Raw genomic sequence first — 53,455 nt, 5'->3', positions numbered from 1 at the left:
TATGCGCTCCTGCAGGTATATCTCACTTGTCATCCCCAAAGCCAACACCTCCTTTGGCCGCCATTCCTTCCAGTTCTCTGCTGCCAATGACTGGAACGAACTGCAAAAATCTCTGAAGCTGGAGACACTTATCTCCCTCACTAACTTTAAGCATCAGTTGTCAGAGCAGCTTACCGATCACTGCACCTGTACACAGCCCATCTGTAATTAGCCCACCCAACTACCTCATCCCCATATTGTTATTTATTTTGCTCATTTGCACCCCAGTATCTCTATTTGCACATCATCTTCTGCACATCTATCATTCCAGTATTAATACTAACTTGTGATTATTTTGCACTATGGCCTATTTATTGCCTTACCTCCATAACTTACTACATTTGCACACACTGTATATAGATGTTCTATTGTGTTATTGACTGTATGTTTTGTTTTATCCCATGTGTAACTCTGTGTTGTTGTTTTTATCGCACTGCTTTGCTTTATCTTGGCCAGGTCGCAGTTGTAAATGAGAACTTGTTCTGAACTGGCTTATCTGGTTAAATAAAGGTGAAATAAAAAAAGTATTGAAAGCACCAGAAATCCAGAGAATGCCAGACTTTGATGACAAAATTTTATGACAAAATTTGCCCACGAAGGACCGCCGCGCCACCTTCCTGTTCAAGACAGCACAGCACAAATGTCTTGTATGCTGCTGCAGAAATGATGTAATATGCCAGGGAGATAGGTATACTGTAGCTGAGAAAGTAATACTAAGTGTATGTTGTGTAGTAAGCTGTTAGTAGCCCATGTGCATCACCCTAATAATTTGGTCCTGCTTCCCCTCTTAATTTCACCTACTGTTCTGACATGGTGGTGTACATGTAACCTATTGCCTGTTTCAGAGAAATGTAATCATCAAATATTGTAAGAGCTTTCATTACCTGCTTATATGCCCCCTTTATTTATCATACGGTTCTGATTTGGTGTACAGGGAGAATACTGTAAGAATGGCCCATGTTCTGAATTCTGTCGCTGTACATTTAAAAAGTACTGAACAAATTGTTATATTGACTACGTCCATCCTAGCTCGCTCATTAATGTCTTAATCGAAATTACGGATTGCCTCTTATCCGCTCGTCATCCCCTTATGCCATAGTTTGTACATCTCAATTGTCAGTAGAAACCACATTTGTTTAAGCAAGTCAGCCATATCAGCTATGTTTTTTTTAAAGGCAGTAAATGAGGCTGAATGTATTGTTTCGCTGCCAGACAAGCCTCCGTTGATAGCCAGGTGTAGCAGTGGTAAGGTGTTGGGACTGCTGTTGGGACTCTGCTGTTGGGACAGCTTTATGTAGGCCCTAACAGTTTGTGGGCACCGTTAGTCACCGTTATAGTGCAATTAATGTATTGTTTAGTCTTGTGTTGTGTTGTGTTGTGTAGTGGCTTTGCTGGCATGCATCCCAAAAATGTTTTTGGGGTTTGCCCCACCAAGATTTACATGCTAAAATCACCACTGCAATGGTGCGACTGCTGTCGGCATCAAAGATTTTCCAACTTGAATAAACGCTTGGAGGTAAGGATGACAGCAGTGGTGTAGTCTACGGCGATATGGATATCACTTATCATTGATCAAAGCATGCCATTCAATGAGAGCAGGCAGAATTTATTTTTCAACTCGAATCAATGAGCCCAATCAGTCCTCCATGACAACAAAATCATAAACAACGGAGTAGGGCTGGCTAATAAGTCCTTGGTTTTGGGGTTATGCTCAGGTAAAACAATTTGGCTAATCTATACTTCCATATTTCCATGTCCTATTCTTGAAGATCAAGGGGTATAACATTTATTGGAATGACTGGAATTCTGAAAGACTTTGGTTTTTAATGTAAAGATATCATTTAATCGTATTATGACATGTAGTAGAAAGCGATGGGTTAGAAGAAGCCTACATAACCAACCCATAAAGTAAATATATGGCCAGCTATGTAAACACTAACATTGATTTATCCTGCAATAGATGTCATTCAATTGGTAACATACATTTTTGTCTTCTTCTAATGCCTCTTAAGGGGAAATAATCTAAAAGTAATCAGATTACATTACTGAGTTTGGGTTATCCAAAAGTTACATTACTGATTACAATTTTGGACAGGGAACTAGTAACTGTAACACATTTAGAAAGTAACCTACCCAACCCTGACTATGTATGCAAAAGTATGTGGACACCCCTTCCAATTACTGGATTTGGCTATTTTAGCCAAACTCGTTGCTGACAGGTGTAAAATCAAGCACACAGCCATTCAATCTCCATAGACAAACATTGGCAGTAGAATGGCCTTACTGATGAGGACAGTGACTTTCAACGTGGCACCATCATAGGATGCCACCATTCCAACAAATCAGTTTGTCAAATGTCTGCCCTGCTAGACCTTCCCCGGTCAACTGTAAGTTCTGTTATTGTGAAGTGGAAACGTCTAGGAGCAACAACGGCTCAGCCGGGATGTGGTAGGCCACACAAGCTCACAAAACGGGACTGCCATGTGCTGAAGCATGTAGCGTGTAAAAACCATCTGTCCTCGGTTGCAACACTCACTACCGAGTTCCATACTGCCTCTGGAAGCAATGTCAGCACAAGAACTGTTCGCCGGGAGCTTCATGAAATGGGTTTCCATGGCCAAGCAGCCGCACACAAGCCTAAGATCACCATGTGCAATGCCAAGCATCGGCTGGAGTGGGGTAAAGCTTGCCGCCATTGGACTCTGGAGCAGTGGAAACGCATTCTCTGGAGTGACGAATCACGCTTCACCATCTGGCAGTCCGACGGACAAATCTGGGTTTGGCAGATCCCAGTAGAACGCTACCTGCCCTAATGCATAGTGCCAACTGTAAAGTTTGGTGTAGGAGGAATAATGGTCTGGGGCTGTTTTTCATGGTTCGGGCTAGGCCTTTTAGTTCCAGTGAAGGGAAACCTTAACGCTACAGCATACAATGACATTCTAGACGATTCTGTGCTTCCAACTTTGTGGCAACAGTTTTGGGAAGACCCTTTCCTCTTTCAGCATGACAATGCCCCAGTGTACAAAGCGAGGTCCATACAGAAATGGTTTGTCGAGATCGGTGTGAAAGAACTTGACTGGCCTGCACAGAGCCCTGACCTCAACCCCATCGAACACCCTTGGGATGAATTGGAACGTCGACTGCGAGCCAGGCCTAATCGGCCAACATCAGTGCCCGACCTCTCTAATGCTCTTGTGGCTGAATGGAAGCAATTCCCCGCAGCAATATTCCAACATCTAGTGGAAAGCCTTCCCAGAAGAGGGGAGGCTGTTATAGCAGCAAAGGGGGGACCAACTCCATATTAATGCACATACTTTTGGTCATGTAGTGTATCTTAAACTAAATACGGAGCACACACTTGAAAAGACAGATCGAAATGTAAATTCCAAAATTGCATCCTACCCGAATAGGGAGTTGCACAGCAGTCTGCATTTGGCCGTGCCAACATTCTTTTCATCTCCACTCCGGCTCCACTCCGCTCACATCCTCTGCACTGGAGTATCTGGAATTTGATTGTTTTCAATAAAAATTGTCAAAAATAAACAAAAATAGCTTCTTAGCAAAGAGCAATTTCTCAAGCAAGAATTTTGCTAGGACTGTCTGGGAGTGGTCTAACTGGGAAGGGGAAAACTGAAAACTAGCTGTTATTTGGCAGAGAGGTTTCAAACTCTCTTTCTTATTGGTCTATTAACTAATTTACCACCTGCTGATGTCACCAGGCAGGCCAAAACTCCATCCCACCAAAACAGGCTGAAATTTCACTCAGTATTTTCCAACAGCTCTTACACTAAAAGGGCATTATCATAATTTTCACAATTTCACAGTATTATTCCAACCTCATAGTGGGGCAAAAATTATAAAACAGTCACGTTTTTGACTGCACTGGGCCTTTAACATAAAATATCAGCAGTCAAATGTAGAGTGCATTTTATCAGTGAATGTAACAGATTTAAAGGTAGGCTCAGCGATATGACGTAGATGCAGAAAGTAAACAGCATAGTGTGTCAATTTCCGCAACAACTAAGAGCGTTGAAGCGTGAGGCACAACTTCTCCGCTGTTTTGGTGCCGTGGCTCCCACACTGTAAGAGCGTGAAGCGAACCCGTGCACATGTGCAGATAGTGTGTGACCGTGTGAGAGTGAAGTCTTGCATCTCACTCATCTCAATATCTGCGGTGCTGCTCATGGCAACGTCCTCTCGCTGAGTCTACCTTTAAGACATATTACAGATGTGTTGTTAAACAATTTGCATGTGAAATTAATGTAAAATTGCTTATAATACCATTTTACTCCCAACTGGTATTGTTTAAAAATAAATGTAAAAAGAAAAACGTGGCCCACCTGCAGTACCCCCCATGGACCACCAGTGGTCCGCAGACCACAGTTTGGTAACTACTGACACCGTGAGTACCAGTTGAGGGAAGTGCCGCTGGCTGCTGGTAATCTTTCTTGACTGTGACATAAATTTTTGCCAACACATGGCTAACCTTTGTTTAACAGCTGTTATTAGCGAAAATGTGTTTGGAGTTACCTTTTTAGCTAATAGGCTATGTTAGAGTTTTAACTTCCTCTTCCAATTATAATGTGGGGATGAGGTCATAATAATGAAAAACTATCTACAAAATCTATTCATTTTAAAATGTTGATTACTTCTTCTTGTCTTTATCATTCACCTGATGGCAAGATGTATTGTATAAGACCATTTTTTTTTGCAAACATATGATGGAGGTCCCTGGGTTTGCCCGGGCCGGGGTCCCTGAGTAAGAAAAGGTTGAAGACCCCTGGTCTAAGACACCAGTTTGTTTGTTGATGATCTCATGGCATTTCAGCTCACTCACTGCAATGGAATGTCAGTAAACACTGTCTGATTCCTTAAAAGCCTTGTTTATACCAGGTTCTAACATGCGTCTTTTGTCCTGATCTTGTCCACATTCTGATTGTGCCCACATTTGTTGACAGGTGTAGATGATTAAAGACGCATTGGGATCTGATTGTGATCAGATCTTCCTGACCAACTCCGAAGGTTGTCAGGGACCCATTGTATCTGGATATCAAGTAAACGTAAACAGATCTGGATGGTCAAACCATTTAAATCATCATTATACCAGCCTCTAAAATCATTGACAGGTAGCAACATTGACTTATGGCATCAATAATTGTCTTAAAATAAATAAATACATATTTCTTTGAAAGAATATCTGGTAAATAATCAGCATACAGGGAGGCACCAATAAATCTGGTTTCAATGCGGACACAGTGGAGGGATAAGAGAAAGATTTTACTACCATGTGTAGATGCAACGGCTACAATGTGATAGACATTTGATATGCAGACTCAGGCTATCACAACATGCCCTTCTAGGTTGATGGACCAACTCTAGGAAGAGTCTTGGTGGTTCCAAACTTCTTCCATTTAAGAATGATGGAGGCCACTGTGTACTTGGGGACCTTCGATGCTGCAGACATTTTTTGGTATCCTTCCCCAGATCTGTGCCTCGACACAATCCTATCTCGGCGCTCCACGGACAATTCCTTCCACCTCATGGCTTGGTTTTTGCTCTGACATGCACTGTCAACTGTGGGACCTTATATAGACAGGTGTGTGCCTTTCCAAATCATGTCCAATCAATTGAATTTACCACAGGTGGACTCCAATCAAGTTGTAGAAATATCTCAGGGATGATCAATGGAAACAGGATGCACCTGAGCTCTAAAAACCTGTTTTCACTTTGTTATCATGGGGTATTGTGTGTAGATTGGTGAGGGAAAAAAACATATTTAATCAATTTTAGAATAAGGCTGTAATGTAACAAAATGTGGAGAAAGTCAAGGGGTCTGAATACTTTCCGAATGCACTGTACTACGTCATTCATATTATAGCAGTGCTATAGCCTAAGTTTTCTTTCTCCTCTTCCCTTTCAGAACCATAGTTAATGTCAGTTATCGCTGTACGTGATTCTCAGATATCTGAACCATGAGTGGTCAGATGTGTGTGTGATGTGTGTGTGAATGTGGACATCTTCTTCCATTAAACTCCCCTGAACCTGAACATCCGCCTCATCCTTGTTCTGACCGGACATTCTGTAGTGGTTGCTACCGGCCTTAAGCCAGCACCTAAGGTTTCTTATTACATTCATGGTCCTTCGATTCTCTACAACCCTACCCCTATTTTTCAACAACACTACTGAATAAAAAAACTGTACATTGTGGCAACATACATCACCCTACCAGGGCATGATATAATTGTATTGCCGATCATGCATTTGATTATGGCTATACAGGCTTAAAACCTTTGTAGTTTATTGCTGTCACAAAAACAAGAGGTACAAGATTATCAGCCGAAGCAAATGACCTCATCTCCTCCCAGTAGGTCTTAGTACTACAATGTTGAAAGGCCCTTGTTACATTCACAATTCATTCCTTTAGCAGATGCTATTATCCAGACCGATTTACAGGAGCAATTAGGGTTACGTGTCTTGCTCAAGGGCACATCGACAGATTTTTCACCTTGTTGGCTCGGGGATTCGAACCAGCGACTTTTCGGTTGATATAGTCCAGATACTGTGCAGCATTGTTCTAACCTAAAGATGTCTGAGTATAGCAGTGATTCACATCCTGTCTTGGTACTTTTCCTTGAGACTTTAGATTTGATGGGTTTTAACTTGTTGTTTTTTACTCATATTTCCCGTACACAATTTCTATCTTCATCCATAATTTAATGTAATTAAATAATAATAATTTAAAGCCACTCAATTTGTTATCACTAAAACTATTCATAAATCACTTTACATCAAATGCAGTTTGAGGTCTACTGTGTTGATTAGGAGTAAACATGAGAGGCACTCACTGGACCTTCAATGCAAAATGCATTATTAAACTGTTTCGATTATGCTAGTTTAAAAAGGCTTTCAACATACACGATGAATCACTTTGTGAACAACGCATTTCTGAGTACACAAAGCATTAAGGCAAATGGGTTACCTTTCTTCTTTTAGTACATTAGGTGACAGTGAATTAAATGAATTTGGAAGTGCATTCTTACCCGCTGAGCGGAAGCAAAAAGTAAAGACCTGAAGAACGAAGATCTGGACTGAAATGTCCACTTTCAATACAATTACAACACCATTTATCCAAGAAATGTGTGGAAAACTATTCTGAATATCTCTGTCTTCCATTTTGTTAACTTGTCTTATAGTTGCTGGGAAAAGACTACAGTAAGGGACACATAATCCCACATTGTTAAATAACACAAACTGTCCAACCAAGGTCACCTGGATCATAATGCTAACAGGTTCACCTTGTGTCCTAACCAGTGGGAGCATCCAGTGGGATGACTACTGTATGAGCAACATTAATGAATTGCTCTGTCGGAATGTTTTCATGCAATTGTTTTGTTAAAAGTACAACCTGCAGTGTATGATAAGGTGAGAGAAGTTCAGTGGGAAAAGACCCCAGGTCAACTCTGACTGAGGATGTGATGTGCGACCTGCTTCAACATAATACACCATACAACACATCTTAGAAGTTGTTCTTCTTGTGGACAATGCAAAACAACATTTGTCCTTAAATATAATGAAAACCTTATGAGTGCACCTGCAGTGTGGTGTACCCTTATCTGTGGTTTACACTTGTATGCTGTGTCAACACAGTTGTAACTGTCATTTTTTGACAAACTGGTAAAAGCAGTGACCAAACATGACTCAATGCTCAACACATTACAACAAATAATTACAGTCCATCTTTCTGAGTTAAATCATGGTATTCACCTGGAAATATCCTTTCAGTCAGAGCAAACACTACAATGCTGGAAGACATGAGTCTGTCTTCAGAGCCTCTTTCCTCTGGTTCTGAGGCACATCAGATGTATCCACACCCATTGGGCTGAGTACATACTCTTTATTTTAATGAGATTCACATGTATGTATCCACACCTATAGGGCTGAGTATATACTCTTTATTTTAATGAGATTCACACGTATGTCTCCACACCTATAGGGCTGAGTACATACTCTTTATTTTTTACAATAATAAGGAGATTCACATGCAGGGATTCTGACGCTCTGGCACTGGCAATGTGCACCAAGGTTATTTTAGATTTGTGTTTTTATTTATTTCTATTACTTTTTACATTTTTGTTGTTTTTTGAATTCAGTTTACTTTCAGTTAGTTTTCAGACCTGATTTGGTAGTTTTTATTTAGTTCACACCCCTAGAGTCTATTTACGCCCCGGTGCGTTAATCTAAGTAATATAATAAAAAATAATTAAAACAATCCTTCAGTTTAAGATAGAGATCTCTGTTTTTTTTGCATAGGCTGTGTCTCAATCCACCACATCCACCTACAGTGGCTTGCAAAAGTATTCACCCCCCTTGGTATTTTTCCTATTTTGTTGCCTTACAACCTGGAATTAAAATTGATTTTTGGGGGGTTTGTTTCATTTGATTTACACAACATGCCTACCACTTTGAAGACCCAAAATATTTTTTATTGTGAAACAAAGAAGAAATAAGAAAAAAAAACTGAAAACTTGAGCGTGCATAACTATTCACCCCCCCAAAGTCAATACTTTGTAGAGCCACCTTTTGCAGCAATTACAGCTGCAAGTCTCTTGGGGTATGTCTCTATAAGCTTGGCACATCTAGCCACTGGGATTTTTGCCCATTCTTCAAGGCAAAACTGCTCCAGCTCCTTCAAGTTGGATGGGTTCCGCTGGTGTACAGCAATCTTTAAGTCATACCACAGATTCTCAATTGGATTGAGGTCTGGGCATTGACTAGGCCATTCCAAGAGATATAAATGTTTCCCCTTAAACCACTCGAGTGTTGCTTTAGCAGTATGCTTAGGGTCATTGTCCTGCTGGAAAGTGAACCTTCGTCCCAGTCTCAAATCTCTGGAAGACTGAAACAGGTTTTCTTTAAATAATGGCTTTTTATCCGGCCACTCTTCCACAAAGCCCAACTCTGTGGAGTGTACGGCTTAATGTGATCCTATGGACAGATACTCCAATCTCCGCTGTGGAGCTTTGCAGATCCTTCAGGGTTCTTTGATCTCTTTGTTGCCTCTCTGATTAATGTCCTCCTTGCCTGGTCCATGAGTTTTGGTGGGCGGCCCACTCTTGGCAGGTTTGTTGTGGTGCCATATTCTTTCCATTTTTTAATAATGGATTTAATGGTGCTCCGTGGGATGTTCAAAGTTTCTGATATTTTTTATAACCCAACCCTCTCTGTACTTCTCCATAACTTTGTCCCTGATCTGTTTGGAGAGCTCCTTGGTCTTCATGGTGCCGCTTGCTTGGTGGTGCCCCTTGCTTAGTGGTGTTGCAGACTCTGGGGCCTTTCAGAACAGGTGTATATATGACATATCATGTGACACTTAGATTACACACATGTTCACTTTATTTAACTAATTATGTAACTTCTGAAGGTAATTGGTTGCACCAGATCTTATTTAGGGGCTTCGTAGCAAAGGGGGTGAATACATATGCACGCACCACTTTTCTGTTATTTATTTTTTTGAAGTTTTTGAAACAAGTTATTCTTTTAATTTCACTTCACCAATTTGGACTATTTTGTGTATGTCCATTACAAGAAATCCAAATAAAAATCAATTTTAAATTACAGGTTGTAATGCAACAAAATAGGAAAAACGCCAAGGGGGATGAATACTTTTGCAAGGCACTGTATGTCGCCCTTCTGCGTCTGCGGTGGAAAGTGGCAGAGCTACAGCGTTATTTGTCAGACCAGGAGACATCCCGAAAATCGGTCTTCTCACGAAAACCTCTGTAGCATCCGAACGGTTTGGCATACACGAACACGATGGACTCATCTACAGCTAACCCATACAAATTAATGGAGATAATTTTGTGCTAGCAAAAAAAAAGGGGTTAAATATATACATATATATATATATATATATATATATATATATATATATATATATATATATATATATTTCCTGAGCTTTCTTATATCTCCTAGATATAGGACAGACACTTTATTCCTTATTATTTGTTTTTTGACTGTCTTTTTTTGTGCCATTTATGAATGTGTTATTCAATGCGTCTCTATGGGCTATAGTAGTAAAGGCCGAATTCAATATTTTATCAAATAATTTTTACATTTTTTTATATATACCTAAAGGGGTCCTAAAATTCAAAAACAAATAGCTAAATGATCCATGGTATGACCTTCTTAAAACAATTAAGCTTAGAATTTCTGAGGTTTACAAAACCGTATTGCACGCAGTGATTATTCACGGTTAGACAGACCGTTGTACACATTGGCCTTGCTGTGGTCAGTTGTTCAAATGAGAAACCCATAGCTAAGGTTAGGTTTAAGATATAAAGTAAATCTCAATGTGACTTGAATTTAAAAGGAATAGCGTCAAGATTGGTGCAAAAGAATATGGAGGAAATAAACTCTATCGTGCCCATGTTTACACCAATCCAATGCTTTTTAACTTTAGTAGTACATGTAAGAAGAATCAAGTTAGCTGCCTAGCGGGGGGTTTTCCCTATCAGCTAGTGAAAGCTAGTGATAGTGATGCACAAGCTAAGCCTATTTGAAACATCGGCTTCTCCTGGTAGCATTTACCCACCAGATTCAGTAGCTTGAAAACCCCATTAGGTTTTTGCGCAAAGTAAAACATTTCTTTTTTTATGAACATAACTCATGATGGTTTTATTTTATTTTAGTTCGTTTTGGAGTCAAATATAATTGTTTCAGTATAGTTTTAGTTTTTCAAATAGGTTTGGTCATGATTTTATTTCAGTTGACTAAATAATTAAATTATTGTTTTGTCATCATTAGTTTAAGTTTTAGTTTAAGTTTTATTTTACTATGATAGCCTTTGTGCACACACACACACACACACACACACACACACACACACACGCACACACACGCACACACACATGTTATGTTCTTCTATCCTTGTGTGGACCTAAAATGTATTTCCATTCAAAATCCTATTTTCCCTAACCCCTAAACCTAACCCAAACTGTAACCCTTGCCATAACCCGGAACGCTAAACCTAACCACTAACCCCTTACCCTAACCCTAATTGTAACCCTAACTCTAATTGTAACCCTAAACCTAACCCCTAAGCTTAAAATAGCCTTTGTTCTCATGGGGACGTAGGAAATGTCCGTACCAGGGAGAATTTTCATTGTTTTACTATCCATGTGGGGACGCACACACACACACACACACACACACACACACACACACACACACACACACACACACACACACACACACACACACACACACACACACACACACACACACACACACACACACACACAGAATGAAACCTGTGCATAAAACGTTCAAGTTGAGACCCCTCAGTGAGATTCCATCATGCATGAAGCATATTCTGCTCAGCAAGTGGGAAAAGTGCCCTCGGAGGAGAATAAGGAATGAGGGCAAAGAGGTGACCACACACTTGCTCTCACTTTCAATCCACATTTTTTAAAGCCCAATTCAATTAACCTGCTTTCACCTGCCTCTTGCAACTTGCACTCACTGCAAAAGCACAGTCCAGCTCTAAGCAATGATTGCCCTCCCCCTCTCACTAGCAAAGATTGATGACTTACCCAAATCTCCAGAATTACGAAAACTAATTTTGGTTAAGCCACCAGTCATTCTTTCTCCAGTTTTGACAGAGCAAAGTAAACACCCATAACTGGCAGGCCATTGTGTATGCCATAGAGATAGAACAAAGTTGTATGCATATTTTACATATATTGAATACTTGTAAGTGGATGGAACTGACCTCAACACTTGAAGGTTGTGTATTAATAAGTATTCTAAGTTGTGTGTTATAGTCATTTGGAGGAGTCTTGTGTTGACAGAACTCCAAGGTCTTGGCACACAAGATGCACCTGGACCCATATAAATGAAATAAGACATAAAAATGTACCTATGCCTTGTCTAATAAACGGCTGAAGCAATTGTGCAGTCAATCCCCGGGATTACCATCATGGTCAAGTCCCAACCCTCCTCTTTTTTACAAAGACAAAGGAACACACACATATACTGCAATGCTTAGAATAAACTGTGGCAGACATAAGGATGGAATAGCGCCATGATACCAACTGTGACCAGTATGGTTTCACAGCTGTGTTATAGACGTGGTCATTTTCAAATCTGAATGCACTTGGTCAGTCTTCAGAGGGTTGTGACCATCCTTATCGAATTGAGCTATGAATATGAATGTGCTACTATTATTTTTTGTATGTAGCTGATAATTGTTATTGTCAATCTGAATGGTCATATAGGCCAACTGTTAGGCTTGAAGGTAACTGGGGGAATCCCCTTTCCTTTCCTCAAGCAGTTGAAAGCAAATTAAGTTAGGTGAGCCGAAACTGTAACCCTTTTTCTTCACTGCAAAAGGGTTTTTTACAATGCTTTTTACACACAGTTTTTAGATTTGAACAACAACTGGCTTAAATAACTCTGCAAATATAGCCTACATTCCTTGGTGGTTCCTTCAATGGAACATTCTAATGTCGATGTTTAGGCAATGATGCACTTTTCTTTCCTAGAGAGGACTACAGAGATTAATTAAATGTAGCACATCCACAAATAACTAATCTGTCCCCCAAATCTACAGATCAAGCTATTCTCTCTAATTTAATATTTAGCCAATTAGGACCAATTAGTTTATACAATAAAGTATTTATTTAGCAGGATGGAGAGGGTTCAACTTAAACATAAAGATATACAGTATTATTACACTCTTGATATGAATCATGTTGCAGGGCAACAGATACACTGATTGGTTTGGGATTTTACTTTCAATGCACTAAGCATGTACAAGAAGAATCTGTACAGTCATCACAATAAAATAACATATTTTTCCATATTCTATCCCAAGATATTTCACAGATTTGTTGAATGTAAACACTTTTTATTTTATTTTCATTTTATACAAATAATAAAATACAACGTGAAAACATATTTGAAGGAGTAGATGCTCATCTAAATCTTTCTCTATTGACTGTGTTTTTGGCAATTCTTGTTGCTGAATGTAATTTTAGAACCATGACTGACTGATGATTGTGTGCTGCCATCTTGTGGCAAATGCTACACCATGCTTGCACATACTGTATTTTTTTATACCATGGCGACAGTTATAGATGACATATACACTACCCGTCAAACGTTTTAGAACACCTACTCATTCAAGGGTTTTTCTTTATTTTTTTGCTATTTTCTACATTGTAGAATAAAAGTGAAGACATCAAAACTATGAAATAACACACATGGAATCATGTAGTAACCAGAAAATGTTTAAACAAATCTAAATATATTTTATATTTGAGATTCTTCAAATAGCCACTCTTGGCTTTGATGACAGCTTTGCACACTCTTGGCATTCTCTCAACCAGCTTCATGAGGTAGTCACCTGGAATGCATTTCATTTAACAGGTGTGCCTTCTTTAAAGTTAATATGAGGAATTTATTTCCTTTTTAATGCGTTTGAGCCAATCAGTTGTGTTGTGACAAGGTAGGGGGGGTATACAGAAGATAGCCCTATTTGGTAAAAGACCAAGTCCATATTATGGCAAGAACAGCTCAAATAAGCAAAGAGAAATGACAGTCCATCATTACTTTAAAACATGAAGGTCAGTCAATTTGAAACATTTCAAGAACTTTGAAAGTTTCTTCAAGTGCAGTCGCAAAAACCATCAAGCGCTATGATGAAAATGGCTCTCATGAGGACCGCCACAGGAATGGAAAACCCAGAGTTACCTCTGCTGCAGAGGATAAGTTCATTAGAGGTACCAGCCTCAGAAATTGCAGCCCAAATAAATGCTTCACAGAGTTCAAGTAACAGACACATCTCAACATCAACTGTTCAGAGGAGACTGTGTGAATCAAGTCTTCATGGTCGAATTGCTGGAAAGAAACCACTATTAAAGGACACCAATAATAAGAAGAGACTTGCTTGGGCCAAGAAACACAAGCAATGGACATTAGACCGGTGGAAATGTGTCTTTTGGTCTGGAATCCAAATTGGAGATTTTTGGTTCCAACCGCCGTGTCTTTAAGAGACGCAGTGTGGGTGAACGGATGATCTCTGCATGTGTAATTCCCACTGTAAAGCATGGAGGAGGAGGTGTTATGGTGTGGGAGTGCTTTGCTGGTGACACTGTCTGTGATTTATTTAGAATTCAAGGCACACTTAACCAGCATGGCTACCACTGCATTCTGCGACAATACGCCATCCCATCTAGTTTGGGCTTAGTGGGACTATCATTTGCTTTTCAACAGGACAATGACCCAACACACCTCCAGGCTGTGTAAGGGCTATTTTACCAAGAAGGAGAGTGATGGAGTGCTGCATCAGATGACCTGGCCTCCACAATCCCCCGACCTCAACCAAACTGCAGAGTGAAGGAAAAGCAGCCAACAAGTGCTCAGCATATGTGGGAACTCCTTCAAGACTGTTGGAAACGCATTCCAGGTGAAGCTGGTTAAGAGAATGCCAAGAGTGTGCAAAGCTGTCATCAAGGCAAAGGGTGGCTATTTGAAGAATCTCAAATATATAATATATTTTGATTTGTTTAACACTTTTTTGGTTACTACATGATTCCATATGTGTTCCTTCATAGTTTTGATGTCTTCACTATTATTCTACAATGTAAAAAATAGTAAAAATAAAGAAAAACCCTTGAATGAGTAGGTGTTCTAAAGCTTTTGACCGGTAGTGTAGTATACACATATAAAAAAATTAATATATATGCCATTTAGCAGACGCTTTTATCCAAAGCGACTTACAGTCATGCGTGCATACATTTTTGTTTGTTTTTGTGTATGGGTGGTCCCGGGGATCGAACCCACTACCTTAGCGTTACAAGCGCTGTGCGCTACCAGCTGAGCTACAGAGGACCACACATATCGAGTGTGATCAACACAACTTAATGTGATCAATGACTAACACAAACACATATCTACATAAACAATAAATGCATATGAGAATGGCCTTTTAGCAATAGCAATAGCATGTTTCTCTATCTGAAATCACTGCATGTTGAGCATCCTGTCGAAGTAAAGTGGTGTGAACTTGTACCCAGATTCATTGTAGAACTTGTTTCGGAATTCAACCCGGTAAAGGATAAATGAGACATAAAAACATAACGTTTGGAAACATCATAAAACTGTAGTTTAATTATTGTCTTATTGTTGTAGCGATGTCATTCATCTGGATTGGCTGCCATTGCTGCTTCAGTTGTTTTAATAAGCTCATGGTCTGTTATGTGAATGGAGTGTTGCAGAATTCGAAGGCTATATCAGGTTGTGTGTGCGGGGTTGTGTATTCACATGCATGTGTTTGTATTCACATGCATACACACACAGTTAATTTTAAGAAATCTGCATTGATGTGCACCCTAAATCTGTCTGTGTACACCCTGAATGCTTTGTAATTAAATCAAGTTCGGGGTACTTACTGATCCCTTTATCATAGCGGGTGTGCACAGAGTTTAAGTCAGACACTGGACCCCAAATCTCAGCAACAATCAGCTTCTGTGTGATGTCTATGTTACAGAGGTTCAGTGTGTAATAGATGGCCTTCATCTTCTTTACTTTAGTGGTCCACTCCTGGAGGTTGGCTGCTGCTGCTGTAGTAAGGGCAGTCGCACGGAACTGTTCTGTCCTCTTCAGGACCTGACAGAAGCGAGGAGAAGTGGAAGGAAGGAAGGAAGGAAGGAAGGAAGGAAGGAAGGAAGGAAGGAAGGAAGGAAGGAAGGAAGGAAGGAAGGAAGGAAGGAAAACAAACAAAGAAGTCAATTAATTTGATGAGATCTTGTACTCTTCCCATTCTGAAACCGGTGATCTGTGCAACCGTGAAAATACATAGCGATTGACAGTATAGCAGTAGTCTTGACCCATCATACTCAATACCTCAGTTACATACAGTATGCAGCATCATCGTGAAAGGGTTATATAACAGACCATTTACCATTCGAAGTTCTTCAATGCGCGTGTTGACATTTGTTCTCACCTCCTTTTGTGCATATGCATTGTTGAGAGTAGAACATAATATTAATCTTTGAGAGCAGTTTTATTTTCTTATTATTTTACTTTTGACATACTCAAGGGATAATTTCACTAACCCATCACATAACTTTCTGATCTTTCTTCTGACCTGGTCTCCTTGGACAAATACAACAAACACATCCTTCTTCACTGGATACTCCTATGAGCAGAAAACAGTCACAAACATAATAAACGTGCCTGAGGACAGAAGAGGAAGGCATCATGTTTCCCAGTGGACAAAAATACATTGTTACTTGGTTGTAATCTGGTTATCTGACTTCTCAACAACCAGACAACAACCTGAAAAATATGTAATTATGACTTCCCATGCCCGGTTTTGCCCATTGAGTAGCAGGCACACACACTGTAAGACCTACTCTAGTGCTTTTTTTCTGTGGTTAGCCTGACTAGTAACATGAGGTTAAAAATCTACCTAAGTTGGTGCTAGTGTAACTGGTGCATCAGCTTGTCATCCTGGACGAGTACACTGAATCCTCAGAAGGAAGCTCAGCTGGGACTCAGCTGTTTATGTTATTATTCTTTATGACATTTATGTAATTCTTATCTTTCCATCTTGCCATCCCAGTATTTGTCATAGAAGGGCATAAGTCTAATGCTGTCAGTTATTTACCTCCTCAAAAAAGTCAGCAGTCATCTGCAGGAGATGGTTGATCTCCATTAGTTGAGTGTTCTGCCTGAGTGTCTCGGATTGAGTTGGTCTCCTTCAGCTCCTGCTCCAGTTGATCAAAGCTAGACTGAGGTAACAGAAATGGAGGAATGTGGATGCCATTCAAATCAGTTTGTTTCAAATCATAGTTGTTGGCATAACTTGGCATAAACAAGGTCAACTTAAAACTAATGATTACACGGAGCCAACCATGAGAGCAAGCATCTCACCACTAAATCCAGAACATCTCAAAGGTATTCTCTCACTAGTAAATTCTGCTGGGATGGGGATGTTTGCCTTCACAACCTCCTTTTACAGGAATCCTAGTAGAAATTGAGCACAATATTTAGTGAGGGAATATTATATGTATCAATCAAAAGGGGCTTTCGTCCAGACTCCTATGTATTTAAATGTACCTTTAGAAACACCATACTTACGAAGAATTTCTGAAACTTCCCTCACAAATCTGCACTGAAAGGACACTGTTCCAGGATTTAGCTAAAACATAAAAATAACCTGTATACTTCAATTGGCTTATATAGCCTACCTGTTAGGAATAGCCTAATTAGCAGTTTAAGTAATGATTTCAGTGTCAACAATTTTCTCATATTCTGCTTGAAGTGTTTACCTTCATTAGAAAACACAACTAACACTGAATCAAGTAATGTAACCAAACTTAATGACAAAAATAATCAATAACATGTTACAATCATGTAATTGCATAAGTAAATGCAAGATAATAAATGAGGCACAAAAATAACAGTTTGGTTTGGTGAATGTTTTTTGTGGAAGGCTTTACAGACAACATCCATTAATCTTAACCTGAGAGGGCAATCAAAAGGCCTATCCATGTGTAATACAGTCTATCCACGTTTCACATGTTATTTGTCATTACAATGCATAATACATTAGATAGTTTCAGCTCTTTCCTTCAATGACTATATGATTCAACTTACAGTAAAATGTTAATATCAATACACATTTTAGAGTGATATTGCATCCAGAGTACATGGTTCAATCAATACGTTATAGACTGGTGTGCACATAAATTGATGTACTTCATGCCATTAGCCATATTGTGCTCAGTTTAACACTATTTAAACTGGGGTGACCGTTACAAAAATCAGTTTTTTATTTGATTAATTGAATATGAACAAAATATTAACTAAATTAATATTTCAACATATTCATGAGAAACATCAAATGTAAATAAAAAGTGGTAGATACAGTGTACCACATTTCCACTGATTTGACTGGAAATGTGACATCTTTAAATTGCACCAGTCCTAGATGCTCAAACTCCTTGATGCAGTTGTGAGCTGACTCAGTTTGGAAAACAGCCCTGCAAGGCACATATCTTCACTCCGAAAAAAGGAATCCATCTTTTAGTCAAAATAGTCCTGATTTCTCTTCGGTGATCCTAAAACTAAACCCTGTGTTGTGCTCTTGGAATAACAACATTCACAGCAAGCACCTCAGCTGTCTGGCAAAGGCTTGACTGTGATTTCTATGTGGTAATACTCATCAATGTGTCTTTTGAACGGCAGTCCAAAAATGAAATGGAAAGAGTGGTTGTGTCATCAGGATCAATAATGCAACTGATGTTGTGGTCTCCAACACCACAGGACTGAGAGAGCAATAGAGACGCGATATGAGCCATGTAATAAGTCATGTAATATGTAAGCTATGTTATCAAATCAAAATGTATTGCGCCAAATATTTTACCGTGAAATGCTTGGTTACGAGCCCTTCCCAACACTTATAAGCATGTACTAAGCCATGTAATACGCCTCTAGTTAGGCTACTCATGAGGTCAACTTCTACTGAAACTCAGTGCCAGAACAATCACATTCTGTCAGTTTGAGTGTTTTGAATATATATTTTTTCTTTTAGAAATATGGTGATTCGGAATATGGGAAATTGTAATTTATACTAGTTGGTAAGTAACCTGTGAATAATCATTTTAAAATGGATTGGTAAAATGTAAATGTGTATTTTCTATCTGCCAGATAGACCTATCCCTCTTATTAATTTGTTTTATATGTGAGAGCACATAAGGCCTGCATTTTTTAAATCCATTATAATAATTTAAATAATTATAATTTCTTATACTTTAATGAATGTAATTGTCTTACTCCTTGTTAACAAAATAAAGTTAGTAGGCTTAGGCTGTAGCTTTAGCAAATGTCGCGTTATAACGTATCCCACTAGGCTACAATCGGAATCTCCTCCCCACACATACTTTATTTATGGTGTGATCTTACCGCTCCACCGCAAAGCGTGCTTCAATGATTGGGGGTGGTCTCGCGTCATGTGATACCCAAGCATCACCGAAGTCCTTTGTTGATGGTGATTCACAAAACCTCACTCAGACATTGTTTGGGTAAATTGCTACAACAATATCATTTATTTTCGCCTTTGCTGGGATTGTGTTGAGGAAGGATGTAGAGAGATTCTCGGAGGGACATTTTAAACCAGCTGTTTGCCGCTGGGATAAAATAGAGGCAGACCCGTCAAAGGTAAAGGCGACAGTCAAAATAGCCCATGATAGCACACCCTATCCCGTACGACTGCCAGACGAGCGATCAATAGAGCAAAGCCAACATTTCGTTTATGCAGTTTGTGTGCTAAAATCCGATATAATGCAGTTTTTTCTATGGCTATGCTGGGAGATAATCCCCGTTCTGCGAAGGAGATGAAAGCTTTCTCTAGCGGTGGGTGAAACGGTTTGCCAACAACAACGCGTTTTGTTCTCCGTCTATCAATTCACTTATGGTGGATTCGTTGGTATATTTCTGCAATTTGAATGAAAAAAAGGCATATGTTGTGATTTGGAGAAACGACGGTTTCCACTCTACACAGCATCATGTCCATAAAATATCCCCTCTCATCTCACGGACCCTCAGCAGGCAGTTTTCTCTCTGTCCTCTGCCTTTTGGCCGCCTCTATACTGCCTGGAGCACAAGCCTCTTACCTTGAGAGCAGCGAATGTGTCTCAGGAAAAGGCAAGGGCTGCTTAGGTGAGTATCAATGAATTTACTTTATCAATTAACTTTGCCAAAGCAAGCTCTTGTATGGGAATAATTTGTGTTTATCAGACACACATCCTGGAGGTCTTTATCGTCCTTGCTGAATGGGGGGGGGGGGTTGGTGAGGTGCATGCAGGGAAGAATATCCATATTTGAACCCCACCCTGGATTGTCCTGCTTTCTTTGGTTGGGTTTCATTATTAAATGGTAACAGTCATTGCTCAGTTTCTTGGTTAGGAGTAATGACTTTTGTTTATATACAACAGTGGTGGAAAAAGTACCCAACTGTCATACTTGAGTAAAAGTAAAAATACGTTAATAGAAAACGACTCAAGTAAAAGTGAAAGTCACCCAGTAAAATACTACTTGAGTAAAAGTCTAAAAGTATTTGGTTTTAAATATACTTAAGTATCCAAGTAAATGTAATTGCTCAAATATACTTAAGTATCAAAAGTAAAAGTATAAATCATTTCAAATTCCTTATATTAAGCAAAACAGACACGGCACGATTTTTTGTTTTTAAATTTACGGATAGCCAGGGGCACACTCCAACACTCAGACATCATTTACAAACGAAGCATGTGTGTTCAGTGAGTTCGCCAGATCAGAGGCAGTAGGGATGACCAGGAATGTTCTCTGCATTAGTGCGTGAATTGGAAAAATGTCCTGTCCTGCTAATCATTCAAAATGTAACGTGTACTTTTGGGTGTCAGGGAAAATGTATGGAGTAATTATTATTTTCTTTAGGAATGTAGTGAAGTAAAAGTACAAAAATATAAATAGTAAAGTACAGATACCCCCCAAAAACGACTTATTAGTACTTTAAAGTATTTTTTCTCAAGTACTTTACACCACTGGTATACAGTGTCATCATGGGTTAAATTCAGGGTAAATTAATTTTACTCTTTATACCCAGAATATATATGGTTGCTAAAAGGTCACATCTGCTATGTGGTTTCCTAAGGGGTTCCACCACTTTAGGATGGAAGCCAACATTCAGTGTGACTTTGACAGGTTGGCCTATGTTTGATGATATTTAAGATGAATGGAAATTTAAACACGTTGTGGATGTAGTTCCACCCTCTCCTTAATCCCATAAACCTTGAGTGTCTTCCTCTCATTCCCATAACAAGGCCTATGTATTGTATTCATTCAGTAGGCTACGGTTTCCCCTTTTATTTAAAAGCAGCCAATTTATAACAAAGAGCGAGCTGTCCTGATAAAGCCAATTGTTTTCCTCTTGTCAATCTATTTGTTTACATTTGCTGCTTGCCTGATTAACTTCCGTCAATAAGCAGGCCATTCCTTTTCCCCATGGTCCTGGTTGCTCTTCAAACAACCTATCATTGGGTGCTGATCCCAAACCCCTTAGTAAACCCCATAGCAGATGTGACCTTAGCAGAATGGAAATATAATAACCATATAATTTCTTACCTTTATTCAGTGCTTATTTCTTCCATCGTTTTCAGGTTGAGGCATGTAGCTGGATCTAGTGGACCCAAATGAAAATGTGGGATGTGGATTAAGCTTGACCTGACATTAGACTACTTCTGAAAATATCAGACAACATTTTCATTTTAGAGTGAACTGTCCCTTTAAATACAGTGAAGTGTGGTATTTCCCAACTGTTACTGAGAAATACAGATTTTATTTCTCAAAGCATGCATTGATTGGGTTGAATTCAGTGGAAGCACGGTTGTTGTTAACCTGCACTGCTATAAAGAACAAACATCGATAAAACAGCCAGAATTACCTAACTTACATTACACATGTGCCTATATTGCAGGTCAGGATCAATGCTATTTCATTAGGGTTTGATTTAATTCTAGCTCTGGTCCCACTATGACTTCTACTGCAGTGTTTTAAAGACTAGTGTTCCTATACAGTGGTGGTATTGATTGATTACAGAGGACTTTTAGGTCATGACCCGTATTTAATCGGCTAGCTTCGGGACCCCAGGGCGACAGTGACTTTAATGAGGAAATGAGCCGTTTGGTCAATAGTGCTTTAAGTACAGGGTGACTGGGATCGGGGATAGCCCCTTTATATCGAGACTGTGACCATTGGTTGAGTAACACACAGATCTATTGAGAAGAGGAGGGGATTGTTAGGAGTGGCTGATTATAATCTTTGGCCTGAAACTACTTTGCCTCCCATTTGTTCAAAGGTTGGGTTATTAGACCCTGCGGCGTGTTTACCTGTCTCAACACAATGGTTTAGTAGTATAGTGGCTTCCTCTTCTTAAACATTCTCTAACAGTGGGGATAAGACAACATCAAGCGCCTACTGCATGTTGAAATAGGTCTTCCCTCATGGGGACTGGCGATTTGAGCAGGAGGGAACTTCAGTTCAAACCTCAGTGAAGTAGGATTCTTCCATTCCCATCACCTCTCATTTTCTCTCTCTTTTTCTCTCTCCCTCCCTCCCTCTCTCTTTCCTTCGCTCCCTCTTATCTCTTTATTTCTCATTCTTTCTCTTTCTCTCCATCCCCCTCTCCATCCCCCCCTCCGTCTCTCTCCCTCCCTCCCTGTAAATCTCACAGGCAAGGGTTTTCCAATGTGCTGCTAGTTGATAGGAGGGCTGGGTGATAATGCTGTTGACCCCGGGAGGATGTAAATGGCTGCTGTCGAACCTGCCAGGAAGGCTGGGAAGGCCTTCTCACTCCTCCATTAGAGCTCTGCGTTAACCTTTCCTCCAGAGTCAAACACTCTCCCTCAGGGTGTCCATGGACCTAGAGTTGTTCTGGCACAGTAGCACAACAGTCATTTTGCACACCTACTGTAGCTAGTGAAAAACAGAATATAATACAACTGAATGTCAACATGGGAAATAAAATCCTCTGTAAGTTCACTTCATCCATAATGTTTTTGACAGTTTACTGTTACTGGTTGATTAAAGTTAATCTTGAAGACTCGCATCGCTGAGGAGTTGTTTTGACCAAATTCATTGATCCGGATGATGTAATCCAATGTAATTCCCTACTTATGACCAGGCTAATGATGAACTTATTCAAACAATATTGTGATGGCATACCTTACTATAATTGCCTTGTAAGCCCACTTAGGCAACCTGAAACCCTATCATTCCTATCAGGAATGCCTCTCACACATAATGTGCTTGAGCTCCTGATCAAAGATTATCAGATCGGATTTTACCCTCTTCTCCAATCTTTTCAAGTCTGTTCTCTGGGTCCCTATTGATGGTTATTGGCTTTGCTTTCCTATGATCATGCAATGCCAAGGCATTACTGTGTAAACGAGGACCGACTCGTCCGAATGACCAGTAGTGGCTAGATATCGCAGTCCAGTTATGCTGGGCAGTGACTGTTGCTCAATGCACATTGCACTGACTTTCTCAATAAACTTGTACAAACGATGCACAGCTAAGCTCTCTGTACCGGATCTCTCATTAGTAGAACCGTTGACGAAGTGAGGCGATGACTATTGATGTCTTGTGGCAAAGGAGTTGGATGGCTACGTGTTGCTAATGACCCGGGTCTTCGCTACGTTGACCCGGGTCTTCGCTACATTGACTCCTCTCTTTTTAGTGCCATTGATTTGTCCTTCTCCTTCCTCTGATAAATATCACCCAGTGTGAGAGAGTGAGAGATGTTCAAGTGTATGGGCTTTGGTCTTATACAAGTGTGTCGGATGGATGAAAGTCAATACTGGAAGGTGTATTCAAGTGGCCGTGAACTCTTAAGTTGTCAGGGCTTTGGTTCATACTGGATTTTAGCCTGGAATCCAAACTGATTTACTCTGTTTTGTGGTGAAACAGCATATAAGTTTGGATCCCGGGCTAACTGTATTTTAGGTAAACAAATGTGTTTCCAGGTAGGCTACACCGTAGGAGGTTTTTCTCGAAGGCTGTAGTTTGGGAAATAATTGTGTTTTGAGTTTAACGTTTTCACACACTATTTGCTCCAATCTTCATGTTATAAAATGTCTCCCAGGTAGAAAACCAATGTCACATAAATACTAGTACACAACATAGAATATACTAGATATTCATATGGTTTTACAAATGGATCACTATAATAATGGTATTTCACTGCCATGCTGATAAGAACACCTTGTTTTTAACAGATTTGTCTGAGAAGAAGAGTGACCTGAGAGTGTGTGATGCTGCAACATGCCGTTACGGGGGGACCTGTCAAGAGAATGGGGCTGACCTGAAATGTGTCTGCCAGTTCCATGTAAGTAACACAGTGGAATATAGGCTATCATGTTCTCTGTTGTCAAATAAGACTGCCATTACCATTGCCATGAGCATGAGAGCAAGCAGGAATGGCTTTGCCAAAGCAAATCAGCTCCTAAATGTATGTAGTTCTGTCCTTGAGCTGTTCTTGTCTATTAATGTTCTGTATTATGTCAGCTTTCATGTGTTGTGTGGACCCCAGGAAGAGTAGCTGCTACTTTTGCAACAGCTAATGGGGATCCTAATAAAATACCAATACCAAGTGATTTTAATTTAGGAAATCTGTTCCAAAGTATTCCCTCACATAATAGAGAGACATACTGTATGTGGTCGTATACAAATGTAAGCAAGGTTTTAGTCAAATATTATATCTGTTTGGGCTTCTTGCAGTCAATTTGCAGTCTACAAATTATTTGTAATTTAGTTCTGGCCCCCTGACTATCTGCACAAGAAAAAAGAAAGAAATGTCCCGTGGCTGAATCTAGTTGATGATCCCTGGTCTAGGCTATGATGGTTCAGTAACATCCTTCCATTGCCCGTTGTGTCTTAGTGCTCTAAGAAGTACATCCCTGTTTGTGGGTCCAATGGAGACACCTATCAGAACGAGTGCTTCTTGAGGAGAGCAGCGTGCAAGCAGCAGAAGTCCATATCACAGGTCTCTGAAGGGGCCTGCTATACAGGTGAGTCTTAGTCGCAGGCTGCACACTTTCACTCAAGAGAGTACAGAATCACCTTCATGGAGCACCTTTTTTATCACTTGATTCTGTCCCTAGTCATTTTGTTATTAATAATTTTAGACCAAGCTGAAGCTAACTCATTTTCTATGCTGTAACACACAGATGGCAGTTCTGGATCAGGCGACGGAGGTACAGTGTCATAACTTCGTCTTGCTTCACTTTAATACATTTGACTTGCCAACCCATGTTATAGTGTTACAGTAAAAGCTGGTTAAACATAGCCTGCTTAAACAAAAGCTTTGCATATCCAAACACTAATAGAACAATATTAACTCTGTTGACAGCTACCATTAACACATTTTTGAAATACTCTCCTTTTCTACAGATGATGAAGGATCAGGCACAGGCAGAGGGAAAAAGCCCACAAAATGCGTCAACTGCAAGTTTGGAGCAGAATGCGATGTGGACTCTGAGGATGTATTGTGAGTACTTTCCACTGCAGCTATTGTGCTCTCAGTAGTCCTAAGGAGGACTCGTCTTCATCAGCTATTGTGCTCTCAGTAGTCTCTAAGGAGGACTCGTCTTCATCAGCTATTGTGCTCTCAGTAGTCTCTGAAAGGAGTACTCGTCTTCATCAGCTATTGTGCTCTCAGTAGTCTCTGAAAGGAGGACTCGTCTTCATCAGCTATTGTGCTCTCAGTAGTCTCTGAAAGGAGGACTCGTCTTCATCTGGATCCCAATAAGCTGACGCCTTAGCGACCGCTAGTCCTTCATAGATATCTTCGCTTATTTTCTCCATATACTGGGGTCCTGGGTTGTCCCATTCGATTCAAATTGATTGATGGTGTATGTTTAGCACTGTTAATGAACACAGTGTTAATACAATGTTCATTAAACAGATGTTTATTATAAATGTTTTCTTCGACACCCAGGTGTATGTGTAACATTGACTGCAGTGGCCATAATGACAACCCGGTGTGTGGAACAGATGGAAAATCCTACATGACCCCCTGTCACGTAAGAGAGGCTTCGTGCTTGAAGCAGGTGAAGATTGATGTGAAGCATCTAGGGAGGTGTCCAGGTAATGCCACGTTTTAATCTTAAAATGTAATTTAGAAACATGTCATTTTATGCCCTATGTACTGTATTTACACTGCGTTCTGGGGAAAAACATTGGATTGTGGCTTTCGATGGATTAGATTTATTATTCACTATCTCAGGGAAATAAAATAAATCACAATTTCATATTTGACTGAGATTATTGATGTAGTGATGAGGGGATCCTGCTGTAATGCAACATCCTACTTAGTAGTTGAGTACAGTGTCCTAGATATCCTCCCCTGCATGGGTTCCTGGTGCCAGTCCTGATATTCCTGATATGTGCTGTGTTTATATAAGCATCCCACCCACCAGTCTTAACTTTCCTCTACATCTATATCACTTTATACTGGCAGTGACCTATATGATGGCTAGTTAATGTCAAACTCTGATGTTTCTGTTGTGAACACATTCAGAACAATATGATGCCCACCCCAATTGGTTGATTGATTCTCACTATGACTATGCAGTGTGCTGTTCGGTGATGACTGAGACTATTAGGTTTGTCCCGACATACAACATATTTCTACAGTGCATCAAAAGACTTGAGATTCTTCTTTCAAATGTAGACTACACTGTGGACATGACCTCAATCTGGATGCACACAATTGGGATTTGGGGCACATTATAATGACCAAGGGGCAACCAGCTGGTCAGAGAACTACAAATATGTTTCTCCTCTCTTACCAGAACATCTGTTTAAAGCCATAAAAAAAATGTAGTTCTCCATTTGAGGGCAAAGATGTACTACCCCAAATGTGGCCCTGTTTTATAAACGTCTCAAAATCTAGTTCTAAAAAGAGTAGGGCTAAAATATCTATTTACATAAATAATCTATATATTTTTTTGTTTCACCAAATATTACATGAACTTGAATACCTTTTTCAAAATGCAGTAGAATACATCCCACCCTGGAAATCTGATAACTAGTTATGGATGTTCCAATATTCCTGTAATGGGATTCCTATAATTTCACATTACTAATGTAAGTCATTCTGGATAAGAGCGTCTGCTAAATGACCATGGTGATATTATTTGTAACCATGGTGATATTACATTCATTCTCAGAGTAATTGTTGTGCATGTTCTGAGATGTTTTTTAACAACATTTGTCATGTGACCCTATGTACGTGTCTATCTCTTAAATCAGTTTTGAGGCATTTCTGCTGACGGTGCAGTTGGCCAATTCTTGCAGGAGGGCCATTAAATGTAGTGAAGCATGCCTGTGTGTCACCCTACATCTCAACAGGCCAAATTGCCCTCAAGTTAAACCCAGTCACTCGCCACTTATCTATAATTTATTTCATTTTGTAATGCAAATGAACATTGCAAAGGCATGCACGTATTACAATAACTGTCTGTCAGAGTAATGTTACCAACAGCCTCGTGCTTCGACTGGCCCAAATAGAAACCTGTTATACCCCTCACATTGTATCTATGGTCATCTTATTGTTGTATATCAGAAATGTGCATCCTAAACAGTACCGTCGGTTATAAAAATGGTAGGTATCTTACTTGTACAAAATCTACATCATATAACTAACATTCAACTGGTTTGTTGATTAACCAAATGTATTTTAATGAGGCCGTGTCAGAATGCTAGGTTACTGCTATTTTTACTTGGGATATTAACTATATTACAGCAGAAATAGTATTTATAGTCCGTCCTTGAGGTGGAGCAGAAATGTGTGTAAAATACTATGACAGCTTTTCCTCTCTATCATGCCACAGCTTGCTCCAGAAGTGGGGGCACTTTTCAAGCCGTGGTACGCTCTGGTAACTAGGGCTCTCTTAGAACATGGAGCTGGAACACTATTTCCCAGAGTCCCTCCAATTCCATTTATTTTCAGCTTCTTACAGTTGAAAAACTATTTTTAAGCAAGATCTAGCCTAAATTATTCTTTCACATTTAAAATGCTGCTGTCTGTAGCTACTGAAAGGATGGCTTGCTCAGAAAAATATGTTTTGATTTAGCCAAAATACTTTTTTTTTTAGCCGATTTGTAATATTGGGAAATTTCTGTCTTGCACTCAGATATTTATCTTGTTTTTAGAAAAGGGGAAGAAGAAAGACGAAGACGATGGTAGCAACAGCAAGACTGATCTTTTTGGTATGGCTGCTCCCTTTTACCACACTCTGTTATGATGTTGTTATGGTAGTTGATTTATCTCAGACCATGGTTCATGTTGTCTATATGGAAATAATGCTGTTATACTATTACATCTCTACAAAGCATATTTCTGCTCTGTGATAAATGTCATTTATATTTGAATTGCAACTGAGGACAAGGCCTAGCGCGCTCTTTAATATTTATATCATCCATATTAATATCTGTGATTTTCTGGATACCTTTAAAGACACGGCAGACATAGGGGAGGATAGAGCTTATGGAGGGATCCCCACCCTCTGCACAGAGGACTACGCCAACTTCTGTGAACACGGCCAATGTGAAATCAAGTATAGCATCCCCACCTGCCGGTAAGAAAACATGGTGTCTCATTGTCTTACATACCTGTGTATGCTGTGTTTAATCTCTTTTTGTCCTAATTCATAGATAATTACTGTGTAATTACCATCTCACCATGTAATTTCTTAGTAAACACCTGGTAATTTCTGTATCATGAAATTAAGTGCTAGCGGTTTGGTTGTCTCCCCAGGTGTGACTCGGGCTACACTGGCCAGCAGTGTGAGGAGATCCAAGACTTCAACATCCTGTACGTGGTGCCCAGTGGACAGAAACTCCACTATGTTCTCATAGCAGCCGTCATCGGAGCCGTACAGATCGCCATTATTGTTGCCGTTGTCATGTGTTTCACAAGGTGGGTGTGCTCTCCAAAGTGACCTATCTGATCTTATTAGCACATTTCTGATAAGCAGATTAAAATGTTCTATCTTTTATAAGCCATTTTTTGTAAACAACATGCAGTAGCATAAATGAGTAAGTCTTATGGAAGATGCTATGCCAAATGTAACAATGTTTGTCATTTGACAAAAGGTAGTGACTATAAAAGGTGTAGTGTATGTATACGTTGCTATACAAATGTATACAATCATAATTGATTTAATATTTTTCAAGCTAATTTCTAGTGCTGAGTAATGTGTTTTGTGAGGCATTCAAAAATTACAGTTTGATGTTATTCTGTTGTCTTTTTTTTAATAGGAGGTGTCCCAAAACCCAGAGGGGACGAAGACAACAGCAACACCTTGGACACTTTCCCTCCGGGACTTCATCCAGGATGATGTAGCTGTTTTTTAAATGCATTTTTGCACCACATGGATCACATTTTAATATCTGTTGTTTTGTCTCCTTTATTTTGAATGGATGTTTATTTATTTATTTTCTCTAATGGGGCCTTGTTTTTCTCTCCCTTCTGGACATATGCAGCTCTTGCTGCTTTTTGTCAGACTGCTGCATTATTTCTTTTCTCAGACGGGCAGAAAAAGGACAGCCATTCTACCCTGATCATCCATTGTTTGCAAGGTGGTAGTGGTAGCTTTAGATATACAAACCTTGGACACCTAGGGACCGGACTCATGCTATTTATCAGCGGCACCGACTTTGTCTCAGTACCTTTTCTTTTTTTTTACGAAATAGAACTATATACCAAATGCAGTTTTCTATAAATGAGGTATAAGCTGATGTGTACAGTTTGTTTTGGTTATTTTTCAATATACCATTTAAGGGATGGAACAATTTTTTGGACTAGGTACTAATTTAAATGTTTTTATATATAATTTGTTTGTTTTTTATGTTCTAATGTTGTTTGTATTATTGCTAATGAAATAGTTGTAAACAGATTTTATTGTAGATCTTGCATATAGCATGAGCTGTGAAAATGTGTTTAGTGATGTAGTTTTAGTATAATTAAATTATCTGTGTTTCAAACGCTCGTGTTGCCTTCATATTATTATGACTAGTTCAATGACAGAGCCAAAATAATTTTCAGAGAATAATTTATCACAATGTTAAAATTGTTATGGAAGAAAAGGCGTATTCATATGATGTTATTGTAAAAATAAATACACTGGTTTTATTGCAGTTCTTGATTTACTTTGTTAAATAAAAACATCTATAACATTGTATAACATTTGGAATCAAACAGGTATTTTATCAGACAGCATTATCCAATGGCAATAACCATGTAGATTAGCAGCTTGCAGTTTTGTTTTCCCTGGACAGGTCACATGGTCGGGAAAGACTTGGATCCCTAGTTATAAAACTGCATGTACAGTGCCTTCAGAAAGTATTCACACTTTTTGCACATTTTGTTGTGTTACAGCCTGAATTTAAAATGGATTAAATTGAGATTTTTTGTCACTGGCCTACACACAATATCCCATAATGTCAAAGTGGGATCATGTTTTTGAAATTTTTACAAATTAATTAAAAATGAAAAGCTGAAATGTCTTGAGTTAATAAGTATTCAACCCCTTTGTTATGGCAAGCATAAATACAAGTTGCATGGACTCATTCTGTGTGCAATAATAGTGTTTAACATGATTTTTGAATGACTACCTCATCTATCTACCCCACACATACAATTTTATGTAAGGTACCTCAGTCGAGCAGTGAATTTCAAACACAAATTGAACCACAAAGACCAGGGAGGTTTTCCAATGCCTCCAAAGAAGGTCATCTATTGGTAGATGGGTAAAAAAAAGCAGACATTGAATATCCCTTTGAGCATGGTAAAGTTATTAATTACACTTTGGATGGTGTATCAATACACCCAGTCACAACAAAGATACAGGCGTCCTTCCTAACTCAGTTGCTGGAGAGGAAGGAAACCACTCAGGGATTTCACCATGAAACAGTTCCAGAGTTTAATGGCTGCAATAGGAGAAGACTGAGGATGGCTCAACAACATTCTAGTTACTCCACAATACTAACCTAATTGACAGAGTGAAAAGAAGGAAGCCTGTACAGAATAAACTTTTTAAAACATGCATCCTGTTTGCAACAAGGCACGAAAGTAATACTGCAAAAAATGTGGCAAAGCAATTCACTTTTCTATCCTGAATACAAAGTGTTATGTTGGGGCAAATCCAATACAACACATTACTGAGTACCACTCTTCATATTTTCAAGCATAGTGGTGGCTAAATCATGTTATGGCAGTGGAGACTCCTCAGAACAGGAAGGGGAGGACCATCCTACTCAGCGAATTTCATAAAAATAAAAATAGTGGAACATTTTCAAGTTATCCCTTTTAGATAAAACTATACTAAATATATTCACGTCACCAAATAATTGATTGTCACGAATGTCGGTGGAATGCGGTAGGCCAGAGTCAAGCGCAGGACACAGAATGAGATGAAGAAACACTTTACTGAGTAGTAAAGAAATACAAGCAAAACCCTCCAAAACAACAAAGGAGGAGCAAAACCCGCTCACAAAAGGACACTCGTACAATCAAAATAAACACGAACACCAAACAGTGGAAGTGAACAGGTTAAATAGGAAGACAAACTAACATAATAGGGGACAGGTGTGCAACAACATACAACAATCAAATGAACATAGAAACATATAACATAGAGCGGCAGCAGCTAGCACTCCGGTGATGACGAACGCCGAAGCCTGCCCGAGCCAGAAGGAAGGGCAGTCTTGGCAGAATCCGTGACAGTACCCCCCCCGGCCTCGGGGATGGCCAGGAGGACGCGATGCGGGGCGAGTGGCGCAGTGGTCTGAGGCACAGCATCGCAGTGCTAGCTGTGCCACTAGAGATCCTGGTTCGAATCCAGGCTCTGTCGTAGCCGGCCGCGACCGGGAGACCCATGTGGCGGCACACAATTGGCCCAGCGTCGTCCAGGGTAGGGGAGGGAATGGCCGGCAGGGATGTAGCTCAGTTGGTAGAGCATGGCGTTTGCAACGCCAGGGTTGTGGGTTCAATTCCCACGGGGGTCCAGTATGAAAAAAAAATATATATAATAATAATAATGTATGCACTCACTAACTGTAAGTCGCTCTGGATAAGAGCATCTGCTAAATGACGTAAATGTAAATGTAAATGTAATGATTCTGATGGAATTCTCTCAACAAGGAGGGATCGAGGATATCCCTCCTAGCAACCCAGCAGCGCTCCTCCGGACCGTACCCCTCCCACTCCACGAGATACTGCAGGCCCCCCATCCAACGCCTCAAATCCAGGATGGAACGGACCGAGTACGCCGATGTCCAGTGGGGGCGGAGGAACCTCCCGTATCTCAGACTCCTGGAGTGGACCAGCTACCACCGGCCTGAGGAGAGACACATGGAACGAGGGGTTAATACGATAATTAATAGGAAGCTGTAACCTATAACATACCTCGTTCAATCTCCTCAGGACTTTAAATGGACCCACAAACCGCCTACCCAACTTCCAGCAGGGCAGGCGAAGGGGCAAACCCTTGAGGTGAACTGGGAACCCCGATCAGACACTATATCCTCAGGCACCCCGTAGTGCCGGAAGACGTGTGTAAAAAGGGCCTCGGCAGTTTGTAGGGCCGTAGGGAGTCCGGGCAGGGGAAGGAGGCGACAGGACTTAGAACACCGATCCACAACGACCAGGATGGTTGTGTTCCCTCTTGAGGGAGGAAGATCAGTCATAAAATCCACCGATAGGTGGGACCACGGTCCTTGTGGAATGGGTAGGGGTTGTAATTTCCATCTGGGCAGGTCTAGGAGCCTTACACTGGGCGCACACCGAGCAGGAGGAAACATAAACCCTCACGTCCTTGGCTAAGGTAGGCCACCAGTACTTCCCACTAAGACCCTCTGGACACTGGGGAGGAGAGGGTTCGCTACGTAACGCCCGCTCGATGTCCGCGTCAACCTCCCACACCACCGGTGCCACCAGACACGACGCCGGAAGTATGGGAGTGGGCTCCACGGAACTCTCCTCTGTGTCATACAGTCGGGACAGAGCATCTGTCTTAGCATTCTGGGAGCCCGGCCTGTAAGAAAGGGTGAAAACAAAACGGGTTAGAAACATGGACCACCTTGCCTGGCGAGGGTTTAACCTCTTCGCCGCTCGGATGTACTCCAGATTGCGGTGGTCAGTCAAAATGAGAAAAGGGTGTTTAGCCCCCTCAAGCCAATGTCTCCACGCTTTCAGGGCTTTGACCACCGCCAACAACTCCCGGTCCCCCACATCATAGTCTTCGAAAATAAAGCACAGGGGCAGAGCTTGGGTGGCGTGCCCGAGCGCTGAGAAAGTACAGCGCCTATCCCAGCCTCAGATGCGTCCACCTCCACCGTGAAGGAGGGATCCGGATGAGCCAGCAATGGAGCCGAGGTAAACAGGTCCTTCAGGCGACTAAAAGCCCTGTCCGCCTCAGCTGACCACCGCAGACGCACTGGTCCCCCCTTCAGCAACGAGGTAATGGGAGCCGCTACCTGACCAAAGCCCCGGATAAACCTCCGGTAGTAGTTGGCAAACCCCAAGAAACGCTGCACCTCCTTTACCGTGGTTGGAGTCGCCCAATTACACACGGCCGAAATGCGGTCACTCTCCATCCTCACCCCAGACGCGGACATGTGGTACCCTAGGAAGGAGATGGACTCCTGAAAGAACAGGCATTTCTCTGCCTTAGCATACAGGTCATGCTCCAACAGTCTTCCAAGTACTTTACGCACCAGGGACACATGCTCGGCCCTTGTAGTGGAGTATATAAGTATGTCATCAATATACACCACTACCCCTTGTCCGTGCAGGTCCCTAAAAATCTCATCCACAAATGATTGGAAGACTGATGGAGCATTCATTAACCCGTATGGCATGACAAGATACTCATAATGTCCAGAGGTGGTACTAAATGCCGTCTTCCACTCATATCTCTCCCGGATGCGCACTAGGTTGTACACGCTCCTGAGATCCAATTTTGTGAAGAAGCGTGCCCCGTGCAATGATTCCGTCATACTAGCTATCAGGGGTAATGGATAGCTGTACTTGATGGTAATCTGATTTAAGCCACGGTAATCAATGCACGGGCATAAACCACCATCCTTCTTCTTCACAAAAAATAAACTTGAGAAGACAGGTGAAGTGGATGGCCAAATGTATCCCTGTCTCAGAGACTCGGTGACATATGTCTCCATAGCCGCCCTCTCCTCCTGAGACAAAGGATACACGTGACTCCGGGGAAGTGCAGCTCCTACCTGGAGATTTATCGCACAATCCACCGGACGATGAGGTGGTAATTTAGTCGCCCTCTTTTTACTGAAGGCGATAGCCAAATCGGCATACTTGGCAGGAATGTGCATGGTGGAAACCTGGTTTGGACTTTCCACCGTATTTGCCCCCAAGGAAACTCCTACACACCTCCCTGAACACTGACCGGACCATCCCTTAAGAGCCCTCTGTTGCCATGAAATCATGGGGTCATGAATGGTTAACCAGGGAAGTCCCAACACCACAGGATACGCAGGAGAATCAATCAGATAGAGGCTAATCCTCTCCTCATGACCCCCTGCGTCCTCATCAGAAGTGGGGTGGTGACCTCCCTGATTATGCCTGACCCTAACGGGCGACTATCTAATGCGTGCACAGGGAAAGGTTTATCAACAGACACAGTAGGAATCCCTAAACTACGAGCATACTGGCGATCAATAAAATTCCCAGCCGCGCCTGAATCTACTAGCGCCTTATGCTGGGAATAGGGGGAAACTTCTGGAAAAACAATATCTATACACAAATTAGCAACAGGAGGCTCTGGGTGAGTCGGGTGCCTACTCACCTGAGACGGTCGACCGGTGCCCTGCCTGCTGCCTCGACCTCCTGAGGACCTTCCCCAGCACCGACCAGCAGTGTGTCCTCTGCGGCCACAGTTGGTGCAGGGGATGGTCCCTCTCCCAGTCTCCCTAACCGTAGCACCTCCGAGCTCTATGGGGGTAGACTCGGAGGTGCTGGGGGATGGAATGGATGGCCCCCGATCAGAACGTCCGCAGGCTGCCAACAGGTTATCCAACCTGATGGACATGTCCACCAGTTGGTCCAGGGTGAGATCGGTGTCCCTGTAGGCCAGCTCCCGACGGACGTCCTCCCTTAAGCTGCAGCGATAATGGTCGATCAGGGCCCTCTCATTCCATCCCGCGCTGGCTGCTAAAGTTCTGAATTCCAGCGCAAACTCCTGCGCGCTCCTCATCTCCTGTCGTAGGTGGAACAGACATTCACCCGCCGCTCTCCCCTCTGGTGGATGATCAAATACCGCCCGGAAGCGGCGGGTGAAATCCTTGTAGCGGACAGTACTTGCGTCTATTCCTCCCCACTCGGCGTTGGCCCATTCCAGCGCCTTCCCCGATAGACAGGAGATGAGGGCGGACACGCTCTCATATCCCGAGGGTGCCGGGTGAATGGTGGCCAGGTAAAGCTCGACCTGGAGGGGAAATCCCTGGCACCCGGCAGGTGTTCCGTCATATGCCCTCGGGAGCGAGAGCCGAATCCCACTGGACCCAGATGGCGAAGCGGTGACCAGTGTTGTAGGTGGGTGAGTGGTTGTAGATGGTGACGGGATACCACCTCTCTCCCATTGTTCCATTGTCTGGAATACTCGTGCCATGGTGACCCCGAGAGTCTGAATCATTAATTCCTGACGTTGGACTCGTTCCTCCATCGTCTCGGTGACTCCGGCTGCTCCTGCTGACTCCATAATGGTGCATGTTTCTGTCACGAATGTCGGTGGAATGCGGTAGGCCAGAGTCAAGCGCAGGACACAGAATGAGATGAAGAACCATTTTACTGAGTAGTAAAGAAATACAAGCAAAACCCTCCAAAACAACAAAGGAGGAGCAAAACCCGCTCACAAAAGGACACTCGTACAATCAAAATAAACACGAACACCAAACAGTGGAAGTGAACAGGTTAAATAGGAAGACAAACTAACATAATAGGGGACAGGTGTGCAACAACATACAACAATCAAATGAACATAGAAACATATAACATAGAGCGGCAGCAGCTAGTACTCCGGTGACGACGAACGCCGAAGCCTGCCCGAGCCAGAAGGAAGGGCAGTCTCGGCAGAATCCATGACATTGATTAAAACACACTGTTTTGCAATGGTCTACAGTAGCCTCAGCAGCACTCTGTAGGGTAGCACCATGGTGTAGCCGGAGGACAGATAGCTTCTGTCCTTCTCTGGGTACATTGACTTCAATAAAAAACCTAGGAGGTTCTCACCCCCTTCCATAGACTTACACAGTAATTATAACATCTTCCGGAGGACGTCCTCCAACCTATCAGAGCTCTTGCAGCATGAACTGACATGTTGTCCACCCAATCAAAGGATAAGATAATTAATCTAGTACTGAAAGCTAAAGATGGCTAGCACTGCAGTGCATAAAATGTGGTGAGTAGTTGACTCAAAGAGAGAGAAAGACAATAGTTGAACAGTTTTGATCAAATTAATTTCTTACAAAATTAAGGAGACAAGTGAGAGAGAGAGAGAGTAGAGCTAGCTATATTTGGTTTTATTTTGTTAACTTTCACTTAGCTAGTTGAATGCAGCTAGCTAGTTTAGCCTACTCAAACACCCGGTTCAAACAGAGAGAGATGCTATGTTAGCTAGCTGGCTATGGCTATCCAACACTGGAACTCTTCCAAGTCAAGGTAAGCTTTTGGTTTTATTAATTTATTGCCATCGGGGCCCACCGGTGTAACTGCTAAACTGCTTTCTGACTGTACACTCTACTGCATGATTGCAGCGGGTTTACTAACGCGCTAGTTCTAGTAGCTATGTTGACAATGATGTAGGCTGTGTATAGCGGTTAGCAGTCATGAAATGAAGGTTTGGTGAGAGAAGGAATTATATATACAACGAGCAAAGTTATCATGCTGTTTTTATGTGGCTGCTATGAAAGTTAACTGTGTTTGCGTGTGATTTTTTTACATTTTACATTTTAGTCATTTAGCAGGCGCTCTTATCCAGAGCAACTTACAGTTTTATTGAGTGCATACATTTTCATTCTAGCCCCCCATGGGAATCGAACCCACAACCCTGGCGTTGCAAACGCCATGCTCTACCAACTGAGCTACACGTGTGATTTACATTTACGTCATTTAGCAGATGCTCTTATCCAGAGCGACTTACAAATTGGATCAGGGGTGTATTCATTCCACCGATTCTGTTGAAAATAAACGGAAGCAAACGGAACGAAACGGGGATAAACATAACTGAATTTGTCCAATAGAAACTCTCATTTGCAACTGTTGGACTAATAATTACACCCTAGATCAGCTAGATGCAGGCAAGAGTGTGCAAGCCGGTATTGAATGTGTCACTGTCTGTCACCTTGATTACTCAAAATTCTCTCAATGAAAGTTTACGTTGTAACCTTTAATTCATAGGCTAGGTTGTAACAACCTCATGATGGATACAGGGAAAATGTGAGTTGGTAGAGCATGGCGTTTGCAACGCCATGGTTGTGGGTTCGATTCCCACGGGGGGCCAGTGTGAAAAAAAATGTATGCACTCACTAACTGTAAGTCGCTCTGGATAAGAGCGTCTGCTAAATGACTAAAATATAAATGTAAACCTATCGATGTTACATTGAGCTGGATGAATGGAATATGAATGACAGTCATCCAATATGCTGTAATAGAAATAAGGCCATTCTCATAAATGAAAAAATCATCCTCCCTCATCTTAAATGACACCGACCGCCACTGTGTTATGAGTATGCTTGTAATCCTTAAGGACTGGGGAGTTTTTCAGGATAAAAAAAAACCTAGAGGAAAACCTGGTTCAGTCAGTATGCTTTTTACCAGACACTAGGAGATTCATTCACCTTTCAGCAGGACAATAACTTAAAACACAATGCCAAATCTACACTGGAGTTGCTTAACAAGAAGACAGTGAATGTTACTGAGTGGCTGAGTTACAGTTTTGACTTAATATTATTGACAATCTATGGCAAGACCTGAAAATGGTTGTCTAGCAATGATCAACAACCAATTTGACAGAGCTTGAAGAATTGTTTTAATAATAATGGGCAAATGTTGCATAATCCAGGTTTGTGAGGCTCTTAGAGAAAGACTCACTGCTGTAATTGCTGCCAAAGGTGCTTCTACAAAGTATTGACTCAGGGGTGTGAATACTTATGTAAATGAGATTTTCTGTATTTCATTTTCAAAACATTTTCAAAACTGTCTAAAAACATATTTTCACGTTGTCATTATGGGGTATTGTGTGTAGATGGGTCAGAAAAAATATATATTTCATAAATTTTTAATTCAGGCTGTAACACAACAAAATGTGGAATAAGTTAAGGGGTATGAATACTTTCTGAAGGCACTGTACATGTTTACCAGTGTGTCATCATCACTGAAATCTGGACCAACTAGTTCATACAGGGAGGTGGAGTGTGAAGCTCAACCAGGCATCTGGAATGCAGCATGCCACATCCTTCCCTTCACACATCACCGGAAGAGCAGGATAGAGAGGAACAGCACAGATGGGAAATAGTTTGTGTGTGTGTGTGTGTGTGTGTGTGTGTGTGGGGGGGGGGGTTGCAATAATAAAGGGGTTAGGATTAGACCTACAGAGGTCAAGTTGGTTGCAAGTGTTGGTTAAGACTTACATCTAGACAAGGTTATTCAGTAGGACTAGTGCCTGGAGGTACAGCCAATCAGATACTACCCACATCTAAGATCAACCTTAAAGGGGCAATCTGCGTTTGGTACATCCAATTTTAGGCTTTTATATACATTATTTACTGTATACCCATTGATTATTGAAGAATGTTACTTAGAAATGCCTCATGTGCTTAGCTCAACTATCGTACCCCATCAGAACCCAAAATATAAGCTTGTTTTACTCTAATATTTGTAAACAATATAAATGTAAATGAACACTGTATAGCCTCAAAACATTTTTAAAACTATCATTTAGATTTCATGGATGGTCAGTTTATGAATTAGAGAGTGGTTACATGTCTCCAGTCCCATCCCTCAGCTTTTTACCAAAACAGCGGCGGTGTGATCCGCTTTGTTATTGTTTGAACTGCAGATTGTCCCATAAATGTTTTCAATTTGTCTTTTGAGGAGATTCAAGATGAATTTGTAGATTTTTTAAAAGTGTATTTCTCCATTGAGGGAGGTTTTAAAGTGTTTATTACACAGTGAAATTAGTTAAATGTAGAGAAGCAAGTTACATTTGTTAAAAGTCTACCATTTCTTAACTTACCCTGATTCCACTGCTCTCAGAAAATATTTTCACAGAACATACACGTAGTTCCTTGTTCTTCACTCAGCAGTTGTTTTTCTATTGGAGTGCAATGTATGGAATGTAGACAAATGAGTTTCTACCAATGATTACATCTGAGAGAGCGAGAGGAAGAGAGAGAGAGAGAAACAGAGAGAGAGAATGGGAGAGCGAGAGAGAGAGAGAGAGAGAGAAAGAGAGAGAGAATGGGAGAGAGAGAGAGAGAGAGAGAGAGAGAATGGGAGAGAGAGAGAGAGAAATAGAGAGAATGTGAGAGAGAGAGACAGAGAGAGAGAATGGGAGAGAGAGAGAGAGTAAGAGAGAGAGACAGAGAGAGAGAGAGAGGCAGAGCGAGGAAGAGAGAGAGGCAGAGAGAGAGGCAGAGAGAGGCAGAGAGAGAGACAGAGAGAGAGAGAGAGAGAGAGAGAGAGAGAGAGTAAGAGAGAGAGAGACAGAGAGAGAGAGAGAGAGAGTAAGAGAGAGAGACAGAAAGAGAGAGAGAGAGAGAGAGAGAGAGAGAGAGAGACAGAAAGAGAGAGACAGAGAGAGAGAGAATTCTGCAAAAACATCCTCCGTGTACAACGTAAAACACCAAATAATGCATGCAGAGCAGAATTAGGCCAATACCCGCTAATTATCAAAATCCAGAAAAGAGCCGTTAAATTCTATAACCACTTAAAAGGAAGCGATTCCCAAACCTTCCATAACAAAGCCATCACCTACAGGGAGATGAACTTGGAGAAGAGTCCCCTAAGTAAGCTGGTCCTGGGGCTCTGTTCACAAACACAAACAGACCCCACACAGCCCCAGGACAACAACAACAACAACACAATTCGACCCAACCAAATCACGAGAAAACTAAAAGAGAATTACTTGACACATTGGAAAGAACAAACAAAAAAACAGAGCAAACTAGAATGCTATTTGGCCCTAAACAGAGAGTACACAGTGGCAGAATACCTGACCACTGTGACTGACCCAAACTTAAGGAAAGCTTTGACTATGAACAGACTCAGTGAGCATAGCCTTGCTATTGAGAAAGGCCGCCGTAGGCAGACCTGGCTCTCAAGAGAAGACAGGCTATGTGCACACTGCCCACAAAATGAGGTGGAAACTGAGCTGCACTTCCTAACCTCCTGCCAAATGTATGACCATATTAGAGACACATATTTCCCTCAGATTACAGCGATCCACAAAGAATTTGAAAACAAACCCAATTTTGATAAACTCCCTTATCTACTGGGTGAAAAACCACAGTGTGCCATCACAGCTGCAAGATTTGTGACCTGTTGCCACAAGAAAAGGGCAACCAGTGAAGAACAAACACCATTGTAAATACAACCCATATTTATGTTTATTTATTTTCCCATTTGTACTTTAACTATTTGCACATTGTTACAACACTGTATATATACATAATATGACATTTGAAATGTCTTTATTCTTTTGAAACTTCTGAGTATAATGTTTACTGTTAATATTTATTGTTTATTTCACTTTTGTTTACTATCTACTTCACTTGCTTTGGCAATGTTAACATATGTTTCCCATGCCAATAAAGCCCTTAAATTGAAATTGAAATTGAATTGAGAGAGAGAGAGAGTAAGAGAGAGAGACAGAGAGAGAGACAGAGAGAGAGAGAGAGTAAGAGAGAGAGACAGAGAGAGAGAGAGTAAGAGAGTGAGAGTGAGTGAGCGAGAGAGAGACAGAGAGAGAGAGAGAGAGAGTAAGAGAGAGAGACAGAGAGAGAGAGACAGAGAGAGAGAGTGAGTGAGCGAGAGAGAGACAGAGAGAGAGAGAGAGAGAGAGAGAGAGAGAGAGAGTAAGAGAGAGAGAGTGAGAGTTGGTGAGCGAGAGAGAGACAGAGATAGAGAGAGAGAAACAGAGAGAGAGAGAGAGAGAAACAGAGAGAGAGAGAGAGTAAGAGAGAGAGAGAGAGAGTGAGTGAGCGAGTAAGAGACAGAGAGAGACAGAGAGAGAGAGAGAGTGAGTGAGAGACAGAGAGAGACAGAGAGAGACAGAGAGAGAGAGATAGTAAGAGAGAGAGACAGAGAGAGAGAGAGTAAGAGAGAGAGAGTGAGAGTGAGTGAGCGAGAGAGAGACAGAGAGAGAGAGAGAAACAGAGAGAGAGAGAGAGAGAGAGAGAGAGAGAGAGAGAGAGAGAAAAACAGAGAGAGAGAGAGAGAGAGAGTAAGAGAGAGAGAGTGAGAGTGAGTGAGCGAGAGAGAGACAGAGAGAGAGAGAGAGAGAGAGAGACAGAGAGAGAGAGAATGGGAGAGTGAGAAAGGAGACAGAGAGACGTTAAATTCTACAACCACCTAAAAATAAGCGATTTCCAAACCTTCTATAACAAAGCCTACAGAAAGATGAACCTGGAGAAGAGTCCCTTAAGCAAGCTGGTCCTGGGGTTCTGTTCACAAACACAAACAGACCCCACAGAGCCCCAGGACAGCAACACAATTAGACCCAACCAAAACACGAGAAAACAAAAAGATAATTACTTGACACAGAATTAACCAAAAAAAAGCAAACTAGAATGCTATTTGTCCCTAAACAGAGAGTACACAGTGGCAGAATACCTGACCACTGTGACTGACCCAAAATTAAGGAAAGCTTTGACTATGTACAGACTCAGTGAGCATTGCTATTGAGAAAGGCCACCGTAGGCAGACCTGGCTCTCAAGAGAAGACAGGCTATGTGCACACTGCCCACAAAATGAAGTGGCAACTGAGCTGCACTTCCTAACCTCGTGCCAAATGTATGACCATATTAGAGACACATATTTCCCTCAGATTAAACAGACCCACAAAGAATTCGAAAACAAACCCAATTTTGATAAACTCCCTTATCTACTGGGGGAAATACCACAGTGTGCAATCACAGCAGCAATATTTGTGACCTGTTGGCACAAGAAAAGGGCAACCAGTGAAGAACAAACACCATTGTAAATACAACCCTTATTTATGTTTATTTATTTTCCCTTTTGTACTTTAACTATTTGCACATTGTTACAACACTGTAGATAATGACATTTGAAATGTCTTTATTATTTTCGAACTATTGTGAGTGTAATGTTTAATGTTAATTTTTTATTGTTTATTTCAGTTTAGTTTATTATCTATTTCACTTGCTTTGGCAATGTAAACAGATGTTTCCCATGCCAATAAAGCCCTTAAATTGAAATTGAATTGAGAGAGACAGAGAGAGAGAGAGAGAGAGACAGACAGACAGACAGACAGACAGACAGACAGACAGACAGACAGACAGACAGACAGACAGACAGACAGACAGACAGACAGACAGACAGACAGACAGACAGACAGACAGACAGACAGACAGACAGAAAGAGAGACAGAAAGAGAGACAGAAAGAGAGACAGAAAGAGAGACAGAGAGAGAGAGAAAGCGAAAGAGAGTGAATTGGTAAATATCACATTTGGTTAAAACTGAAAAAAGAACTTGTACTGACAGAAAAATGTGTGTTCCTTTGCACAATATATATCCCCCCAGAATCCCCATATAACTCAGAGGAGATATTCCCCACTCTTGAGGAAGAGATGTGCCATTCCAGGCCCAGGGAAATGTGGTCATCTGTGGGGACACAAATGCGTGCACAGGAACACTACCTGATCTAACGACCACACGAGGGGACAGCTTTATTACAGGCCATACTGTTTCTAACTGTCTTAATCTCCCTCATAGAAACAACAGTGACAGCACCATCAACAAAAACGGAAGGGATCTGATGCAGGTCTGTCGAAGCCTGGGTCTGTACTTTGTCAATGGTAGGTTACGGGGGGACTCTTTGGGGAGATTCACCTATTGCTCACCTCTTGGCCACAGCACAGTAGACTATATGATTACAGACATTGACCCTTTCTCTACAGTGAGACTTTAAAACTCTATAAACGTACACTCAGAACCAAATATGCACAGTACAACAGCAAGCAACTGACACTAATTGAGGAGTCCATAAATACAAACAACTTCTGGCAAAATTGAAACTAGAGGAATTAGCGATACAAAATGGTGACATATGGAAAACCCATTTTAAACCTCCCAACAACACCGTTCAAATTGATGCAAACACAGAACAATGCCATTCGACACCCCACTTACTGACCAGGAGCTCTATAAGAAACTTCAGGCCCTCAAATTTAAAGCATGTGGACCTGATGGAATCCCAAATGAGAAGCTCAAATTCAACAGTGCAAAATTTCAATTGGCTATATTAAAACTGTTTAATTTGATCCTGAGTGTAGGTTATTTATCTGGAATCAAGGACTCATAACCCCAATCTTTAAGAACGGAGACAAATTTGACCCTAACAATTTGTAAGGTTCTGTATTTATTTTCTTAGTCTTGTGTTCTTGAACGTAGCCCTGTTTCTTTGTGTTCTTGAACGTAGCCCTGTCTTTCATTTTTGTTCATTGAGTTCACCTGTTTTAGTTACTCACCTGGTCTCATTAGCTCTTATTTAGTTTAGTTCATTCTGTTTGTGCCTTGTGAGTTATTGTTTGTTTTGACTCTACTAAGCCTTTTTCTAGCTCGTTTGTGAGAACCAGTTATAGCCTTCAGTCCTAGTTTTTTATTCTCCTGCCTGTTTGCCTACCTGTGTATGACCATTGCCTGCCTGTGACCAAGATTCCTGCCTTCTGCGAAGACGAAATAAACACCTGCCGTGCTCTGCGCGTGAATCTACACCTTTTTCTCCCTGAGTATTCATTACACAATTAGAGGCATTTGTGTGAGCATTAACCTGGGGAAGGTTTTCTGTCGTATTATAAATGTAAGAGTTCTAAACTTCCTTAATAAGCACAATGTCTTGAGTAAAAGCCAAATTGGATTTATACCAAAGCATTGCACAACCGATCATATTTACACCCTGATAGATAAACATCTCCACCAAAATAATACCAAAATGTACGCTTGCTTTATCGACTTCCAAAAAGCATTTGATTCTATTTGGCATACAGGACTGTTCTACAAAGTTATTGAAAGTGGTGTAGGGGGTAAAACATATGACATAATTCAATCATTTGAATTGAAAGAGAGAGAGAGAGTTAACCTAAGGTATTTTCAAGGTGTCAGTCTCCACCTAAACTGGATATTTAACTTTACGTCTTGTACTGTATTATTACATTTACATTTACGTCATTTAGCAGACAAATTGGTGCATTCACCTTATAGCCAGTGGGATAACCACTACAATATGTATTTTTTATTTTTTTATTTTTTTTGGGGGTGGGGTAAGGGGGGGTAGAATGATTACTTTATCCCATCCCAGGTATTCCTTAAAGAGGTGGGGTTTCAAGTGTCTCCGGAATGTGGTGAGTGACTCCGCTGTCCTGGCGTCGTGAGGGAGCTTGTTCCACCATTGGGGTGCCAGAGCAGCGAACAGTTTTGACTGGGCTGAGCGGGAACTGTGCTTCCGCAGAGGTAGGGGGGCCAGCAGGCCAGAGGTGGATGAACGCAATGCCCTCGTTTGGGTGTAGGGACTGATCAGAGCCTGAGGGTACGGAGGTGCCGTTCCCCTCACAACTCCGTAGGCAAGCACCATGGTCTTGTAGCAGATGCGAGCTTCAACTGGAAGCCAGTGGAGTGTCCGGAGGAGCGGGGTGACGTGAGAGAACTTGGGAAGGTTGAACACCAGACGGGCTGCGGCATTCTGGATGAGTTGTAGGGGTTTAATGGCACAGGCAGGGAGCCCAGCCAACAGTGAGTTGCAGTAATCCAGACGGGAGATGACAAGTGCCTGGATTAGGACCTGTGCCGCTTCCTGTGTAAGGCAGGGTCGTACTCTCCGAATGTTGTAGAGCATGAACCTACAGGATCGGGTCACCGCCTTGATGTTAGCGAAGAACGACAGGGTGTTGTCCAGGGTCACGCCAAGGCTCTTCGCACTCTGGGAGGAGGACACAACGGAGTTGTCAACCGTGATGGCGAGATCATGGAACGGGCAGTCCTTCCCCGGGAGGAAGAGCAGCTCCGTCTTGCCGAGGTTCAGCTTGAGGTGGTGATCCGTCATCCACACTGATATGTCTGCCAGACATGCAGAGATGTGATTCGCCACCTGGTTATCAGAAGGGGGAAAGGAAAAGATTAGTTGTGTGTCGTCTGCGTAGCAATGATAGGAGAGGCCATGTGAGGATATGACAGAGCCAAGTCACTTGGTGTATAGCGAGAATAGGAGAGGGCCTAGAACTGAGCCCTGGGGGACACCAGTGGTGAGAGCACGTGGTGCGGAGACAGATTCTCGCCACGCCACTTGGTAGGAGCGACCGGTCAGGTAGGACGCAATCCAAGAGTGAGCCTCGCCGGAGATGCCCAGCTCGGAGTGGGTGGAGAGGAGGATCTGATGGTTCACAGTATCATATACACTGCTCAAAAAAATTAAGGGAACACTTAAACAACACATCCTAGATCTGAATGAATGAAATAATCTTATTAAATAATTTTTTCTTTACATAGTTGAATGTGCTGACAAAAAAATCACACAAAACTTATCAATGGAAATCAAATTTATCAACCCATGGAGGTCTGGATTTGGAGTCACCCTCAAAACTAAAGTGGAAAACCACACTACAGGCTGATCCAACTTTGATGTAATGTCCTTAAAACAAGTCAAAATGAGGCTCAGTAGTGTGTGTGGCCTCCACGTGCCTGTATGACCTCCCTACAACGCCTGGGCATGCTCCTGATGAGGTGGCGGATGGTCTCCTGAGGGATCTCCTCCCAGACCTGGACCAACTCCTGGACAGTCTGTGGTGCAACGTGGCGTTGGTGGATGGAGCGAGACATGATGTCCCAGATGTGCTCAATTGGATTCAGGTCTGGGGAACGGGCGGGCCAGTCCATAGCATCAATGCCTTCCTCTTGCAGGAACTGCTGACACACTCCAGCCACATGAGGTCTAGCATTGTCTTGCATTAGGAGGAACCCAGGGCCAACCGCACCAGCATATGGTCTCACAAGGGGTCTGAGGAGCTCATCTCGGTACCTAATGGCAGTCAGGCTACCTCTGGCGAGCACATGGAGGGCTGTGCGGCCCCCCAAAGAAATATCACCCCACACCATGACTGACCCACCGCCAAACCGGTCATGCTGGAGGATGTTGCAGGGAGCAGAACGTTCTCCACGGTGTCTCCAGACTCTGTCACGTCTGTCACATGTGCTCAGTGTGAACCTGCTTTCATCTGTGAAGAGCACAGGGCGCCAGTGGCGAATTTGCCAATCTTGGTGTTCTCTGGCAAATGCCAAACGTCCTGCACGGTGTTGGGCTGTAACCACAACCCCCACGTGTGGACGTCGGGCCCTCATACCACCCTCATGGAGTCTGTTTCTGACCGTTTGAGCAGACACATGCACATTTGTGGCCTGCTGGAGGTCATTTTGCAGGGTTCTGGCAGTGCTCCTCCTGCTCCTACTTGCACAAAGGCGGAGGTAGCGGTCCTGCTGCTGGGTTGTTGCCCTCCTACGGCCTCCTCCACGTCTCCTGATGTACTGGCCTGTCTCCTGGTAGCGCCTCCATGCTCTGGACACTACGCTGACAGACACAGCAAACCTTCTTGCCACAGCTCGCATTGATGTGCCATCCTGGATGAGCTGCACTACCTGAGCCACTTGTGTGGGTTGTAGACTCCGTCTCATGCTACCACTAGAGTGAAAGCACCGGCAGCATTCAAAAGTGACCAAAACATCAGCCAGGAAGCATAGGAACTGAGAAGTGGTCTGTGGTCACCACCTGCAGAACCACTTCTTTATTGGGGGTGTCTTGCTAATTGCCTATAATTTCCACCTGTTGTCTATTCCATTTGCACAACAGCATGTGACATTTATTGTCAATCAGTGTTGCTTCCTAAGTGGACAGTTTGATTTCACAGAAGTGTGATTGACGTTACATTGTGTTGTTTAAGTGTTCCCTATATTTTTTTGAGCAGTGTATTATACTTTGTCTTCTATTGTTCTACTCAAAATCTCCACGCACCCTGCATTGTATTCTCAGGTACAGGTTAATAATGGCAGAAGTCTGTCTGGACAGAGGGAGAACATCACTGTCTCCAAAATGAGTTAATGAGAATTACTCCCACTATGAATCTGAGACTGACTCCCACTATGAAGCTGAGACTGACTCCCACTATGAAGCTGAGACTGACTCCCACTATGAAGCTGAGACTGACTCCCACTATGAAGCTGACACTGACTCCCACTATGAAGCTGAGACTGACTCCCACTATGAAGCTGACACTGACTCCCACTATGAAGCTGACACTGACTCCCACTATGAAGCTATGGGGTGAGAAGAGAGACTATACTACAGTGCTGCTTGAAAGTATGTGAACCCCTTGTGCAATTACAGATTTTCTCAGTTTTTACCATGAAATCTTCATTTAATCAGAACCAGTCTTTTTGACATAACAGGTTTATATTTATCATTACCATATGTTGGTGTAGAGGAAATCATGTGTGTAGTAGAAAAACAAAATTAAAAAGGAATTAGTGCAGGTGCAAAAATAAGTGAACCCCAAGTTGCATTGGTTAAATCAAGTAGGCAAGTAGAATCAGGTGGGTAAATAATTAGCTACCAAATGAACCAATCAAAGGAGAGATCGTTAGGAAAGAGTTTGGGCAGGACTCTGATAAATAGAGATAAGAAACCTGGTCAGTTTCGTGTTACCCATCCAGGTGAATGCAAAGCACATCATGCCGAGAGGAAAGGAGATCTCAGAGGACATCAGGACGAGGGTAGTGAGAGCACATCAGTCTGGGGAAGGCTATAAAGTCATTATCTTATCTTTTATTTAGTTTATTTTTAATTGTTGGTTGAGGAAAGTGTCATATTCTTTGTGAGGAACGACCTGAAGAGGTTCAAGGGGATTCTTCGTAAAGCATACCAAGAGTGGACAGACGAGGAAGTGATGGACACTGAACATCAGAAGTAGCCAAGCAGTACCAGAGAGGGTGCTCTGAACATCACACTACATGTTATGAGAAACATGAATCAAATGGAGCTCGCTGAAACGCTGAAGAAAAGTAAGAGACACAATACTTTGTATTTTCACATAAAAGTAGCATGACTGGATACAAATCAATTGGAAGTGGTAAAACAGCCAAACAAATGTTCTATAAAAATGAATATTTTGTGCATCATACAAATGAGTTTATTGACGAGGGCCAAGATAAACTAAAATCCAACCTGAAGAAGACGTTTCAAAGTGTATTTGAAGGAACAGCAGAACGAGGAAACCCAATACTTGTCAATATAAGATACACACAGAGCTCTACATCACAGACGGTGGAAATGGAGAGGTCAGTGATGAACATGAGATGAGACAGATTGAGACAGCATCGTTGAGACCAGCCATCCAAGATACACCAATCACATAAAAACGACGTCTTCAAACCTTTACCTGGACAAGACAAACCTATCACAACTGTACTGACAAAGGGTGTCGCTGGTAAAAACAGTCTCTGTGCAGAAATGTATTCTGAATTGGGCTGAAGGAAAAGCCAATCAGGAAATCCAATTTATATTCCCAATTCCTTTTCAAGAGATGGATTGGATGACAGAGACAAAACACAGCCTTTCTGAACTTCTTGGATATTTCGTTCCTGAAATAAAAGAATCAGGAATATCTAACTACGACAAGGTTTTGGTTGTCCTTGACGGTCTTGATGAGTGCCGACTTTCTCTAGACTTCAAGAACATTAGGAGCTTGTACGATGTCACAAAGCCAACCACCGTGGACATGCTGCTGAGAAACCTCTGGATAACCTCCCGTCCTGCAGCAGCCAATCAGATCCCTCCTGAGTGTGTTGGCCAGGTGACAGAGGTACGAGAGTTCAATAACCCGCAGAAGGAGGAGTACTTCAGGAAGAGAATCCCTGATGAGAACCTAGCCAGCAGAATAATCTCACACATAAAGACGTCAAGGAGCCTCCACATCATGTGCCATATACCTGTCTTCTATGGGATTACTTCAACTGTTCTACAGATACTGTTAGGTGAAGCAGAGTGTGGAGTGATCCCCTACACTCTTACTAAAATGTACAGTTGAAGTCGGAAGTTTACATACACTTAGATTTGAGTCATTAAAACTCGTTTTTCAACCACTCCACAAATGTCTTGTTAGCAAACTATAGTTTTGGCAAGTCGGTTAGGACATCTACTTTGTGCATGACACAAGTAATTTTTCCAACAATTGTTTACAGACAGATTATTTCACTTATAATTCACTGTATCACAATTCAAGTGGGTCAGAAGTTTACATACACTAAGTTGACTGTGCCTTTAAACAGCTTGAAAAATTCCAGAAAATGATGTCATGGCTTTAGAAGCATCTGGTAGGCTAATTGACATCATTTGAGTCAATTGGAGGTGTACCTGTGGATGTATTTCAAGGCCTATCTTCAAACTCAGTGCCTCTTTGCTTGACATCATGGGAAAATCAAAAGAAATCAGCCAAAAAATTGTAGACCTCCACAAGTCTGGTTCATCCTTGGGAGCAATTTCCAAATGCCTGAAGGTACAACGTTCATCTGTACAAACAATAGTTCGCAAGTATAAACACCATGGGACCACGCAGCCGTCATACCGCTCAGGAAGGAGACGCGTTCTGTCTCCTAGAGATGAACGTACTTTGGTGCGAAAAGTGCAAATCAATCCCAGAACAACAGCAAAGGACCTTGTGAAGATGCTGGAGGAAACAGGTACAAAAGTTTCTATATCCACAGTAAAACGAGTCCTATATCGACATAACCTGAAAGGCCGCTCAGCAAGGAAGAAGACACTGCTCCAAAACCGCCATAAAAAAGCCAGACTACGGTTTGCAACTGCACATGGGGACAAAGATCGTACTTTTTGGAGAAATGTCCTCTTGTCTGATGAAACAAAAATAGAACTGTTTGGCCATAATGACCATCGTTATGTTTGGAGGAAAAAGGGGAACGCTTGCAAGCCGAAGAACACCATCCCAACCGTGAAGAACGGGGGTGGCAGCATCATGCTGTGAGGGTGCTTTACTGCAGGAGGGGCTGGTGCACTTCACAAAATAGATGGCATCATGAGGAAGGAAAGTTATGTGGATATATTGAAGCAACATCTCAAGACATCAGTCAGGAAGTTAAAGCTTGGTCGCATATGGGTCTTCCAAATGGACAATGACCCCAAGCATACTTCCAAAGTTGTGGCAAAATGGCTTAAGGACAACAAAGTCAAGGTATTGGAGTGGCCATCACAAAACCCTGACCTCAATCCTATAGAAAATGTGTGGGCAGAAGTGAAAAAGCGTGTGCGAGCAAGGAGGCCTACAAACCTGACTCAGTTACACCAGCTCTGTCAGGAGGAATGGGCCAAAATTCACCCAACTTATTGTGGGAAGCTTGTGGAAGGCTACCCGAAACGTTTGGCCCAAGTTAAACAATTTAAAGGAAATGCTACCAAATACTAATTGAGTGCATGTAAACTTCTGACCCACTGGGAATTTGATGAAAGAAATAAAAGCTGAAATAAATCATTCTCTCTGCTATTATTCTGACATTTCACATTCTTAAAATAAAGTGGTGATCCTAACTGTCCTAAAACAGGGACTTTTTACTAGGATTAAATGTCAGGAATTGTGAAAAACTGAGTTTAAATGTATCGAAACTTCCGACTTCAACTGTACATATATTTCCTGATATTTCAAACCAAACAGAGGAATCAGAAGTATGTCAGAGACCAAGACGGGGACCTTGACTGGTGTAAAAAGAGCATTCTGGCACTGGGAAAGCTGGCCTTCAAACAGCTGGAGAAAGGCAATCAGATTTTCTACGAGGAAGACCTGAGAGAGTGCGGCATTGGTGTCAGAGATGCGTCAGTGTACTCAGGAGTGTGTACACAGATCTTCAGAGAGGATTATGGGCTGCACCATGGAAAGGTCTACTGCTTTGTGCATCTGAGCATCCAGGAGTTTCTGGCTGCTTTATATGTGTTTCTCACCTTCAATGACAGCAATACGAATCCACTAGTCAGCCAGAGATCAGTTTCCAAATTTCCAACATTGTTGAAACGTCAACCTTCAATCAACATACAGTATACAAGAATGCAGTGGATAAGTCCTTACAGAGTATGAATGGACACCTGGACCTGCTCCTCTGTTTCCATCTCGGCCTCTCACTAGAGTCCAATCAGACTATTATACGAGGCCTACAAACAAAAGACTGGGGAATCCACACTGCAGGCTGGAGACAAATGCTGTTTATGATCAAACCTTTTCAGTTGTCTGTAGATTGTACATGGCCCAAATTGTATAATTATTATTCATTTCTCTTGTCCAGGTTGAAGCAATGTCAATTCAAAGAGAAAGGCTGTGAAGTGTTGGCATCAGTTCTGAGCTCACACTCTTCACATCTGAGGGAGTTGGACCGGAGCTACAATGACCTACAGGATTCAGGAGTGAAACTGCGGAATCCCTGCTGTAAATTGGAGACACTGAGGTCAGTACTTTTAGTGTGTACGAGATATAAAATATTCAGTTGCATTCACTGATTTTCTCTAGAAATGTGGATGTAATGTGAAGGAAAGGTTGATAGTTTGAGACCTCTGTAGTACCATCTACGTTAACGTTATGTATGACCGTTATTTTTCAGATCTAGATTTTACAGATTATTTTGCAGGTTGTCATTTTGCAGGCTTTGTCTTCTCTGTCTTTGTCTCTGCGATCTAACCCCTCACACCTGAGAGAGCTGGACCTGAGCTACAATCATCCAGAACAGGGTATCCCAAACTAGGTTCTGGGGCCCCCCCGGGTGCAATTAATAAAAAATATATTTAATAATAATAATAATAATAATAATAATAATAGACAATATTACTCTGACACAATTACGTTGGTTTTAACTACGTTTTTGGTTTACTTGGGTATGTGTAAAAAGCCATAACATTGGTGACCTCATTAGAACTTCAGTAGACACAAGGCTCCAGCAGAGGGAGACAAAGCCACATACAGTGTCTGTTATACCTCTGATCATTACCGTCAAAATGGCTCCAAAGATTCCATGTCAATGAATAGGATTAGGGTGAATGACTATTCAAACATGAACGTGCTAAAATCTTAGAGCTTTTTAGCTTTTCAAAATTTGGACTGAGTTAAATTGAAATTACGAAATGTCATAATTTGTTATACACAGTAGTAAATTAACACCCCTTTCACAGAATAAGTATGTCATTTTCTAGAAATAACCCTGGTGGGTACAAAGCTGATGGGTACAAAAGTGTCTGGCAGCAGACACTTTCACTTCTCAACATTCATTACATTTACAGACACTTTGTAGCTCAGTTGGTAGAGCATGGCGCTTCTAACACCAGGGAAGCGGGTTCAATTCCTGGGACCACCCATTCATAAAATGCATGCACGCATGACTGTAAGTCACTTTGGATAAGTGTCTGCTAAATGGCATATATTACTTGACCGGTTTAGCCAATTCTATCAAGGACTGCCCTCTGTTCCTATCCTGTGATTGTAAGGAGTTAAATTCTGTCAGCTTAAAACAGGGGTGTGAAATAGTTTAAGAGTTCTCGGGAGGGGCACAACATGGGGAGATGGGGATATTATATACAGTGGGTTATGTTAGTGAGTGAGGGGAAATGAAGTAGTTCATTTGTATGAAGTAAGCCTGCCCTCTGCTATGACAGGACATGGATAATTATAGATATGCCCAGAGTTTAATTATAGACAGCAGCTGGTGGCATAATTTTAGGAGTTGGAGAGTCCCCTTTTCCCTCCCTAGTTCACACTGGAGGTGCCTAGACCTCTCCCTGTAAGGAAGGATCGCCTTGCACAGATTGCAAAGTGATGGAGGCAATTATTGAACTCTCAGGCCTGTAATCCTGTTGGACCCATGTTTTATGTCTGTATGCAGTACCACAAGGTCACAAATGTGATGTCACTCCCATAGTATGCAGGAGGCCTGGGCTGTTCCAACATCCATACTAGCATATACTTCTTGGAACGCATGCCCAACCTCTGTTCCTAGGTGTCTGCCGGGGGATGGCATAGACCTCTGGATACCAATGTTAAATGGGACAACGGTTGGCATGTACCTTAGTGTAAAAGGTCTACTGTATTTGATGATAGCCCAATAGAGGTTTTTCCAATTAAAAGGCATGTTCCTGATCGTGCTGTAGGCGCTCAAAGCAATACATAGCTAGTTGTCCAATGGTGCAACGGAAAAAGAATAACTCATTTATAGAAGATGAGTGTAGAATGGATAGGGGGGTTTCCATTATCCCAGCCACACATCTTCCAAAAATGTAGAGGAGTCACTTAACGCTCAGTATTTTTAGCTGGGGCGAACGCATGTCAAGTCTGGCCCCCATATCTATCTATCTATCTATCTATCTATCTATCTATCTATCTATCTATCTATCTATCTATCTATCTATCTATCTATCTATCTATCTATCTATCTATCTATCTATCTATCTATCTATCTATCTATCTATCTCTCTCTCTCTCTCTCTCTCTCTCTCTCTCTCTCTC

At 41.7% G+C, this 53,455-nt stretch overlaps 1 protein-coding gene across 1 annotated transcript; it reads left to right on the top strand.

Annotated features, from left to right (window-relative positions):
- Positions 1-19,616: 19,616 nt before the first annotated feature.
- Positions 19,617-30,152, top strand: LOC311116534 (tomoregulin-1-like; the record flags this gene model as incomplete). The annotated part of the gene is made up of 10 exons (XM_084191617.1): positions 19,617-19,770; positions 23,865-23,974; positions 24,527-24,656; positions 24,816-24,842; positions 25,039-25,135; positions 25,586-25,734; positions 27,805-27,861; positions 28,109-28,229; positions 28,409-28,570; positions 28,912-30,152. The coding sequence occupies 10 exons, from the start codon at positions 19,617-19,619 to the stop codon at positions 28,994-28,996; spliced, it is 1,092 nt and encodes a 363-aa protein (XP_084047743.1). The 3' UTR covers positions 28,997-30,152.
- Positions 30,153-53,455: the final 23,303 nt, after the last annotated feature.

The sequence above is a fragment of the Coregonus lavaretus genome (genome assembly GCF_964263955.1).
Source record: "Coregonus lavaretus genome assembly, contig: HAP1_SCAFFOLD_4149, whole genome shotgun sequence".
NCBI classification, from domain to species: domain Eukaryota; kingdom Metazoa; phylum Chordata; class Actinopteri; order Salmoniformes; family Salmonidae; genus Coregonus; species Coregonus lavaretus.
This window is presented reverse-complemented; position numbering and strand designations above follow the sequence as displayed.